The sequence below is a fragment of the Panthera uncia genome, assembly GCF_023721935.1.
Source record: "Panthera uncia isolate 11264 chromosome B3 unlocalized genomic scaffold, Puncia_PCG_1.0 HiC_scaffold_1, whole genome shotgun sequence".
Classification (NCBI taxonomy): domain Eukaryota; kingdom Metazoa; phylum Chordata; class Mammalia; order Carnivora; family Felidae; genus Panthera; species Panthera uncia.
Window position 1 is genome coordinate 94,443,004 of NW_026057582.1, and position 64,125 is coordinate 94,507,128.

General features: G+C 38.2%; 1 long non-coding RNA gene and 2 pseudogenes across 1 annotated transcript; 1 reads left to right on the top strand and 2 right to left on the bottom strand.

Annotated features, from left to right (window-relative positions):
* Positions 1–15,864: 15,864 nt before the first annotated feature.
* Positions 15,865–38,621, top strand: LOC125910011 (uncharacterized). The gene is made up of 3 exons (XR_007453823.1): positions 15,865–16,064; positions 27,685–27,802; positions 38,196–38,621. It is a non-coding gene; the product is annotated as an uncharacterized LOC125910011 (long non-coding RNA).
* Positions 38,622–43,990: 5,369 nt separating this feature from the next.
* On the bottom strand, positions 43,991–45,199 carry LOC125909024 (epithelial cell adhesion molecule-like; annotated as a pseudogene).
* A 3,369-nt stretch (positions 45,200–48,568) lies between these two features.
* Positions 48,569–48,634, bottom strand: LOC125910672 (uncharacterized; annotated as a pseudogene).
* Positions 48,635–64,125: the final 15,491 nt, after the last annotated feature.

Genomic DNA, 64,125 nt, shown 5'->3' on the forward strand with positions numbered 1-64,125 from the left:
GTTAACAAAGTCAATCTGTTCATTTATATAATTTCAACATTTTGTTGCCAAATAAGAGAGAAGATTTCAGACTGTTACTTACAAATAGTTTGTAGTCATTCAAAACACATGAAGTTTGTGAATATATTTACTCACTAGAAAAAACCATACTCAGTGAAATCATAATTTTCTCCTTTTAATATTTGTTAATTTTCATATTTAATATCAATTAATATTGATATAATATTAATTTTTAAAGTACTATTGACAGCTTGATATTCCACATAAGAATACTTATCAGATGAATGCACCAACAGACTAAAGGAACACTTTGTAGTGAATATGCAGAATTGTTAGTTTTCATTCTCATTGACACAGGATTTCAACAGTAGAGTTCTCTGTGCTTGTTTTCTGTAACCATGTAGAAATTAAATAAATCAGAGCTTCCCAGCTGTATGCCATGACACATACTAGGTTGTGAAAAGCTGATAGGGGGTAAGAGAAATTGAAACCCTCCACGCAGTATGTACAAAGATAATTGTTTTCTGTGTTCATGCTTTGGCATGAAAAAAGGTGAGAAACAGTGAATTAAGTAAAATTTGTCAAGAAGCATAAATGATTTAAAGCTATAGAAGGTCCAAACCATTACAGAGGTTGGAAAACCATACTCACAATTAAGAAATAAGCCTCCTGGTGATGCAGCCATGCTGAAGCCACTAACTATTGCACAAACTCACATGATAGCACCTGGGAACTCCCAAGTTGTTTCATTTTCAAGGGAAAATGTCTTTAAGTAATGTATTTTTAGATAAAAATAGCAAAGGGCTACCTCCTCCAACAATGTGAGCTTCCTGATCACCTCCCAAACTTATAGGGGCTCTTAAATCACCAGGGGGAAAACATCTGCAGAACTGTAAATTACAGCTCGCAAAGGATGGATATGTATTTTCATTGTTTGATCACTAGTCCCTTGCACACTCCCTGCCACATACAAAACACTCAGTAAATACTCCTTAAATGACTATATTTCACCTTGAATATGAGGCAGGATTTCAGTAGAAACTAGAAGAAACTTTATAAACGTGGAGTTCAACTCCTATTCTGCTGATGAGAAAGTAGAGGAAAGGTGATGTGACTTTCTCAGAACCAGTGAATCTTCTTATTTTGGTAGAACTTATCTTTAGGGGGAAATAATCACCCCGGTGTCCCTCTCTGTGTGCCACACAAATGGATGGAAATAATAGTTTCTGAGTATACACTCATCATTAGGCTTATTTAGCACACCACTATCTCCATTAATTGGGTTTAAAATAGATTATTGTGAAGAAAAGAGGCAAGAAAATATAATAGAGTCACATAACTCTTGGTCTTTTTCCCCCCTTAATAGCTAGCAAATATTCTTTGAGCCTCAGTTTTCCCATCTACAAAATGAAGAAAATAGTTACCTTGGAGAATTGATGTGAAGATAGGTGATTCTGTATAGAATAGGTGATTTCTGTACAGAAAACACCTTCATAATTCCTTGTTCATAACTGGCACTCAGTAAATCTTTATTAAATAAATGAATAAGGCTATGGATCACTATGATTTTACATAATGGGCAGAGAATGTGACTATTACTTTCTAGCAATAGCTTTCTTAGTGTGAGATTCCCTATGCTACTTTTGCAATACTGGAAATTACAGTTTCTTTTCTAAAACTGTGGTTATATACTAGAACATTTGGCCATGAAAAAGTACAATTGTTATTATTCTAAACTCTATGATTATCTTAAAATTAATGACTCCAGATTCAATAAATAAAAATATAGGATATCCAATTAAATTGGAAATTCAGATAAGCAACAAATTTATTTAATATAAGTGTGTCTGAGGCTATATTTTGGTCATGTTTACACCAAAAAAACCAACTTTAATTCCATAGGACATGCTTATAAAAATGGTTTGTTTATCTGAAATTCAAATTTAACTGGATGTGCCTGTAGGCATCCTAGGGCTCCTCGCAACTCTAGGCTACAGACACAAGGAAGCCTTGAAGATCACAGTCACTGCCTTCCTTCCTTCCACAGATGAGGATATGAAAGCCCAGGGAAGTTGCTTACTTAGCCCACTTCAAAGAGAGTGGCTGAGAACCAGACCACGTCTCCCACCAACCCATCCAGCATTCTCTCCCTGCACACCATGACAACAGAGACTTCCCTTCCGGAAAGTCTTAGTAATCTGCTAAGCAAAATGTTTTATTACTTTGATAGTTCTTTGAAAAATAAGCAAACAAACAAAAAATAAAAAGTCAAGCAAAACAACAACAATAAAACCTCTTGTGCATCCAAGCTCCAACATGGCCTCCACTGCCTTGGGCTAACACGCGCCTGTTTTTTTCTCCATGAATACAATTGCCTAGCAAGTGTAAGAAAAGAAGACACACCAATGCAGTCCCCATCCTTCTCACTGCCATCTTCTTCCCTGTAACAATTTGTTTTTATCTCTCTGACTTGTCTGAGGTTAGCAAAATAATGAGTATGATGCAAATGTGGTTTTGTGACTGCTGTCTACTGGGCACTGGAATTGTTTACTTGTCATAAATAGCTTCAGGGACACGCCCAGACACCGAGTCTCTGCCTCACCAGCCTCAGAGACAGACACAAACCTCAAACCCCTTGACTGAGGACAGCCAACCAAAGAATACAAATGGTAAAGTCCCCCATTACCATGCATGAATTCTGAATAAATCTGACCAAAGTAAATATATGTGAGGAAAATTAAAATAGTATAGCTGTTAACAATAGAAGCTTTAGTATAAAACAGACCTGGGTTTGAATCTCAGATCGGCCACTTATACCGTTGTATGACCTCTCAGAATCCCATCCCCAGAGTGAAGGGAAACCCCAACTACTTTGTTCAAAACTCAATATACGGGTGCTGAGGAACCCAAATAAATTATTTCATGATTCCTTCCTTCATCTTGAAACCAGTGGGAATTTTTTCTTCTAATTTTTGAGTTTAGGTTAAAGTGCTAGGAGTATTAAAATCCATCAAATTTAACACTTGAAATGGGTGCAGTTTATTGTATGTAAAATTTTGCCTTAATAAAGCTGAAAAAAAATAGAGATTGGAGATCTGAGTAAAGTAGATTGGCTTACATCACACAGCTAGCTAGTAAGGGACAACAGGCAGAGAGCAAAGCAGGGCTTTGTGAAGGAAGAAGAAGACTGGAGAGAAAATGTCTGGGTGTCAGGGTAGGCCACAGTGAGAGCTACTTTTGCCCCAAGGAATATGAAGCAAGCCGCCTCAGGAGTCTGTAGGAACCAAAGGGTTCCTGCACAGCTGGTCTCCACAGAAGCCTTGTCTGCCCAAACCTGTCTGTTTGCAGATGTTCCTGAAGTAAAAGGTCTTATTTTATCAACAGATTGTAATCAGATCACTCCTTAGAAAAGGTTAAAGAAAAATGTTTCTACTAAGGCCAAGACTGCTCGTGGCATATTTGAATAACACATAAAATTCTACTTGGTCCACCCAGTGGAGCTTGACTATTTCAGAATTAACCCCTAACCAACATCAAAACTAAAGTCCTCCATGAAAAATTTATACATTGAAAACCATAGAAACCTTATGAAAGAAATTGAAGAAGACACAAAAAAATGGAAAAAGATTCCATGCTCCTGGATAAGAACAAATATTGTTAAAATGTCAATACTACCCAAAGCAATCTACATATTCAATGTAATCCCTATCAAAATAACACGAGCATTCTTCACAGAGCTAGAACAAACAATCCTAAAATTTGTATGGAACCAGAAAAGACCCCGAATAGTCAAAGCAATCTTGAAAAAGAAAACCAAAGCAGGAGGCATCACAATCCCAGACTTCAAGCTATACTACAAAGCTGTAATCATCAAGACAGTATGGTACTGGCACAAAAACAGACACTCAGATCAATGGAACAGGATAGAGAACCCAGCAATGGACCCACAAACATATGGCCAACTAATCTTTGACAAAGCAGGAAAAAATACCCGATGGAATAAAGACAGTCTCTTCAGCAAGTGGTGCTGGGAAAACTGGACAGCGACATGCAGAAGAATGAACCTGGACCACTTTCTTACACCATACACAAAAATAAACTCAAAATGGATGAAGACCTCAATGTAAGACAGGAAGCCATCAAAATCCTTGAGGAGAAAGCAAGCAAAAACCTCTTTGATCTTGGCTGCAGCAACTTCTTACTCGACACGTCTCTGGAGGCAAGAGAAACAAAAGCAAAAATGAACTACTGGGTCCTCATCAAAATAAAAATCTTCTGTACAGAGAAGGAAACAATCAGCGAAACTAAAAGGCAACAGACAGAATGGGAGAAGATACATGCAAACGACATATGAGATAAAGGGTTAGTACCCAAAATCTATAAAGAACTTATCAAACTCAACACCCAAAAAACAAATATTCCAGTGAAAAAATGGGCAAAAGACATGAATAGACACTTCTCCAAAGAAGACATCCAGATGGCCAACTGACACATGAAAAAATGCTCAACATCCCTCATCATCAGGGAAATGCAAATCAAAAGCACCATGAGATACCACCTTACACCTGTCAGAATGGCTAACATTAACAACTCAGGCAACAACAGATGTTGGCGAGGATGCAGAGAAAGAGGCTCTCTTTTGCATTGTTGGTGGGAATGCAAGCTGGTGCAGCCACTCTGGAGAACAGTATGGATGTTCCTCAAAAAATAGAACTACCCTACGACCCAGCAATTGCACTACTAGGCATTTATCCATGGGATACAGGTGTGCTGTCTTGAAGGGACACATGCACCCCCATGTTTATAGCAGCACTATCAACAATAGCCAAAGTATGAAAAGAGCCCAAATGTCCATTGATGGATGAATGGATAAAGAAGATGTGGTATATATATACAATGGAGTATTACTCGGCAATCAAAAAGAATGAAATCTTGCCATTTGCAACTATGTGGATGGAACTGGAGGGTATTAGACTAAGTGAAATTAGTCAGAGAAAGACAAATATCATATGACTTCACTCATATGAGGAATTTAAGAGACAAAACAGATGAACATAAGGGAAGAGAAACAAAAATAATATAAAAACAAGGAGGGGGACAAAACATAAGAGACTCTTAAATATGGAGAACAGAAAGAGGGTTACTGGAAAGGTTCTGGGAGGGTGGATGGGCTAAATGGGTAAGGGGCATTAAGGAATCTGTTCCTGAAATCATTGTTGCACTATATGCTAACTAATTTGGATATAAATTAAAAAAAAGAAAGCTAAACTCCTCCAAAAATGTTATTATTGAGTGACTGCTACTTAGGAAACTCTAGAAAGTAATGTGTCTTAGGTGTGGAATGTCTTAGCAGGTAAAGTAAATGGTAAAATAACTCAGGGGTCAAGGAATGAATGAAACACACAATGCAGAGTAATCTCTGAATTCCACTCATGAGCTAGAATGTATATAAAACAAACCAGCCAAGGAATCACATACCTATCGCTATACAGATGAAATTTCCATCATAGCTTACAGCTCCCCCAGCCTTCTGTGTCAAAGATTTTCACAAAATAGTACTTCCAACTTCACCTCCTTGCTCAGTAAGCCGTAGTGCAACAAAGCTCACACGGCCAAATTAATGCAAAAGTGTTCCATTTACAGTTACTGTCAAAGACATGAGAGTTCGGCTGGTAAAAGAAATACGGGAAGGACAACTCATTTCTTTCTTGGTGGTTCCTTCACTTTTATTCATATTCAATCAGTAACAACTTCATGGAATTCCAATCCTCTTGTCTAAAACCTTAGTTTTAGGCTGTAAGATGTAGATTTTTCCCCCATTAGTTTATTCTATATTTAACTCTCTGAATATTTACAATCAAACTGTTGTTTTTAAACCTACAAGTATCTAACATGAACAAAATAATACCAGTTTATTAGACCACTCTTAAATAAATTCAACATATATTTATTGAGAACCACATATATTCAAAGTGATGGGCTGGGCTGCAGAGAACACAAAGAATAGGAAAACATAGTCCCTGATTTCAAAGTATTTACAACTGAGTCATTTTAGGATTAATTTTAACTAAGTATTCCTGCTATTAGAAGAGTGTGTGTGTGTGTGTGTGTGTGTGTGTGTGTGTGTGAATTCTGAAAACCTAATTCCAATCTTGAGGCTTTTTTTTGTTTGTTTGTTTGTTTTTGCTAAGTATAATCTATAAAACTGTTTGGCTAATATGTTTATTTAAATTAACTCAGTTCATTTTAGTATCAAATCAACTTATTTAAGAATAAATTAAGTGATTTAAGAGTCTCCTTTAAAGTTATTTTATCATTAATATCCATAAAACCAAGAAGTTTGATGAGCTGGTTAGATTTTTTTTTTCAAAATGCACATTAAAATAAATACTTGTCTATGACCATAAATGTTTGCTGTGTACCACCTAAAATCCCCGTGGGAAATATGACTCCTATCCATTACCATACTGAAGTCTTTTCTTCTACTCCTTGAAAACCTCACCCCAACTCAGGAAATTGTTTGCACCCCAATATTTTGGACTGATGATCTTTACTTCCAACTAACCAAGAAAATCAAGGCACTTAAACATGAGCTTCCTCTCATCACATCAACATTCTGCATCTTTTCCTTAGTTTTAGCCTAATTTTGTAAGATTCCCATACAAATCTCCTCTAATAACATTTTTATCCCTATCCCAAATTTCATTTAATGTCACCTCAGTTACTCCTTTTATTAACCCTATTTTTTGTATCCTCAAGTGGTTTCCTTTTTTCTTGGCCCCTTTGCTTTTACTTAATATTCATTTAATTAATAAATATTTATTGAGTATCTGCTATGTGTCAGAAACTGTGCAAGATTCTAAGGATACAGACAAGAAAAACAATGTCACATACCTCAAGATGCTCAGTGGTGTCTAAGGACACAGGCATGTCTGGGATCACCAAGAGTGTAATGAGTGCTATTTACGGTAAATGCAAGTGTGTTTGTGGGGGAAATACAAGTGGAGCTTGAACTCAAACATTGGAAGGATTTCCCCAAGGAGATAACACCTAAGCTCAAACCCTAAATCTTAGACACTTGATGGTTTTATGATCCAGGCAAGTATGTGGTAACTTCAAACTTTCTTCATCCATGAAATGGGAATAATGTCTACCTTACCAAGTTGTAATAAGACTAAGGAGACAGCATGTGCCCAGTATTGAGGTCCTGTAATTAACTTGGATTTGAATGCTAAATCTACTACTATATATCCTCAGGCAGATTAATTTACAATTTCATATTGGATTCCTCATCAGTAAAAGTAAATAAATAATAATATCAATCCAATAGAATTCATACAAGAGTTAAATGTGATAATCCATGGGAATCATCAGATAGATAGTAAGCATTCAATAAATGTTAGCTGCTATTATTAGAAGGCTTTTTTTTTCAATCTCAAAATCTGTGTATAAATCCTGCTAAATAAATAGTAGAATGATAAGTGGAATCCTTGTCATTTGTCATCCTTCATTCTGTTATTCATAATTTACAGTGGATTCCATCTAGTAGGTAAACCAAGCAGGAACAATGAAGGTAAAACTCCAAAGTGCCAAAATGTCAAAGTAGAACAAAATCTACCATCTTTCCATCCACTAAGGGTTGAATTGAGCCCACCCCAAAATTCACATATTGAAGTCCTAATTCAGTACCTCAGAATGTGACCTTGTTTGGAGACAGGGTCAGAATTAATTAAGTGAAGAGATGAGGTCATACTGGATTGGGGTGTGGCCCAAACCCAATGAGATCGGCATCCCTTGTAAAACAAGAAAATTTGGTGACAGATGCACACAGGGAGAGAGACGTGAAGATGATTTCAGAAATGGGGGTCATACTTCTACAAGGTAAGGAACAGCAAAGACTGCCAGCAAACCACCAGCAGCTAGTCTGAAACAGATTCTTCCTCACAGGCCTCAGAAGGAAAGAACCCTGACATCACCTTATTTCAGACACCTAGCCTCTCAAACCATGACATAATACATTTCTGTCACTTAAATCATGCAATTTGCCTTACTGTGTTATGACAGCCATAGCAACTAATATACCACCTGACTGATAGATTTTTTTTCTTTCTGTTTCTTTCTGTTTCTTTCTAGTCAGAATGTAGCCCTTAAAAACATATAACTATTCTTGAGATAATACTTAAATTTTAGTCTGAATCACATAATCAGTCATTTACCAAATTTTCTTTTCTACTTCTTTTGTATAAATCTCCTTTCCATCCATTTTATAGTTTCCCTAATATATTCATTTTATTCATTCCACAAGTATTTATTGAAAGCCCCAATAAATAAAAGAAAAGAAAAACAAAGATTCTTGACCTCTAAGAATTTACAACCTATGAGTCAAGTCATAAGCATGTAAATATCTGATACAAAGTCTGCCACGTCAAGTATTCCCTAGGTACAAGACCAAAGCATACCTCAATCCCATAGTGGTCAATGGCATAGGATTCTCTCTTAGAAAAGTTATGTGCTTTCCGTCGGGCCCATGCCTCCTTCCTTGGTGGTGATATTTACTTCACTTTCCCCAACTTCAGCACAAGCTGACATTGGAAGTCAGCTCACTGCCATCATGACAGTCCCTGCCTCCCAGAAAAACAGATGGAAGGCACTCCCACAGGCAGAAATACAGAGCTATGTAGACAAGTCCTGTTTGGAGAAGCCTCCTGAAATGCCCACGATTCTAGTGTTCTCCGATTTTGCCCACAAAACAGGAATTCCTCAGCCAGGGAACATTACAAACTCATCCTTTTGCACTCCAGGATCCCAGCAGAAGCTTGGCCAAAAGAGAACTATATCAAGAAGTATGTAATAAAAAGTAAATAATTTTATGAAAAGTAAAAAGATGATAGATAGATAGATAGATAGATAGATAGACAGATAAACAAAGGCTTATGAATGCAGAATTCCATGGTGGTTTGGAGAGAGTGGTTGAGGAGGGACATGACTTGAAGGTCATATGCAAAGGCACTTTAGCTTTACAAGAATATTGTTTTTCTTTGTTTTTTTTTTAAAGTTATTTCCTGGATTACCAGCCCATTCTACCATTAATTCAAGATACAGGAGGTGAGCCATTTGCAGCCATTCTTTTCACTATTGTAGATTTTTTGTCACATTCACCATTTATGTTAATAGGAAAAGGAGGCCTGGTGAATCTAAATCCCTAGGCTAGAATTACATCACTGGATCTGTCTGACTACAAGGCCCATCCCACTTCTCACAAGGCTTGAGAGTGAGCTTAACCACAAAGGCACCATTACCAACTGATGCTTTACAGTTTACGGCTTTGTGTACAAACCAGTCCTCCTATTTTTTTAAAAAACAAAACAAAAACAACTTAGGTTCAACCACAGGAGTGGTTCAGGGGCCAAATCTCTCTTCAATTTAAAGGTAAATATGTGAGTAGATTTTCTGTTCTTCATCTACAAAACTATTCATTACATGCGTGAGTACATGCACGGGCAAGTGTGTTTTCTAAGAATGAGGACTTAATACAAGAACAAACAAAAAATAAGCTCATCATAACACCAGTGTCATGGAAAAGGACTCTTTGTACAAAGTGAGATGTCCATACTGCCATGATTTCAATGCAGTGTATGTGACAAGAAGTAGCTGAGGGAGACAGGCAAGGGCTAGACCTTACCTCTGTGCAACTGTGGCACTTTCCAACATATCCTGGCCTCTGCTTACTCTCATCATCTCTGCTCTGCTGGCTTTTTACTGACGAAACAAGTCACTGTCCAGTAGCATCAAGAAATTCTGTCCCTAGGCCATAAATAAATGCCCAACTCCTATAGTTCATGGGTGTATGAGAGCCCAAGAGGCCTAGAATCGATCCAACCCATTTTAACTAGCAAGAAACTACCCAGTAATACCTTGTTTGTATTTCTTGGAGGAGGGACACCAGAAACACTTATTTCATTCTACACAATAATTCACCACAATCAGAGAGAGCACAGCAAGGGCAACACCATCTCCCAGCTGCTGATTACATCAAAGGCTTGCAGCACAAATTCAATTTTATGATGTTAATCTCGGCCTGCCACTCAGAAATTTTCTCTGAGGGATATGATTTTTCTCTGGATTTCATTTTAAGAATGATTTTTTTTTCGTCCACAATCAATAAAGATATGTTTTCATCAAAAGACTCTATCTTGGTAGAATTCAATTGGCTATTTCAATCCCTTTTGGTGACACAATATTAATTAAAATAGTTTATGTTGCACTTCAGCTGGAAAAAGAGGCAGTGAAAATAGAAGCTACTCAGAACACATGTTCTATACACATCAACACAGAGGGCAGAAAATAATTTTCTCTTTCTCCAGGCAGCAGACATTAGCTATTCAACAGAGTTGCTCTGACTTGGTTTATTTCTGTGATATCACTGCAAAAACAACAAACAAACAAGAAAATTGAAGCTCTTTCTGTTTGTATTTTTTTGTTCAAAAGAAATCAAAATACACATCAAAAAGTTGCTTCAAATACTCAGGTTTCATTACCTCAAGAAGTGGAGAAATAAGTGTCTTTGTGCCTATGTGGAATGACGGGCTTTTAAGAATCACAGTCACTGTTTCTCCTAATTAAAAATAAATACATAAATAAAAATATAAATACATAAATACAATACTATTAAAATTTACTTTTATTTTCAATTTCTAAATAATGATTACAATCGAATACATTATATTTCTCAAAAGCAAACACACAGAATTAGCATAGAGGTTTTCACATTTAAAAGAGAGGAGAGGGGTGCCTGGATAGCTCAGTCAGTTAAGCTTCCAACTCGGCTCAGGTCATGATCTCCTGGTTTGTGGGTTCGAGCCCCGTGTAGGGCTCTGTGCTGACAGTTCAGAGCCTGGAGCCTGCTTTGGATTCTGTGTTTCCCTCTTTCTCTGCTCCTCCCCCACTCGTGCTCTTTCTCTCAAAAAATAAATAAACATTAAAAAAATTAAAAAAAAAATGACAACCAAAAGGTAAGTTGACTTGGTTAAAAGTGGGGGGAGTGGACTAGAGTTTGGAATTGTTTACACACTTGAATAATAATGGCAAGGCCTAGACAAACTATACTGTTCTCCAAAGAGTGCATGTAAATGTGTACATGAATGTGGAAAAACACTGGTTAAAAAAAGAAAAATCATCCATCAATACCATCACTACCACAGGGCTTATTAAGATGCAGATTCCTGGGCCTCAGGCAGATATGATATATCTGAACCTCTAAGACATAGGGTCCAGAAATTTTAACTAGCTCTCCAAATGTTCTTATTACACTTGAGGCTAAAGAATTTGAATCAAATTCAGCACCCCTCATGCACAGCACAGCTAATGAAATAGTGAAATTAATTGATGAAATTAAATTAACATTCACTAAATGAATGACTAAAAACAACAATTCCCTCAAAAAGTTCTTATTCAGGGACTAGTCTACATGGCCTTGTGAGATTGCCAATCCCTGGCCTGATGTGAGCCTTCCATAGCAAACAGGGCTGGCCTGACCCCAAAAACTATTTTCGCTATAATGACTGAAACTGAAAGTAGTTAAATTCTTTTGTTGTCTATTACTGTCTAAATGGCTTGTGGAAAATTTTCCTGCTTTGTATGGCTTTGCAACAAAACAGTCTGATGTGTTCTTTTTGAAATCCTTGTGGGGAAAGGGTCTAAAGGGGGTTCACTCTAGATATTCAATTGTTCAGTAAATTTGCCCAATGTTTGCAAGTGGGATGACTCACGCATGATCAAATTTGATTCTGAGGTGAAGTCTACCAAATTTAAAAGGATTTTAATGTTAACAATACCAAGAAAAAGTCAAAAGGGGTTAAAATCCTATAACAAATTCCTCCCGAAATGTTCAGTTTGCATTTTGGTGCTCCAAAGTAAACAACCAATTTTCGATATTCCCTCCCCATATAAATTTTTGCTAAGACGCATTTCAATACCCCAGACTGAAACAGTAAGTCTCCAGGATGGACTAAAGTAGTCTGAGATCCTGTCCTGCAAATATAGGAATGCTAACCTTTGCCAGCATAGAACTCTCAGTGTGGGTGAAACTCCTTTTACAGGAGCTGACCCTAAAACTAGGCTAGAAACACAGCCTTAAGTGCGACGAAGGCAAGTCTGTAGAGGTTGGAGAATTAGGGTATTTATAAAGAAAGAACTCCAAGCAGGCTCCACGCTGTCAGCACAGAGCCCAGTACAGGGCTTGATCTCACAAACCAGGAGATCATGACCTGAGCAGACAGAGTCACCCAGGTACCCCAGTTTACTTTTTATAATATGCCTGAAAGTCATAAATCCCATCTACACTCAAGGCTAGATTAGTGTTGTATTTTCTGCACTCAAGAGAAGGAGATGATAGAACCATATCAATTGATTGTAAACTGCACATCAGACAGCCTCTTGTTTTATATGCAACTAAGTCTTCCAACAAAATTGTAAGGTAGACACCCTGCTAGAGAGACTCGAAGAGTAAATAAGTACCTGATAGTGTAAAATAATATATGATCCTCATTTTACGTTTGAGGAAACTAAAGCTCAGAGAGGCAAAATAATTTACCCATGTCCTATAGCCAGTAAAGGATGGGGCAACAAGGGAACAGTGTGCCATGATTTATGTCTGTCATGCTCTCTCACCCTGTCACACTTCCAAACAAATTTCTCCCTTGGCCCAGAAAGCTCTTTCTCAGCATTTCTACCTGGCAAACTCCTACAAAACTGGAATCTTCCAAATTGGAACTAAATTTTAACTCCTTTGAGTATCCTCTGGCTGATATTTAGCACTCCTCTTCCCCCAGCATTCCCTACGCTACATTTATCAGACCACTTACTACTCTGCTCTAATTATTGCTGTGTCTGTTTCCTAAAGTATATTATGAATGCTTGGAAGGCAGAAACCTGTCTCTTTCCCACACATTCTGCTGGCAGGGAATTTTACGTATACCAAGAAGTCCAAAACATGTTGAAGGAAAAGTCAAAGAATTAATGTACTAGTTATGAATGAATGTTATAAAGCTTCAAGAGTTGTCTCTCTTTTCTCCTCCCCCCCCACCCCGCTCCCAGACAAGTCAGTGTGTTAAGTGACCACCTTGAGTGTAACTCTGATGTCTGCACAAAGAGCAAAAAGCAGATGTACAAAAATGTCCTTGGCAATAGCTGTTCATTCTAATTTCTACTAAAGCAGCCTAAAATCACATCAGTTTTCTGGGCCCTCACAACTCACCACTGACTCAGAGGACACATAGTCAATTAACCATGAAGTTGACTGATTCAATTAATTACATTTCTCTCACCCCATACTTGCTTACTTGTTAAACACTCATGTATAGGATCTTAGGTTTTTCTAGGTTAAATTTCATCTTGTTAAAAGAAAAAGGGGAAATCAGTGCTGAAAAAAAAAGTTCCTATCATTTATTGACTTTTAAGTTTAGACACTTTGCTACTTATATGATATACATCATTTCATTTGATCTTCATAATGATCCCAGGCCTTATTATTATCTCTACTCTAAACACAAAGAAGATGAACCTTGAAGAACATACGTAGCTTGCTCAGGATCAGAGCTAGAAAATAGAAACAGTCCCCAAAACTCATGCCGTCAAACACCACACCACACTGTTTAAGTGGGGCTGGGGGGTGGGGTCCAGCATGCTAAGACTTTTCTTGGAAATGTAAGCAAATTCTAGAAGAGATAGTCCTCTAGAGCAGGAATATCTTGCTCTAGAAATGAGGATTTGCCTTTTATAGAAGAGTTTGGACATCTAAATGTCCTTTAAGACCAAAGACAATCTTATTTTGAAGATAAAAATGACACACATAAGTTAAAGGACTTGCTGACGACCCCAGAGTTAATTTGGCCCAGAGGGCTCTGGAGATGATCTGGTACTAGAAGTTACTGCACAAATTGTTTTAATCCTGATCCCCATCTCATCTCCTTGCCTCTAATTCAGTCTAGAGCAGGAATGAATCTAAAACTGTTAACAACTAGGAGAAAAAAAGTATGTATTAAGAACAGGGTTCCAGAGATGTCCTTTAAAATGTACTGACAGAGTTATTAAGAGATGCCACATATTGTGAGTAACATTATTAAATAATAGAACAAATAAGTGAATTATCAAGCCACAAAGATAGCTGAATCCAGCAATCTTGAAAACCTTCAAATATTTAGAATACCATTATTTTCAAGGTTCCATGAAGTTATTCCCGTTGGCATCTATAAACTGGAAACACAGATTTCTATTGATTTTTATTGATAAAATAATTATAATTTAAAAATATCTTTCCCAAAAAGAGGTAAAAATACTGGAACTCAACACAGAGTCTCAATTTTTGTGGTTTAATAAAATAATAATCCCTTCACTAGATCACTTCAGGGACAGTTTGCTTTTCTCCTCTAGCCCTTTGTATTCTTTTTTTTTTTTTTTTTAAATCCCTTTGTATTCTTTACAGAAAACACTATGGGTGTATTTTAATACTGAAGGAAATAGAGGGCAAAGGAACAAGAAGTCACAAGACCAAACTAACCACAAGTACTTGCATGACAAAGTTGGTTGCTTTCTTCACCCCTGGTCTTTAAGTGGTAAGAATTAAGGAGAGGAGGGGGTTAGTGCATTTTATGTTGGGGTGACAGAGTTAGGGGGCTTAGGGAGGCTGGGAAAGGGAGGTGGGGATGGGGAGGGAAAGAGGATGAAAGGAACAAAAGTTTCCAACCCTTTCCTCAGGTTAAAGTATTTCTAACTGGTGACCTAGCCTCCAATAGTTGACCTTGAACTCATTTAGAATAAAACCTCGAGAGGAAGGAAGAAAAAGTTCATGCTCCTATATAATAGTGTTCTATTTGTATTTAGTCAACTGTTTGGAAATGCACACAAAAATGCTGTAATGAATGAGGAGGGCGGAATGAGGAAGCACCCGTCCCCAAAGGGAATATTCCTACTACTTCAACTTTTCCAGATTTTTGTCAGTGCAGACATCTCCCCCACCCGCCGCTTCATTTTCCTGCCACATGTCCAACTTTGCAAGTGGCGAAGTCTTGGGTCTGCAGTCTTTATTACTGTCTCAGCCATCGGTGCACGGCAAGGAAGTTTTCGCCAGATGCCTGGAGCCCCCCAAGGGGTCACTCCGCGCGACTCTCATCCACCGGATCTTTTTCCCCCGCCTGGACACTTTTTTTTTTTTTTTTTTTTTAACTGATTCAATCGACTCCCATTCCTTAGAAGTCCGACTTCCCAGCCCCAAGAAACTCTCTCAGTAGTGAATGGTGGGTCCCTAAAGGTCTCTAGGAGCAGACGCCTCCCAGGACCACTTGTAGGAATACAGAGGCCCACACCAACCCAGCCCTTGCCCCTACCCTGGAGCGCGCACGCACGCGCACACACACACACACACACACACACGAAAGGACCAATTTGACAGATGAGTGGCTTCGGTCACTACTGATGCGACATCTGGACAAGAGTTTGAACAGAGAATTTTCCACGTGCAAGAACTTGGAGCAAAATAAGAGGTTCTAGCAAGTGCTAGGCGCGCTCACCTTTCTTCCCTGCCCCTCAATATCCAGACTCAGGCTGCGCGGTCAGTTAGGGCGGGAAGCCCAGGAGCAGCACAAGCCCAAGCCGTGGGCAGTCAGAGACCCACCGCCTGGGACCCAGGAGCCTGAGCCGAGCCCAGGGGACGCCCAACCTACCCGAGCCACAGGGCGGCGAAGCAGCAGGTGTCTGGACAGCCAGGCAGCCGAGCGGCTGGACAGCGGGGAGGCCCTGAGGACTGACCGGCCCCGCCCCGGCCCGGCCCCGCCCCGCCCCGGCCCCGGCCCCCTGCCCTGCTCCCGCCTCCGGCCCCCGGCTCCCGCCGGGCTCCGGCTCCCTCCGGCTGCAGCTGCCCGTCCGGCTCAGCGCACCCCGCCTGCGGTCCCGCCGGCCCTCCCCGTCGCGTTGGTGGCGGCGGCGACCGGAACAGGCCCGTCCGCAGCCTCCGAGGTTCCCTGCCCTACAGCGCTGGAGGGAGTTCAGATGAAGTGAGGAAAATCCAGGTGGGTCACGTGGTGTAGACCCCAGGCCCCAGCCCTGGCAGACCTTGGAAAAGGGGTGAAAGGAAGTCCGCTCAATACTGCATCCTCCCTGGGGCGCCTGGTGGGTCAGTGGGTTAAGTGTCTGACTTCGGCTCAGGTCATGGTCTCACCCTTAGTGAGTTTGAGCCCCGCGTGGGACTCTGCGCTGAAAGCTTGCTCAGAGCCCGGAGTCCGGAGCCTGGAGCCTGCTTGGGATTCTGTGTCTCCTTCTCTCTCTAACCCTCCCCTGCTCGCGCTCTGTCTCACTCTATCCCTCAAAAATAAATATATGTAATAAAAAAAAATTAAAATACTGCATCCTCCCTTCCAGGGAGAGTGAATCTAGGTTTAGAGAATGGGTGAGAAATTCAGTTTTTCATTGAAAACCAGCAGTCAAGACTGAAACCAGCATTCTAACCCGCTATGAGATAGTGGACCAAGTACCACAACTGACTGGATGTTTTAGAAAAATGGGAGGGACGTTTTGTTTTTCTGAGGTTTCTCAGCTATTTTACTTTACTTACAAAATCCAGTGGGCAACTTAGTCCTGGATTTTTTTTTTTTTTTAATATTTGTTTTTGATAGAGAAACAGAGACAGAGTGCGAGCGGGAGAGACAGAGAGGGAGACATAGAATCCCAAGGAGGCTCCAGGCTCAGAGCTGTCAGCAGAGCCCAGGGTGAGGCTGGAACCCACTAACTCCCACTAACCCCTAGATCATGACCTGAGCTCAAGATCTGAGCTCATGACCTGAGGGAAATTCTGAAGCTTTCCGACTGAGCCACCCAGGTGCCCTTGCTTAGTCCTGGATTCTAAGGCTCCTGGAAACTGGTGGGGAGAGATTTTAACCACACTCCCTTTTCAGGGATGGTCAGGTCTGTGTCAGATCACAACTTTTAGGTCTCCCCTCAGGGAAGACTTCACATATGCTGGACTTTACTGCATGAAGCCCCTCTAACTAGGACAGTCTTCCCACCTTCATCATCCTCTGTGCCTTGTTAGTTCCCAGTCTTAGTTCATCAGAATTGTCACTTCCCCCGCTTGCAAGTTAGCTGTTCTGCTGTTTGTTCCCAAGATACCTCACTTCCTGTGTCATAACACTGGTCACAACTTACTGCAATTAATTATTTGTTGCATTGGGCTCCCCTGCTTGACTGTAAAGGTGAGGACAGTAGATAGGGACAGTGGGTGGGGACAGTAAAAGTGGTATAGTACATACATAATTAGTAAAATAAGTCAGAAAGACAAATAGTGTATGATTTCACTTACATGTGAAATCTAAAAAACAAATGAACAAAACAAAACAGAAGCAGATTCACAGATATAGGAAACTGCTGGTTACCAGAGCAGGGAGGGATTGGGTGTTGGGTGAAATAGGTGAAGGAAATTAAGAGGTACAAACTTCCAGTTATAGATTAAGTGAGTCATGGGGATTTCATGTGCAGCATAGGGAATATAGTCAATAATATTGTAATAACTGTATGGTGCAGTTGGTGATTAGACTTGGGGGGATAATTTGCAATGTATAAAAATATTAGATCACTATGATATACACCTGAAACTAGTAAGATATTAGTATGGCAATTATACTCTAATTAATTTTTTTAATTTAAAAATTGCTTAAAATAAATAAATCAATATTATGGCATGATGATATGCATGTGGCAGTTGACTGGTAAGGCACCCCCAGCCCCCACTTTTTTTTTTTTGAATCCAAGAATACATTTTTATTTTTTTTATTTTGTTTTTGAAATTTATTGTCAAATTGGTTTCCATACAACACCCAGTGCTCATCCCAAAAGATGCCCTCTTCAATACCCATCACCTCCCCACCCCTCCCTCCCACCCCCCATCAACCCTCAGTTTGTTCTCAGTTTTTAAGAGTCTCTTATGCTTTGGCTCTCTTCCACTCTAACCTCTTTTTTTTTCCTTCCCCTCCCCCATGGGTTTCTGTTAAGTTTCTCAGGATCCATATAAGAGTGAAAACATATGCTATCTGTCTTTCTCTGTATCAGCCCCCACTTCTTTAATGAACTTTTCTCACCTATCCTTCCCTTCTAAGTCTGCAGAATTTTACTTCAGAGTTAATACCTCCATCCCTATCAACCATCCACAAGTCTTCATTTCATTTCTTGAACAGAGCCTTCTTCTTCAGTCTTCACACACGTGCAGGTGTGGTTCCTCTGATCAGCTGTGCCATAACTTGCTTGGTGGTCATAAAGGCCCTCAACCATGCTATGTCTCAGATCAGGACCTTTGATATTTTTAAGACCTATGAAAATGGGGAGGAGGGAAGGAAAAAAAATTAAGTTGAAGAAAGTTTTAATAATACTAATTTATTGGCTTTTATGCCAATACAGTCATTGGCAGTGTTGGACTTTCCAAAATCTGTAATACTAGAAAACAGTAAAAGTACTCTTCCCACTTCTTTGTTTTCCAGAAAATGGGAAATGGTTTACTGGAATGAATCTTCCTTCCCCAATGACTTTTAAGACTTGCCTTACTGATAAGACTTACCTTGTTTTTTTATTTTTTTAATTTTTTTTTTTCAACGTTTTTTATTTATTTTTGGGACAGAGAGAGACAGAGCATGAACGGGGGAGGGGCAGAGAGAGAGGGAGACACAGAATCGGAAACAGGCTCCAGGCTCCGAGCCATCAGCCCAGAGCCTGACGCGGGGCTCGAACTCACGGACCGCGAGATTGTGACCTGGCTGAAGTCGGACGCTTAACCGACTGCGCCACCCAGGCGCCCCAAGACTTACCTTGTTTATCTAAGACGAGGCTGGACACAGGTCCTCCAAATTCCCATTCTATGCATTGTAAGTGATTCCGTGAACTGTATGTGCTCACTAACCAATCTAGACAAACTACCTGCCACCTCAACGTGACCAAACTTTGGTTAGGCTTCTCTTTTTCTCCCAGGCCCTAAACTTTGACCTCCTCTCAGGCTGAACCGGCATAAACCCCTCCTTACCAGATGAAAAGATGCTGATTTCTGGATAAAACTTTCTCTTCTCCACTGTAAGATCATGCCACTCTGGCTAATCCCACTTCTCCACTTCCTGTTCTTTCCAGAATTGTTTGTCCCTCCCTAGAACCGAAAACACATTTTTCACCTCACTTTTGAAAGGTTTGCCAATCTAAGGATTAAAGCTTTCTCCCTATTGCATTTGTCCCTTATAAAGTCATTTTGGATGAAATCTCTCCTTACCTTAGTTTATTGTTTTTATTTGACCTTGTAAAATATAATTTTTAATAGTCTTCATGGAGAAAGGGGTCCTAAAAGTAAAAGTACCCTTCCTCAGGTTTCTGTCTATAAAATGAAGAAGTAAAACTAATGAATTCAGAAGCCGAATTTCCAAAGAAAGTCAGACCTTCTAGACTCTGCAGGAAGAGCAAGCTGGCAGCTGAAGAAAGCCAAACCAAGGGCTTGAGGTGTTTCTTTTGGCTAGCCTGTATTGCTGCTGTTTTGTTTGTGTGTTTGTTTTTAATTGAATTTGAATGTCACAGTTCTTACCACTCCATATAGTCTTCACCATCTTATTACCTGTTTGACCACCAAAAACATTTACAACTTGTGTCACTAGAATTTTTTTGTGCTCTCAGCAAAGCGCCTTAAATCACAAAATTCCCTTTCCTTCCACCGCATCAATAAGGATACCCAGGCACTGATGTCTATTAATATTTATACTGTAGGATTCAGGTGTTTGAACAAAAGGACAAATATTTCATTTACAGTTGAAATGTGTTTCTTTGGTGATAAGATGCCATCCAGCGCAATGCTCTCTCCTTTTTAAGTACTGAAAGATTTTTACTAGATAAAATAAATAGCCCTGGAGGGTGTGTGGTAATTTAACTTCAAATCAGAATACATTCTCTGACATACTATAATATAAATATGAATAGAAAGAATGTAGGAGGGAAATGGTTTGGCCAGTTCTGTGAAATACCTTGTGGTGGTTTTAATGCATGTCCAAAACTTCTATGATTCTCCCCCCCCCCCCCCCCCCGCCCCCCTTTGGTAGATCCTAATTACCCTCCCCTGGAGTCTGGGCTGTATTTAGTGAGGCTTGTAACAGTAGAATGTGGTAGGAATGATGGAGAGTAAATATCAAATGTACATCATAAAATGACATAATTTTCCCCTTATTCTCACTGTCCCTTGGATCACTTTCTCAGCTAACATATTGTTAGGATATTCAAGCAACTCTATGGAAAGGTCCACGTGATTAGGAGCTGAGGTCTTCTGCCAATAGCCCTTGAAGAGATGAAGCCACCTCATTTGAGGATGACATTTTAGAGATGGATCCTCCAGTCCCAGCTGACATCTTAACTGCACCCTCGTGAGATACCCTGCAGCAGACCCATACAGTTGAGCCACTCTTGAATCCTTACTCACAGGTCCTCAGGCACAATAAATGCTTATTGTTCTTAAGCCACCAAGTTTTGTGATGATTTGTTACATAGCACCTGTCAAAATACATCCTGATGGAGGGAGGTGGCAACACCACAGCCACATCTGGTTTCCAGAGGCAGCAGTGCCTTGTTTCCAGCAGCAGCATCCAGTGGCCGGAAGCAGAGGGACCAAGGTCTGTGCCAGGTGCTGGTGGCAGTGGTGCCTCCATAGTAAAGTGCTGTGGTCTGATTTTGGATTTTGTCATGACTCCATAATATCTAAACTTAGTTTTCCATTTTCTGAGACAGATCTAGTATCCTTTTACAAAATCCTTTTCTGCTTAGATTACCAGTTAATTGCTTCCTCTTGCACACAAACTAAAAACCCTGACTGATGCAGGCAGATACTACCTCTCTTTTATAGATGAGGACATTGAGGACCAAAGTTGCTAAATGATATGTCATTAGATACAAGTAGCAAGTGATAGAATTGAAATAAATTGACTAGTACAGATTAAGTGAAGCAAACAAACATTTAAATTTAACATTTAAAAGATAAAGGGCTTAGGGGCCTCTGGGTGGCTCAGTCAATTAAGTGTCTGACTCTTGATTTTGGCTCAGGTCATGGTCTCATAGTTGGTTCAGTTCATGAGACTGAGCCTCAAATCAGGCTCTGTGCTGACAGCGCAGAGCCTGCTTGGGATTCCCTGTGTCCCTATCTCTCTGTTCCTCCCCCACTTGCTCTCTTTCTCTCTCTCTCAAAATAAATAAATAAATTTTAAAAAAAAGATAAGGGGCTCTATATACTAAAAAAAAAAAAAAAAAAAAAAAAAAAGGAGAAAGAAAAATATTTTTCAGCTGTTTCTCCCAGCGCTGTTGGATGCGGTGACAATGGTAGAGTCCCCTGAACGCAGTTCTCAGTAGCAGAACCTGGAGGCATGTGTTCCCAGAGGAGGAACAACACCTGCTTCTTCCAGTGCAAACCTGCCCACCTTCAATAGTTCAAGGACTAATTGTTTAATGAGTTTATCTATGTACAGTAGGTTAGGTAAACTAGATTACGTTTATATGAAATTCTGCCCAGGTAGTGAATCAAAATCCTGGCAGAGCAGCGTGCCACTATTGATCTCATAGACGCCACAGCATGTCCCCCCATGTTGGTTTTAGAGGGAGAACATGAGCTTTAGCAGGGCTTCTCTGCACATGCATGGTACGGGAAATCTTCTATAACTTCTGTACTGCTTTTCAGGTTGTCCTTTAAAGAGTTTTTGATTAGACAGTTTTTTTTTTTTCCTTGATAAGCTCTTCCCTCTGGATACACAGGCCTTGTCAAGGTCCAGGCCAGAAACCTGGGTCTCTCAGCCGTGTGCTGAGGGTGGCAGATCCCTCTGTCCCCAGTGTCCATAGGCACTAGACTTTGTCATTTTGGTGCTGCAGATTGATTGATCTAGTGGCTACATTTGCTAATTAACGTGAGTCTTTTTCCTTATTTAAAAGGAGTCCCTCTTGCTGAAAGTAGATGATTACTATCACTGTAGTGTTCTGAAAGTATTAAGTTTGTGTTGAAACCCATTGCCTTTTCATACAAATGACATTTGTTCTTTCTGTGAAAAAGCGTTACCCTGGAGTGTGTTTGTACAACCGACCCTTATGGTGGTGAGGCGTTGTTTTTGTTTTTGTTTTTGTTTTTGTTTTTACCATATCATTATTTTTAATGTCCAGAATTTATAATACAAGGGCCAGAGATTTCTCCCCAATTCAAGTTTATAAATTTTTGAGTGGCTTGTGAGGCCAGTAGGGATACTTCTTTTTGTCTAATTTGGTTTCTGGGAAGACTTCATTCAGGTCCTCAATGCTCATCTGATCAAATGGAATTATGTTCTTCACCTTCTCCAGCTCTTTTTCATATTCTGCAATCCTGGCCTTTGAGAGAGACAAAAACTCAGCACAACTTTTCACATCTTCTTTTTCTTCAGCATCCACCTGGACAGTATATTTATCCTATGGCACAGGAACCTTCAGGACATTAAACTTCTTCTCAAAGTCCTGTACCAAGCCAGCCTTTGTCACATTGAGCTTGTAGTCAATTACCCAGGTATATAGCAGGTGGATTCTCAGGGAGAGTAGCCAACCTGGAGGTGAGGGTCTTATTCCAGGATTTCAGGGAGTTAGCAATGGCCTTCTGGCCTTTCTTTTTAAACCAGCTTTTCATGCTTGCTCTCTGCCCTGATCCAACATTATAGCAATGAACCCTAACTGCTACAAAATGGACCATGTTCTTCCAAACTTCATTGATATTGTACAGACACTTCTTCCTGCAAATGCTTTTTTCTGTGCCATCTGTGCCTCCCACACATTTCAATCAATTTGCCTCTTCTTACTTTGAAATCCAGTTTTAGTGATGATTCCTCTTTGTGTCCTTATCTGAGCCCTCAGGAAGAGGTAATTATTTTCATCCACTCCTAATGCTCTCCCAGGGTTCTGTTTCTATCCATGGTAAAATGCTTATTAAGCTTGTTTACCTTTCTGAACAATCCTACCCAAGGATTGACTCCAGACTTTGCCTAACTAATGGTGAGTACTGAAAAATGAGGGGCTTGGGACAAAATCTACTTAGTGAACAAGATCCCAGTGCTTCAATGCCATCAGCTGTATGAATAATGACAGCTAAGTATATAACCTCATGCAGGACACTAGAAACATTTATCAAAATAAAATTGAATGTCCAAAATCTATAAAAAACTTATCAAACTCAACACCCAAAAACCAAATATTCCAGTGAAGAAATGGGCAAAAGACATGAATAGACACTTCTCCAAAGAAGACATCCACATGGCCAACCAACACATGAAAAAATGCTCAATGTCGCTCATCATCATGGAAATAAAAATCAAAACCACAGTGAGATACCACCTCACACCTGTGAGAATGGCTAACATTAACAATTCAGGCAACAACAGATGTTGGTGAAGATGCAGAGAAAGAGGATCTTTTGTGCACTGCTGGTGGGAATGCAAGCTGGTACAGCCACTCTGGAAAACAGTATGGAGGTTCCTCAAAAAATTACAATAGACCTACTCTATGACCCAGCAATTACACTACTAGGCATTTATCCAAGGGATACAGGTATGCTGTTTCAAAGGGACATATGCACCCCAATGTTTATAGCAGCACTATCAACAATAGCCAAAGTATGGAAAGAGCCCAGATGTCCATTGATGGATGAATGGATAAAGAAGATGTGGTACATATATACAATGGAGTATTACTTGGCAATCAAAAAGAATGAAATCTTGCCATTTGCAATGTGGATGGAACTAGAGGATATTATGCTAAGTGAAATTAGTCAGAGAAAGACAAATGTCATATGACTTCACTCATATGAGGACTTTAAGACACAGAACAGATGAACATAAGGGAAGGGAAGCAAAAATAAAATAAAAACAAGGAGGAGGGATAAAACATAAGAGACTCTTAAATATGGAGAACAAACAGAGGGTTACTAGAGGGGTTTTGGAGGGGGGATGGGCTAAATGGGTAAGGGGCATTAGGGAATCTGTTCCTGAAATCATTGTTTCACTATATGCTAACTAATTTGGATGTAAATTAAAAAAATAAAATTTAAATAAAATAAAATTGAGTGATTCTAAAAAAGACCTCAAGAAAATGACATTTGCAAGTTTCTCAAGTAAATCGGTGAGTACTCATCTGACTGTGAATGCCACTACTGACAAATCCAACCCTTACACAAAGATTGTCCACTTAGATTTTAGTATCTTTCATTTTTTAATGAAAAATAAAGGATTACCAGAGTTTTGTAGAAAACCTCCAACATGAAAGAGATTAAAACATACCGATTAGAAAAGGGAAAAGGAAGAAGTAGAGACAATTCAGGGAACAGAATAAAATATCAATTCTCAGAGATAGGAAGAACTTAATCCATTAAGGAAGACTAAGAGTCTATATTTAAAAAAAGAAACAGAGAATGAAAACGTTCTTTTAAATTAAAACTGTACTAAAAGTATGCATATTAATTCCAGTATAGTTAGCATATAATGTTATATTAGTTTCAGGTGTGCAATATAGTGATTCAGCAGTCCTATACAGTACTCACTACTCATCTCCTTAAGTGTATTCTTAATCCTCATCACCTATTTTACCCATCTCTCCATTCACCTCCCCTCTGGCTACCATCAGTTTGCTGTCTATAGTTAAGAGTCTGTTTCATGGTTTATCTCTTTTGTTTGTTTGTTTTGTTTTGTAAATTCCACCTATGAGTGAAATCATATGCTTGTTTGTCTTTCTGACTGGCTTGTTTCACTCATGTTTTGCAAATTTCATTATTTTTTTAAGATTTTATTTTATTTTTTAATGTTTATTTAGTTTGGAGAGAGAGAGCAAGGGAGCTGGGGAGGGGCAGAGAGAGAGACTCCCAAGCAGGCTCCATGCTGTCAGTGCAGAGTTCGATGTAGGGCTTAAACAGACAAACTGTGAGATCATGACCTGAGCCGAAATCAAGAATCAGACGCTCAACTGACTGAGCCATCCAGGTGCCCCAGATTTTATGTCTAAGTAATGCTATCTATATCTATGTCTATGTCTATATCTATATCTATATCTATATCTATATCTATATATCTAAACATCTATATTCAGTCATCTATCAATGGGCAGAGACTGTTTCTACAATTTGGCTATGATAAATAATGCTACAATACACATATGGGTGGATATATCTTTTTGAATTAGTGTTTTTGTCATCTTTGGGTAAATACGCAGTAGTGGAATTACTAGATCATAGAGTAGTTCTATTTTTATTTTTTTCAGTTACCTCCATACTGTTTTGTACAATGGCTATACCATTTTGCATTTACTAACAGTGCACAAGGGTTCTTTTTTCTCCACATCCTTTCCAACACTTTTTGGAACACAAGAGTGTTCTTAATTTAGCCATTTTAACAAGTGTGATGTTATGTCTCATTGTGGTTTTGGTTTGCATTTCCCTGATGATGAGTGATGTTGAGCATCTTTTCATGTGTCTGTTGGCCATCTGATTGTCTTTGGAGAAATGTCTGTTCATGTCTTCTGCCCATTTTTAATTGGATTATTATTATTATTTTGGTGTTGAGTTGTGTAAGTTTTTTATATATCTTGGATACTAACCCTTTATTGGATATGTCATTTGAAAATATCTTCTCCCATTCCATTCTCCTCTCCCTCTAGTGTTTAGGTATATGGTGTCATACTTTATTTACATCCTTTTATTTTGTGAATCCCTAGACTTATTTTTACATATACACTTAATTTTATTGTGTTTGTGCTTCCAACTTTTCTTATTCCTACTTACCATCTCTCCTTTCTACTCAGAGTCCCTTTTAATATTTCTCATAGGGCTGGTCTAGTGGTAATGAAATCCTTTAACTTTTGTTTGTCTGGGAAACTCTTTGTCCTTCTATGTGAATGATAGCCTTGTTAGATAGAGTATTCTTATTCTTGATTGCAGGTGTTTTGTGTATGTGTGTGTATGAGTGTGTGTGTGTGTGTGTGTGTGTGTGCGCGCGCGCGTGCGTGTGTGTGTGTGTGTGTGTGTGTGTTTTCTTTCTTTTTTTCCTAGTGCTTTGAATATGTCAAGCCATTCTTTTCTGGCCTGCAAAGTTTCCAGTGAAAAATCAGCTGATGACCTTATGGGGTTTCCCTTGTATGTAACTGTTTTCTCTTGCTGCTTTTAAAATTCTCTTTATCACTACTTTTTGCCATTTTAATTACTTTGTGACTTGGTGTGAACCTCCTTGGGTTGATTTTGTTGGAGGCTGTCTGTGCCTCCTGGATCTGGATTTCTGTTTCTCTCCCCAGATTCAGGAAGTTTGCAGCTATTATTTCTTCAAATAAATTTTCTTACCCCTTTTCTGTGTCTTCTCCTGGAAACCCTATAATGCAAGTGTTATTGTGCTTGATGTTGGCATTGAGTTCCCTCAGTCTAATTTCATTTTTATTTTATTTGTTTCTCTCTCCTGTTCAGTTTGATGGTTTTCATTACTTTGTCCTCAAGGTCTTGTATCTGTTCTTCTGCTTCTTTAGTCTACTATTTATTCCATCTATTGTATCTTTAATTTGAGTTATTTACATATGATTGGCTATTTTTTGTTTTGTATCACTTTTTGAAGGTCTCACTGAAGTCTTCCACTCTTCTCCAGTCCAGTGAGTCTCTTTATAACCATTACTTTAAATTATATATCAGGCATATTACACTTCTCCATTTCATTTAGCTCTCTTGTTGTGATTTTCTCCTGTTCTTTGATTTGAGACATATTCCTGTTTCCTTATTTTATCTAACCCTCTGTGCCTGTTTCTATGTGTTAGGAAAGTCAGATACATCTCCTCCTCTTGCAAGTAGTGGCATTATGAAGAAGAGGTCCTGTATTACTCTGCAGTCTTCTGTTCAACAGACCCTGGTTCTTCAGGGGTGTCCTCTATTTGTGATGTCTGCACTCTGATGTTTTGGCTGACCTGCTTTTGCCTTCAATCCAGTCATCTGCAATAACTTTCTCTGTGTATTGTGGGCAGGGTTTGGTCCCTGTGTTGTTAGTTGGCCAGTTTGGAGCCACTTTGGGCTTGAGTTGAGTCAGACCAGGTGTTTACCAGAGATCCAATAATACTGGACTACAGAACACTTTCCCTGTGTTATGCTGTGAGAAGCTTTCATTGGTGGGCAGGGCCTACAGTCAGACCAGACCAGATGTCTTCCCCCAGACCACTTCTGGGGCCACTGTTGGACTGGTGTGTGTGTGGTTATCCTCCCCTCACCCCAGAGCAGAAGTGTCTTCAGAGTGGTGCTGGCCCTTTTGGAGATACTTGCGCTCTGCCAGGCTTGTGACACCAATTTGGATAGGCTTTGGCCAAGGATGTATTAGAGCAGGCAGGTCCACTGGAGAGTATAGAGGTGGAGCATGTGTGCTAATAAGGTTTATGCATGTCTGTTGTGGGAGGAGATCGGAGCTTCTTTAGAAAACTCTTGCTACAAGAATTTAGGGGGTGAGTCCCCAGTAGAATGCAGAGACCAGTTGTGGGATACCTGCAAGGTCCACGATGGTCTGCTGTGGGAGGGGTCTTACAGTCCCCCTGAGTGAGGTTTCCCATGTTGGAGTGGATGGGATGCACTGTTAACAAATTAGGTGGATAGTATTGGTATTGCGCTTGTTCCTGCAGGTGTCCCTGTGTCTAGGCTGAGGCAAATGGAACTGGGGGAGGCAAATGGAACTGGCCAGCTCCTTTGTTCCTGGAGAAGAATCCTAAAGAGGCATGCCCCTCCAACATGTACTCTGAGGTTAGTAAATAAATCTTCTTCCCGTACACCCCTGGCATTTGTCAGATGGCTGATACTATGCTGTATCTTGGTGGGGCTGTTTATTGTGCTGTCTCTTTAAGGGCAGTAACTCAGATTCCTATTGATCTCCAACCTCTAGATAGCCAAGCTAACTGATATTTAAAGTTCCAGTTGTTAAGCCTTGCTGATTGTCAGAACTCACAAAATTAGGCCGTATGGTTTCAAAGCCAAATGTTATGAAGATTTGTCTCCCCTGTGCAGGTTCTCTGTGCCTGGTGTGCTTGGTGTGAGTGTCTCTCTCCCCTCTCTGTGCCTGCAATGACCCTACATCCTGTGGACAGTCACATAGCTCCTTTTAGCTCCTGAATGTGTATCTCTGCCCTTCCTACTTTCTTTGATGTGGCCTCTTCTCTACATTTTGTTGTGGAGAATCTATTCTATTCTGCCAGTCTTCAGCTTGTTTTCTGACTTATTTACACTGATGTGGGTGTTGTTTAGTTGTATCTATGGGACAAGATGAGCTTAGGATCTTCCTACTCTGCCATCTTCCCCAGAAGTCCTAAAATGTATATGTTTTAATGGAAAGGTTGAAAAATAAAGCTAAGTCAATTTTTCTGAAAGTAAATGACAAAGATAAAGAGATTAACAATGGGAAAGAAAAGAAAACTAGAAGTTAATCTAGGAGTTCCAACACACTACTAGTCATTATGAAAAGAACAGTGGAAAGTTAGAGTGGAAATGACAGATCAAAGAAATAACAGAAGGAAATCTAACAGAAATAAAGGACATATCTCTTGAAGGGGGGGAAAAGATAGGGAGGGAGGCAAACCATAAGAGACTCTTAAAAACTGAAAATAAACTGAGGGTTGATGGGGGGTGGGAGGGAGGGGAAAGTGGGTGATGGGCATTGAGGAGGGCACCTGTTGGGATCAGCACTGGGTGTTGTATGGAAACCAATTTGACAATAAATTTCATATTAAAAAAAAAAAAGGACATACGTCTTATATCAAAAAGTCTACTGGCTGTGCGGGAAAGTAAAAATAAAATCCTGTATGCAAAGCTTTATTGCAGCTTTATTCATAAAAGAAAATAACTCAAATATCCTTCAACTAGTGAATATACAAACTCTGATATAGCCATATATACATCTAGGGAAACACTCAATATTATAAACATTATCCCAATCTACAGTATTGATGTAATCCCAATCAAATTTGCATAAGTATTTCCATGTATATTGGTAAACTGATTCTAAAAATTATGTAAAAAGACAAAGGAACTAGGGTTCAGCAACTGTGAAAAAGAACAAATTTGGAGGATGCAGACTCTCTGGTTTCAAAACTTATTATCAAACTACAGTAACATACTATACTATAATGGTAGTGGTGAAAAGAAAGACAGAGATATCAGTGAAATGAAGTAGAGGGTAGTGAAACAGACCTGTACATACACAGTCAATTGATTTGTTTTTAAAGGTACAAAGACAATTAAATGGAGAGATTAGACAAAAGATAATTAAATGGCTGACCTTCTTTTGCCTTCAGTCCAGTCATATCTTTCTCTATGTATTGTGGGCAGGGTTTGGTCCCTGTGTTGTTAGTTGGCCAGTTTGGAGCCACTTTGGGCTTGAGTTGAGTCAGACCAGGTATTTACCAGAGATCCAATAGTAATGGACTACTTTTCATTAAATGGTCTTGGAACTATTGTCATCCATATGTTAAATGAATAAATGAATGAATGAGTGAATGAATAGGTGAGTTAACTTCAACCCATACTTTGTACTTTAAAGTTTCTAGATATGACACAAAAGCATGATCCAGAAAAGAAAAAAAAAGATAGAAAAGTTGAATATCATCAAAATTAAGCACTTAATGGTTGGGAAAAAAATCGTGTGAAAAAAGAAAATTGAACAGATAGCCAATTGTGTGTGGGGAGTGTGTATGTGTGGGGTGTATATGTGTGCATGCTTTTCTGAACTGAAATGAAGTTGAAGATCCTTGGGTGACTTTTAAAGAAGTTACAAGCCTGTGAAACTAGAAGCTTAAAAAAATGATGGCAGATTTTTGATTATAGTAGTGCCATTGCACAACCTTTAATATAATATTTTAGATGAAAAGGTATTATTTAGACAGGTTATTTTTCTAACACTTGATTTCAAGGTCAAATATATTTTTTTCTTCCTGTTTTAGAAGTGCCTACAGTGTAAGAAAAATGAGAAAAGACAAGTAAATATATTTTTATGATAGAATTCTTGAGCTTAAAAATGGTAGATATTGAAGCAATTTGAAGTTCTTACTACAGCAGTGACCAAACCTAGTTATTTTCTAAGTTCTAAATGCTTCATGCAAAAGCAAAATAATTACCTGAGACAGTGTTATAGAATGAATGACCCAGATACAGTTTGGATTTTGCTGTCTCCTTGTGTATTCTGCTCATCTGTCTATATAAATGATTGTAACATTGTGTACTTAATCATCAGCAAATGGAAGTTTCCAGAAGAAAAACTGTCCCATAGATTTTAGCACACTCTGACATGAAAGGAAGGTTAAGTCTCAGAACTTAATTATATTAACATCCCAGGAAGGGTCAAGGAACAGAGTAATCTATAGTTAGTATCCTAGTACTATATATGTTATTTTGAGACCATCAATTCATAAACTGAACTCCAGTTTATAACAGCAACAATACCTTATGTTTGGATAGTGTTTCTTCAACAAACTCCATACATATATATTTTTTTAATGTACCATTTTGTTATGCAATAGTTTTATTTTTTCTTCATTTTTAATTATTTTATGTGAGTTGGCACACAATGTTACATTAGTTTCAAGTGTATGACGTAGTGATTTCACAACTCTGTATGTTATGCTCATCACAAATGTAGCTACCGTCTGTCACCATACAACACTATTACAGTGTCACTGACTATATTCCCCATGCTGTGCCTTTTATTTCCATGACTTTTTCATTCCGTACCTGGAAGTCTGTATCTCCCAGTCTCCTTCACCCATTTTGCCCATCACCCTACCCTTCCTTCTGGCAACCATCAGGACTGATTCTGCTTTTTGTTTGTTTATTCATTTGTTTTGCTTTTTATTTTTTTAATGTAATTTATTGTCAAATTGGCTAACATACAGTGCTTACAGTGTGCTCTTGGTTTTGGGGGTAGATTCCTGTGGTTCATCGCTTGTATACAACACCCAGTGCTCATCCCAACAAGTGCCTTCCTCAATACCATTTTGCTTTTTAGATTCCACATATGAATGAAATCATATGGTATTTGTCTGTCTCAGTATGATTTATATCTCTTAGCATAATACCCGTAGGTCCATCCATTTTGTCACAAATGATAAGATCTCATTCTTTTCTAACACCATATCCAAAAATAAACTCAAAACAGATTAAAGATCTAAATGTGAGACCTGAAACCATAAAAATCTTGAGGAGAACACGGGCAGTAATTTCTTTGACATTGACTGTAGCAACATTTTCCTAGATATTCATAAGGTAAGGAAAACAAAAGCATAAACTATTGGGACTACATCAGAATAAAAAGCTTTTACGCAATGAAGGAAACCATCAACAAAACAGAAGGCAACCTACTGAACAGAAGATATTTGTAAATGATACACCACATGTGTATTTTAACTGATACGATGTAAGGTGATGTACAAATACCAGAGAAAGGATATGACTTTGAAATCATTTGCTTTTGACTTTGCATCGCATTTGGCAATTCTGCATAATGTCATTTTGAAGTGAATCCTAGCTTTCATCCTAAGCAGTTGTTTCCTTTGAATTGTCTTTCATGTTTTGATCCCTTTATTTGAATCCAGTTCAATCTATGGATAATATATACTTCCCTCAGTTCTCAACCTTCCATCCTCAGAAATTATCCAGATCACTTTCCATTTTCCCCACTCTCATCTGTTGATTAATTTCACTCTCTCTGGTCCGTCAGTCTTCTCTACTCCCACCTCATGATGATGCCCTGTTTTGTTCTAGGTTTCTCTTCCACTCTACTATTTACCTCTTTTTCCCCATTCTTCTCCCTTTAATGGCACATGTCAAAATTGTGATTACACATCCATTGCTTATTTACTTATTTTTCCCCATTGGGTTATTGTAAGATGCATGATGGTAGTGACTCAATCAGATTCTTTCACTACTATACCCAGAGTGCTTAGGACATAGTAGATGCTTAATAAAATTTGTTGAATAATAAAATAAATAACTAAACTTATCTTACCAGTTAACCATGTATAAAAATTATTAAAGTTAGTTCCTAATTCAAATCTTAAAAATATATTCTAAATGAATTAAAAATTTAGAAGTTAATAGAATGAAACTGCAAAATTTTCTGAGTAAATATTAAAAAAATTTCTTAATGTTTATTTTTGAGAGAGAGAGAGAGAGACAGAACATGAGTGGGGGGAGGGCCAGAGAGAAAGGGAGACACAGAATCCAAAGCAGGCTCCAGGCTCTGAGCTCTCAGCACAGAGCCTGACATGAGGCTCGAACCTACGGACCACAAGATTATGACCTGACCCAAAGTCAGATGCCCAACTGACTAAGCTGCTCAGGTGCCCCTCTGAGTAAGTATTTTAAAACTTTGGTGTGGCATTTCTTTGTCATATTTCTTCCTCCTCCACGTCTTCTACTTTTTCATCTCTTCCTCCTGTCTATACTTGTCTTTTTTTCTGTTCTGTTTTTGTAATAGAAACATGCAAATCATACACATTTATTGCCTTTAAAAAATACAAAAATACTATCAAGAAAATGAAAGGTCATTTGCATTCCATCCACCCATTTACCCCATACAAACCCTGTTTTTCATTTGAGAAAAGCAGTCTGTGTATGGGCCAGAAGCTGAAATCATCTACAAAAATACTGATAAGTTTTACTGTGTATAATTTAAAATAAACTATGCATCAGACCCATTGTAAGCAAATTTAAAAGGCAAGTGACAAACTTAGAAAAATACTTTCAAGTCATGTTAAAACCATTATGATCTGTGGTGGACTAAATATGGCAGCATATTCTTTGTCATCCCTCCATTGAGAGATAGTTTATTTCTCACCATCTTGAATATGGCTCAACTCTGTGATTTCTTAATAAAAGATAGCAGAAGTTTCGCTCTGCCATTTGGACCTAAGCCTATGAAGGTCTGACAGCTTCCACTTGTGTACTTTGGGGAGTACTGAGCTTCTATGGAAAAAGTGTAATTACTATGCCAGAGAGATGCATGAAGAGACCACCTGGAGAAACCATGTGGAAAGGAGAGGCTCTGAGATCTGATGCTACAATGAGAAGAAGAGAGGGCCAATTCCAGACTCTAACTAAATGACTCCAACTTGGGACAACATCTGATGGCATCCTCATGAGGTATCCAAAGCAAAGCAGTAGAATTATCCTGCTGAACCCAGTCAACCTCAAAGTCACGGCCATAAAAAAATGATTGACATTTAAGGCAGTAATCAACAACTGAAATGGAATTAGTAGCCATCTTAGTCTACTTGGGCTCCTATAAAAAATACCATAGACTGGGTGGCTTATAAACAATATTTATTTCTCACAGTTCTGGAGGCTGAGAGATCCAAGATCATGGTGCTAGCATATTTTGATGCCAGATGAGGGTGCACTTCCTGATTCATAAACTGTGCCTTCTAGCTGTAACCTCACATGGTGGAAAGTGTTAGCAAAGTGTGGGGTCTCTTTTATGAGGACAAATTCCATTCATGAATTGCACCCTTATGACCTAATCAACCTCCTGAAGACCACTGATTTGGGCATTAAGCTTCAGTGTATGAATTTTAGAAGGACACGAACATTCAGTCCATAGCAGTAGCTAAAAATACTATTGAATGAAAAATGTGAAATATGTGGCTTTCGCCTTGGGACTGGATTGGGGCCAAAGCTTTATTGACCTCAAGGATATTGTAAAAGTTAGTCTGATCATAAACTGAATTGTATCCTCACACACAGCACAGTGTTAAGAAAATGGTATAGTTGCTGAATAAATATCAGATGAGTAAACAAATGAGGTCTTATAAACAAGTAAAACAAATGGGCAAAATGAATAAATAGGCATTTTATCCAGAGCATAAATATCCAGTACATATATAAAAACTTTCTCAGTGTCATGAATATTTAAAGAAATGAGAATTGGAATAGTATCCTGGCTGGGTGTTTGTTTTGCCTATTAAATTGATCAAAATAAAATATAATGGTTCTAGGAAGGCACATGCTGTTATATTTGCCAGTGTGAGTGAACGCTGATTAGATGTTTTTGGGGGGCAGTTAGCAATATGCATTAAATGCCTCAAAAATTCATATGCTCTTGGGGCACCTGGGTGGGTCATTTGGTTAAGTAAGCATCCGACTTCAGTTCAGATCATGATCTCGTGGTTTGTGGATTCAAGCCTGGCATCTGGCTCTGTGCTGATAGCTTGGAGCCTGGAGCCTGCTTTGGATTCTCTGTCTCCCTCTGGTTCTCTGCTCCTCCCCGACTCACGCTGTGTCTCTCTCTTTCTCACTCTCAAAAATAAAAATAAACATTAAAAAAGTAAATTAAATTAAAATAAGAAATTAAAAAAAAATTCATATAAGGACACCTGGGTGGCTCAGTTGATTCAGCTTCTGACTTTGGCTTATGTCACGATCTCATGGTTCATGGTTTGAGCCCCGTGTTGGCTTCTGTGCTCTGTGCAGAGCCTGGAGCCTGCTTTGGATTCTGTGTCTTCCTCTCTTTCTGCTCCTACCCCACTTGCACTCTGTCTCTCTCTCTCTCTCTCTCAAAAAATAAATGAACATCAAAAAAGAAATTAAAAATGCTTATGCTCTTTGACTCAATAATTTATTTTTTTAAAAAATTTCCTGAGAGAAAAATTAAGGATTACACAAATTTTTAGCCATAAAGATTATCTCAGTGAAGGATTTTTTATCATAATTAAAACTTTATGATTATCTAACTTGAGGTGAATTAAGTTGTGGTATAGCAAAAATGGTGTTGTAAAATTATATTTATTGGCTTGAAAAGATGATCCTGGTACATTTCTGAGTAAAAAAAGCAGGCCACATAATGACGTGTTTGGCATGATCCCATTATTATTGAAATAATTATACAATATATAATATAAAGTAAATTATACTATTATATATAATTTTAAACTTTTTCATGTATATGAAGTAGATCATATCATATGCCACATATATGACATATGTATATGATACATGTCATGATATGCAATATATTTCATATATATATATGAAAACAGTCTGAGAAAGCATCCAAGGGAGTGTTAGCAGGTAAACTGAGCAGTGTAAGTGAGACTAGAGAAGCATGCAGGTGTCATTCAGGGCCTTTAGTTCCTAATAAATATTTGGTTGTTTTCCCAACAGCAGGATGAACCATGTAAAATTTTCAAGCATATTTACAGTAAGATCTGGTTGTAAAGATTGCAATGAGGAATATTTTGAAGGTGAGCAAAAGAAACAGCTGAAACATAGTGACTAAGAATTTGGACCCCAGAGCAAGACAGTCTGCAGTTGAACCTAAACTACCCAATTTAACAGCCATGTAACCTTGGGCAACATATGTAATCTCTCTGGGCCCCAAGTCTCCTCATCTATAAAATGATGATGATAATAGTGCTTACCTCCCAGGAAGGTTATGAGGATTAAGTAATGCAGTATAAAATGTTCAGAATAGGACGTCACACCTACTAAGCTCTATATGTTGTTGTAATCCTGCTTTTAAAATGAGGCTTGCGGAGATTAAGTAACTTGCTGAAGGCCATTCAACTGTAATTTTGAAGTAGTCATGTAGCTTCAGTTGAAGATAAGGTGGAATGATAGCATGTTCCCTGGGTTATAGTATGGCATACTACATCACCAGTTAGTATCCCAAAGGAAGAACAACTCTAGCTGTCAAAAATGTGATAATAAATAAATCATGATGGTACTTGCATATGCATAAGGTAAGTAAAATGTGAGTGGAGTTATATTTTTTTTATTTGAGATGACTGTAAGTATTATATATTTTTCATCAAGGTAAAAACTAAGTATAAAGACAAACTAAGTGTATCCTCGAGTGTTTTACCTAATCCATCTGACTAACTCCTTCCAATGCAATGCCTCTCCTCCTTAAGTAGGGGGGAGGATGGACGGATTTAAAATGGGGAAAGAAACAGAGTGATGTATACTACTCCCGGTGGATTTAACCCCTCATCTGCCTAACTTTAAAGTTTATGCTTAGTCTATTGATTTACAGGCTTTCACTTCTGTTAAAATGCATCGCTGTTGTCAATTTGCAACTCTGGAGATAACATTGATGAGCAGCCCAAATCTCCTTGGTTACCACAAAGTGACACTGCCAGGAATGGTTTATTAACATGTCTGGCTGCTGACAAACTTGTCATGTGGGAAAAGTTAGGGGAGACCTACCCTTTGGGAGCTTTCAACCAGTTTATTTGTTCTAGCTCCCACTTCAACTTGTTATCTCCCTGAGAGCATACTTATTCCTAACTTTCCCCCTCCTAAATCCCATTTCATCGAAAAGGGCATTGGACCCATTGTATCTCATTAACCTGTGCTGATGAGTCAGTAATGCTGATTGGTTATCCCATGTTGTTGTGCATTCAAATACAACAATCAAGAAATGTTTAGGCTCTCATTATTCACTCAACAAACATATGTAGTGAACATTTATAATATAATATATATTATATTTAGTGAACATCTTGAGGAAAAAAAAGCAGTAAACAATCTATAAGACCTTAGTTCTATGTTGTAGACTTTGATACATTTTGTTTCAAACTGATAGTGTGAACACCTAGGAAGAATTCCTCCCCAGTCAACTTCTTGTTCTAGAGCTTCTTTTTTCTTTCTCCCTTAGTACTTGTTCTCTCTCTTTATTTCCATGTTTGTTATTAATTTTCCATTACGTGTCATAGGAAAGGCCAGAGGTATTGAAGTTTTCTGTATCTGTTAGCAGTGGATTCAGTGGATTAAGGTATTTTTATCTGGTACACTAATTGATCACTGTGCTTACTGCCATTATCTCTCCTCCTTAGAGGGTAATATTTTAATTCCCAAAACTTTATCAAGATCTTCCCAATTTAGACTATATTTCATTATTGATTAGTCCTTTCTTCTCTACTCATTTCCATATAACAGCTAAGCCTCACATTAATTTGGGTCTTTTATGGATCTAATGTATGTGCAAGAGTGCTATACTGTCATTTTTTTAAAACCCAGATTAAGAATGTATTGATGAAATTTCAGATATCCTAAGCCGGCCAAATAATGAGAAAGGTTCACATTCAAGAAAAGGAGTTCTGGGATGCCTGGGTGGTTGACTTAAGCATCCAAGTCTTGATTTCAGCTCAGGTCATGATCTCACGGTTCATGGGTTCGAGCCCCACGTCAGGCTCTGTACTGGCAGTGTAGAGCCTGCTTGGGATTCTAGCTCTGCCTCTTTCTGCTGCTACCCCATTTGCACGCTTATGTGCACACATGCTCTCTTTCTCAAAATAAATGAACTTAAAAAATTTTTTTTTAAATGATAAAAAAAATAAAATGAATCCAAATGGTTGAGCCTCCTATGACGTCTCTTGGAAACAAAAGTAATGGTTGTAAAAGACTAGTGAAGTTAAGAAGCCCCTGCTTCTTTTGTAGGATGATAGCACAGCAAAGGACCTGGAAAGATCGTAAGACAAAAGTAGCTCTCTGCTGAGGGCAGTACAGCCCCTCGGGGGCATTTTGGTTGTGACCCCTAATGCCTAGGGTTGCTCCTGGCATTTAGTGCCAGGGGCCCAGTATACCCACAGCACACTGCCTACCACTGCTTAGTATAAGCAACATAGTTGGTTGATTCATTTTCCAAGGGTAATGCAATGCATGGTGGAATAGTTTCCCCAAGGTCGTATGCCCAGTTGGTGCCAGAACTGGAGACAGAGCTTGGAACTCCGTTCCAGGATTTTTCTCACCAGACTGACTTTTGCACATAAATGCTCTTTATACAGCCAAAGGAAAATTGTCCAATTCAAAAGATTCTTTAAGGTGTAATATTCTCATTCTCTTCAGATTATTCTCACACCCTGATTCTCAGTGACATTTCAAAAACTGCATAAGAAAATCACTCTCATTTTACAGTTGTAACTTGTAAATTTTATTTTTGGAAAAAATTTTTATTTTTTTCCCTTCAAAAATGCTTTTATTAAACTTGATCTTTTGCTTTATTTCCCTACTCAATCCAAATAACTTTTGACCACTTTAGGAAATCAAGCTTACTTTCAAATGCATATAATGTGCTGTTTTTAAGCATCGAAAGGAATGAACATGCAATTCTCATTCAGCATATTGAACTAACTCCAAGTGTATCATTTCCCAGGTGTTGTGTTGGGTTCATGGATGCAGAAGATATACTACCAAAAGAAAAGAAAAGCATGATCCCTCCTTCAGACATGTGAAAAAGTAAGTACGATATACTGGTTATGGTGATATTATGGGATGCTATATGAATGTTGAGAAAGGCCACTTAAATCCCAATGTTGGCAGTCAGATAGGCCTTCTGGAAGGTTGATGTCCCAGTTGAGAATTGAGGGGTAGCAGGTGATAATCATACACGTGGTAGTAAGACAGAGGTTGGGGTAAGCAGAATAGGAGATAGAAATCTAGACAAAGAACAGGTTGGGTTATACAGGGAAATGTGTCGCAACTGTAGAAGAGCAAATAGCTTACTTTGGCAGAAACATAGATAAGCTTGTCTGTCAGTTGAGAAATGGAATGGAAGGGATAAAGAGGCAAAGACGAGACCTGATGAGACAGATAAGCCAGGCCAGAGAGTTTGGGTTCTATCTTGAGGGAAGTAAGGAACCATTGAATGGTTTTAAGAACAGAATTGGTAATTACAGAAATGGAATTTTGAATAAACAGTTAGCTTCTAAAAATCAGAGCTTCATAGGATACAGCCATTGGATGCAGTATATTCTTTTGACATTCTTGTTGAAATTCATCCTCACCACTCCCATCGATGTTGTATATGTGTTTCTGGTCCTAGAGTGAGTTTGGCTCAGATCCTATCCTTCTACTGTCAGTGACAAGCCCCTGTTTCCAACCGATACTTTTAATTAGTGCTCATCATTGCTGGGGACAGATGTTGTCATAGTAAAGAATGAGGAGATGTTAGTTCAGAGTGCACAAGGACAGTGTCAAAGAGGGAGGACTTAAGGCATTATTATACATACAACACAATTAAATATTAATGAAAAATGGTACTTTTCCTGTCATTACCAGGCTTTTGTTTTGCAAAGACAAACTACTAGATGAAATAGTGGAAGATATATAGCATTATTTCTGTCTGAATGAATGTTGGAGATGTAGGTAACAGTATTTTTTAAAAAATGTGCTTCCACAAATTGCCGAAGGGTAGGTAGGTAAAAAGTGTCCACTGGATATACGTGCAATAATTAAAGAGATGTTTTGAGTGCTGACGAAGGAATGTTGTTTTGGTTTTTTTTAAATGTGTAACAATAATAGCACTTTATTGACTTCTTTTCACATTAGATTAAAGCACCATCCTTACTCATGTGTTTACTTTGTAGGAGTTGTTGAATTTTGCATGCTGATATACAAGCGAAAACTCAGTTTGAGCCTCAATAAAGTAGAAGTAAAACATTCTTCAGAAGATTGACTATGAAAAAAGTAATAAACATGGTAGGAGTGAAAGAGTAAAGGTTTTCTCAAGATAGAAGAGCTTTGTACTCATTTAAAATCAGATGGCAAGAAGACAGGTGGCAAGAGATTAAAGATATTGGAGAAGGGAAAAGAAATAGGACATTTGTTTTTTTCTGAGACAACATGAAGGAATGAAAGAAAATAAATTGAGACACGAGAACATAGAGGCAAATGGGTGAGAAACAGAAAATCATTATTTATACCTCCTCTGTTTTCTAAAAGAATTTGATTTTGAGGCAGCTTATAAAAAATGACACAGGAATAATGAAGTTAATAAACAGAAGGGAAAAAAAAACCCTGAGGACTTAGGAGGAGGAAGCAAATATGATATCATGACGTCTAACATAGTTTGAAGGACAGAGGGTCAAATTTGTCTCTGAAGCTGTTGACAGTCAAGGAAAAGGGCAAAGGTGATATGTGTCCAGTTATCTCTTGCTGCATTACAAGCCACCTCACACCAGTGACTTATAACATTACCAATCATTTATGATTGTCTCTCATGGCTCTGTGAGGTGCTTGTAGTTCAGCAGGGATTTTCTGGCTCTTAGTCTCTCATGCATTTGTAGTCAGTGGCTGAGGTTTGAATCATCTAAAGACTTGCTCATTCACACATCTGGTGCCTGGGATAGGAAGACTCAACAACTGGGCTGGAATAGCTAAAGCTCCCCAGGTGTCTCCATCTCTGTGTGATCTTTCTAGCATGGCAGCTTCAGGGTACTTGGCACATGGCACATGGTCCAAAATGAAGCCAGCAGAATCACTCTTCCCTTTATGACCTGGCCTTGGAAGTCACTCGGCATCACTTCCTCTGAAGTTCTTTAGAAGCAAGTATCTAAGCTGATCTATGTTCAAGTAGAGGGGAATTATACTTACCTTTTTAAAGAGAGGAAATGCCAAATAATTTGCAGCACGTTTTAAAATGACCACATGATGCAATAGATTCTCATTGTCAAAAAGGCAGCAGTGTGTCAGTTGTCCACGTTCACACCTGATGTTGTCCGTCTTTTGTTTTAAACATAGTAAGGGGGAAGATCACCAATTGTAAGAGTAGAGATGAACAGAGCGTGACATTAAGGAGGAAGGTGTGTGTTTGGAATTTATCCATATAGGAGCATGTGACCCCAACACAGTAGAGCTTTGCTTCTCAAAGCATGGTCTAGGACCAGTGGCATCTGCACACTTAGAGCTTGTTAGAAATGCAGAATCTTGGCCCCTGCCTCAGACCTACTGAATCAGAATTGCATCTTAGCAAGACCACAGGGGATTCCTATGCAGAATAAATTTTGAAAAGCACTGCTCAAGAGGTTAAATAGAGTTGTTGGGTCATGGGGGGAGGGACAGAATATTCCTGTGTATGCACTTAGAGTGTGCCATGCATCTTCCTTCATGGGACAGTAACAGAATATGAGTGGGATAAAAAATTACTAAATAGAAGTCATCTGAGTTTGAAAATTCCATGCATTCATTGACCTTTATAAATGGCATGGATGTGGGCGCCTGGGTGGCTCAGTTGGTTAAGCGGCTGACTTCAGCTCAGGTCATGATCTCACGGTTCGTGAGTTTGAGCCCCACATCGGGCTCTGTGCTGACTGCTTAGAGCCTGCAGCCTGCTTTGGATTCTGTGTCTCCCTCTCTCTCTGCCCCTCCCCTACTCATGCTCTGTCTCTCTTTCTGAAAATTGAATAAACATTAAAAAAATTAAAAAAAATATATAAATGGTATGGATGTGGGTATTTAGGTGGAATTGAAATGGAAATAAGATCTAAATAGATTGGGGGAGGAAGGGTGCAGTTATGGGGGATGAAGGCTGAAATAAGGCTTGGGAGCTGATATTACAGAAATACAAACAATGGTATCCAAATAAATGGCAGGCAGAAAGGGAAAATACCAAGTTAGTTTTCAGAGATAGATAAATATTATTTTGGTGCACTGGAATTGTGTTAGATGGAATATTACTTAAAGCAAGTAAATTATTGACTGAGCCATTAACTTTGTTTTATAGAAATATCTGCAGTAATGATATTTATTATCCTGATAAATATCCTGTGTATAGTTAAGGGCAGACAACCAGCAGAACAATATCAAATATTAGCAAATTTCAGTGCATCATCACTGATATTTCCAACTGTGGTTTGTATTAAGAGTTTAGAGCTTGGAGAGTGAGGAGATCTTTGGAGAAATGGCTGATACCAATTCTAGGCCAGGAAATGCACTAAATGTGTCTAGAATATCTTGGCATATTGAAGGATAGGGGAGTTATTAGAGACAACTGGGTTCATGTCTAATGGACACCAGAGGCAATTTGCAGGGGTTTGCACTTGCCAAAAATGGGATAATATTGGCAACAAAAAGAATAATAATGATAATGGATTGAGACACATAAAATATATTAAAATCCATTCGTTATTAATGATACTTGCACACAAAAATTCTCATTAGTCACCTTTGAATATGCTATGGAACCAACACTTTATTCTGAAAACTGGTAAATGAAGTGAAACAATCAAGCATTTATATCACATTTCTTATATCAATAGTATTTAAGGGTGCCAAATAGTTAATTAGGGTAGACCTTCTAAAAGAATTCTAGTGAATAAATAGGGAAGCAATGGTAGAATTAGAATATCACCATCGAACTCCTAATGAAATAATGGATTTAGGCCATGATCATCAGTGGCTATTAAAACTATTAGGTGAATTTCTTATAGGCAGCTTTGTAATGGTAGAGCAGGCTGGTAACTGCAAACCCACTGCCCGTTCTTGATGTAACAAAAAGAGAAACAACTAGATATTGTGTGCTTCCTAATGGAACTACACAACACTCCTGTAGAATAGTCATGCCATAAATCTGGGCTGAGTCTGATCAAGCCTTTAGCTTTCCAGAAAATATAAGAGCCAGGAGAATGTATGAAAAGTCCGCAGAGGGAAACAATCAGCAAAGTTTAAAAGGTGGAAATCTACAACAAATCTTCCACAAATAAAATTATGAGGGAAGAAAAACTGTGAGAGAAAATTTAAAGATTAAAAGATATGTAACAGACTTTGGGTTTCAGTTCTGACAAGGAAAGATCTAGGAAATCATCACTCTCATTCTTAAAATAAGAAAATAATGTTGAAAAAAAGACCCATTAGAGAACTGAGGTTATGGGGCAACTGCCACCCCCAAATCTGGAGAGACAGGTGAATACAGAGAAACTTAGCCAAGATCAGCTGACATGGAGCAGAAAGCACTAAAGCCATAAAAAGTTAAAAGCATTTAAATGATAAGTTTGATGAATTCCCGAAGGCTCCTGTGGACAAGGTCAAGAGTGAGAAAGTGCCATAGTCCCAGGCTTAGAGGATCCCCATACTTTTAGAAGTTTTACTTCCAGAATTCTACCACAGTTTCTAGGTATAGGTCTGGGGGGGGGGGAAACACAACCTTTTGGGTAGGATAAGGAAAAATTAATAATTTTGAATTATGCTCCTGGGAAAAGCAACCATTTGAAATACTCCCAGAGTAGACTTCATGACAAAGGGCTGTCCTCCTTAATTGAAACAAAATAAAATACTCGACCCACGGGCAAGGAAATAATAAGCCAACTTTAGCCCCTCTGGCTTTTCTGCCTCACCTAAAAGGAGAAAAAAAAGAAGCTAAGGAACATTTATGAAGGTCACAGCCCAGGGACATATACTGTTAAAAGACCCTTAAAGGAGTAAAAGCCTGACATATAAGATTATCGAACACTCCCCCTTCCCATACCTTATCATCACATCAACAGGATGTCAGTATAATAACAGTGGATTACAACTGAGAAAGCTGCAAGACACAGACTCGATTTAAGAAATTGTGCTTAAAGAACCACCTCTCCCCCAAAAAAGAAGGGAACTTAGAAGACACGAGAAAAAATCAAAGCTTTGTCAGCTACAACTACAGCAAACCTTCAGCACAGTCCAACTTGCTAGATCAACGTAAAACCTCACACAACAGCCCTGTTTATTTCAATTCCCATTACTCAGTGTATCATGTCCTGCTTTCAACAAGAAATTGCAAGGCATTCTTTTTTTTTCAGCTTTAAAATGTTTTAATTTCACAATTAAAAAAAAGTTTATAAGACTCAAAGTAAATAGAAAGGCAGCTTTCAATCACAAACGGATGAGAGGAGTCATTCAAACTGTATTGTGGAAGCATATTTAAGGCAATTTAAGCAATTTAAGGCAACACACCTCAATGTTAGACATAAATAATTTCAACTATGCTGTCCATTCTGGGTTTTCTATCAGATCTGCATATATATGACACTTGTGGTCAACTTTTAAGATTGGTAACGTCGATTTGAAACTCCTTGTATTTTGGGTACAGGTTTTACTGTTATAAATACCGTTACAAATAGAAGATGTCACCTAACAAAACAGTAGTCCTCAAAGATCTCTTTGTCCTGTGCTCATACACGTGTAATCTGCTTGCTAATTTACCTTCTCGTAGTTACTCTTCAAATTGTAGTCATTATGAATTGAGTTCCCTGTGCATCTCACCCGTCTCCTTTATCTCAGCCTTCTCATACTTTGCCATTCTGTTCTTTCTGAAAATAACCAGCACGAGTCCAGCAATAACTGCTAATATCACAATCACAGTGACAGCAATAATACCAGCTTGTAGTCCTTGCATTGAAAATTCAGGTGGTTTTTCATCCATATAGTAAATTTCAGTTTGACCAGGATCCAGATCCAATTGTTGCCCATTTACCCTCAGGCCCATTCTATTGGAATGGAACAAAGATTAATTTGTAACATTTTTTTGTTTTGTTTTGTTTTTTTTTTTTTTTTTTTTTGGACAGAGAGAGACAGAGCATGAACGGGGGAGGGGCAGAGAGAGAGGGAGACACAGAATCGGAAACAGGCTCCAGGCTCCGAGCCATCAGCCCAGAGCCTGACGCGGGGCTCGAACTCACGGACCGCGAGATCGTGACCTGGCTGAAGTCGGACGCTTAACCGACTGCGCCACCCAGGCGCCCCAACATTTTTTTTTTCAAAATAATAAGCCATGTCAGCTATGAGATGAGAATGAGAAAACTCATTCTGAGTTTTCTGGCATGAATTTTGCATCAGATCAATAGTGATAAGATCATTCTCACACAGAATATTTTTGATGTATTTTGGATCCAGTAGATAGTGAGTTGGGATTGCTTCCTTAAGCATACATAGTCTTCAAACTTTGAACATCTTGAGGTGTTTCTCTTGTTTGTGTTTTAGTTCAGTGATGATCCAGTAGGTCCTCACTCGTTCGGAGTAGAACTTCTCAGTTCTTCTGACCTCAACAGTGTTCACATTCCAGCACATGGTGGTGCCATTGTACTGCTTAGCTTTAAAGAGCTCCTTCTCATCACTGTCAGGATCATAGAGCCCATTGTTATTCTGGAAAGCCCTTCAGGCCTTGCTCTTCTCCCAGACTTTGAGCCAGTCATTTCTGCCTTCATCACCAAACATTTCGTTGCCAGTTTTGAGCGAATAATGGAATTTTGTGTATCAGTTGAAGCACACTCACACTGACCATGTGTGTTCAAAGACCAGTCTGGGCAGTTTGTAGTTTTCACAGACACATTCTTTCTGAGCTGTGGCCGCTGTCATGGTGGCCACTGTGAGTAGGATTCCGAATGCGAGGACCTAGGGATGTGCCATACTGTGCGTGTGTGCAAGGCATTCTAAAAGGCAAGAAAAAGAACAGTCTAAAGAAACAAAGCAAGCATCAGAGCCAGGCTCCAATGTAGCACAAATTTTAGAAATATCAGATAAGGAATTTAAAACAACTATGATTCAGTGATTAATATGTGAAGTGGTCCAGTGGGAGAAGGACAGCATGAAAAAAAAAAAGATGAGTAATGTAAGTAAAGAGAAACTAAGTAAAAATCAAAAAGGAATATTAAAAACCAAAAACACTGTGACAGAAATGAAGAATACCCTTTATGGCTTCACCTGACTGGACATAGCCAAGGAAAGAATCAGTGAGCTTGAAGATAAATCAGTAAAATTTGAAGTAAAAATTGAAGATAAATCAGTAACATATACATAATTGGAATACTAAAAGGAGAGGAGACAAAAGAGCAGAACAAATACTTGAAGGAATGGTTGAGGTTTTTGAAATTAATAACAAAAAACAACTACAGATCCAGGAAACTTAGAAAACACTAAGCAAGACACGCACACGCGCACACACACACACACACACACACACACACACACGACAGATCATATTCACAAGGCCTAAAATCAAAGATGAGAAAATTTTGAAAGAAGTCAGAAGAAAGCAAATACCATTAAATAAACAGTAATAAAAATCACAGTGGCATGAGCCAGAATCCATACACGCAGAAAGAGATTAGAATAAAATATTTACCATGTTGAATGAATAAAAAACACCAACTTGAAATGCTGTGTTCAATAAATTTACCTTCAAAAGCGAAAGAGAAACAAGAACTTTCTCAGAAAACTAAAAGCTAAGGGAATTTGTCAATAGTATACCTGCCCTGTAAGAACTGTTAAAGAAGTCCTTCAGAGGAAAAGAAAATGATACAGGTCAGAAACTCAGATCTACATGAAGAAACAGTGCATTGGAAATGAAAAAACAGTAATTGAAAAAAATGTCTTATTCTTAATTGTGTTAACAATTGTTCAAAATAATAATTGTAGCAACGTTAGATGATCATGGCATATGGGTTCATAAAATGAATGACAGCAATGTTACAAGGGATGGAAGGGAGGACTTGGGAATACTTTTATATGGTACCTTCACAACCTGTGAAGTGGCATATTATTTGAAAAGTAAACTCAGATGAGCTGTAAGTATATGTATATTATACACTGTAGGGTAACCACTAAAAGCGAAAAAAGAAGTGTAATTTATTTGCTAACAGAGGAGAGAAAATGGAATCATGTGAAATATTCAATTAAAAATAGAGAAATGAGAAAAAGAGATTTTAAAAAAGGAGCAAAGCACAATTGGGATGTATAGAAAACAGTTAAAAATATGGCATATATATTTTTTAGTTTTTTGCATGTCTTTATTTTTGAGAGAAAGAGACAGAGTACTAGCAAGGGAGGGGCAGAGAGAGAGGGGGACACAGACTCTGAAGCGGACTCCAGGCTCTGAGCTGTCAGCACAGAGCCTGACGTGGGGCTTGAACTTATGAACTGTGAGATCATGACCTGAGCCGAAGTCAGAGGTTTAACCGACTGAGCCACCCAGGTGCCCCAAAACATGACATATATTAATTCAATTGTATCAATAGTCATTTTAAATGTGAATGTTCTAAATACATCAATTAAATGACAGAGACTTTTGTGGTAGATAAAAGCACAAGGCCCAACTATATGTTGTCTATAAGAAACTCACTTCAATGAAAGAGGTACAGATAGGTTAAAAATAAAGAATGTGAAAGGACCTATAATGACAACACTAATCAAAAGAAAGATGGAATAGTTAGGTTAATTTCAGACAATCCAGACTTAAGAACAAAGAAAATTACCAGGAATAAGAGGGCATTACATAATGGTAAATCATTCAATTTTTCTAAGATGGCATAATAATACTTAAAATGTTTGCTTCTTACAAAAGAGCATCAAAATATATAAGGCAAAAGTGTTACGATTGCAAGCAAATATAGACATTAAAAATTCTATGAACAACTTCAACATCCTTTTTTCAGTAATTGATACATCCAACAGGCAGAAAATCAATAAGGGTAGGATTGAACTATACAATACCAACAATCAACTGCATCCAAATGATATTTATAGAGTATTTACTCTAATATCAGCATATACATATTCTCAAGCTCATGGAACATTCACCAAAATGGGTTATGTTCTAGACCATAATATACACTTTAAAATTTTAAATAATGGAAATTATCCAAAATGTGTTCTCAGACCAAATGGAATCAAACTGGAAATCAATTAAAAAAAATACAAATATAGGTTACACAATATATAAATAAATAACATATCAAAGAAATGTCTTAGAGATAGTAAAATATTTTGGACTAAATGAAAATAAAAATACAACTTATAAAAATTTGTGGGTTACAGGAAGAGCAATACTTAGAGGGAAATTATAGCACCAAATGCACATATATTAGAAAATAAGATATATCTAAAATCAATTTAAACTTCCACATTAAGAAAGTATAGAAAGAAGAATAATATAAGCCTAATCCAAGTAGAAGGCAAGAAATAATAAAAATTAAAGCAGATATCAAATTGAAATTGAAAATGTTAATTTAATAAAAATTTTTAAATAAACTAAAAGCTGATTCTTTGGAAAACTTTCTTTGGAAAATTTATAAACCTCTAGCCATCCAGAGTAAACAAGAAAAAAAATGATACAAATTACTAATATCAGAATGAAAGAGGTGGTATCACTACTGATATCATGGACATTAAATGGATAATAAATATTATGAACAACTCTATGCCTACAATTTTGAATACTTAGATGAAATGGATCGATTACTTGAAAAATACTACAGGAGAGGGAAAAACTACTTCTTCTACTCATTTGAGGTCTCAACTGGAGCTCTGTAACAAAACACAAGAGAAAAGCAGTACGTTTTTGAACCTCTATACCTCATATTTACAAGGAAGAAACTCAGAGATGAGTAATTTAAAGAAGTGGTTTAGAACTCCAACTTATATAGCATCTTATCCAAAAAACAATACAGGTTTTAGAAGAGTGACAAGACAAAGAAAAATAGTCTTATGCTTCCAGGGTGGCAAACCATAGGAAGGCAAATATATGAGGGGAAACTAATAGAGTAAGGTTTTTCTTCTGACTCCTTTGCTGCCATTCTGAGCTGATCAGAGTCTCTGTTCATCTTCAAAAAAAGAAAATATATATCCTACATTTAGGGAGAAAAAGAGAGCTTTTCCTGTTTACTGCTTAATTGCCTTTAGCTCAAAATAATTCTTATGTCAAAGAGATATGTTTTAGGGTGACATATTCTGATTTTCTTCAACACAAACTACCAATATGCACACACCACAGAATAGATAATCTATTAGCAATAATCGCGCCTCGGATAAACCTCATTGGCTACGATACTGCCACTGCGCAAAGCTCAGAATAGATCATCTAAATAGGCCTATGTTGAAGTAATTGTATCGAGAATTTATAACCTTCAAAAAGGAAGGCACCAGGCCCAGTTGGTTTCACTGATGAATCATCCTACCAACTATTTAAGGAAGAAATGATACCAAGTCTCTACATTCTCTTTCAGAAATAAGCAGCAGAAGGAATAATTCTTAGTTCATTCTATAAGGCCAGCATTATCCTAATATCAAAACCACATAATGATATTACAAAAAGAAAATTGCAGACAAATATTTCTCATAATCGTAGATGTAAAAATCCTCAACAAAATATTAGCAAATTCAGGGCACCTGGGTGGCTCAGTCAGTTAAGCAGCTGAGGTCATGATCTCACGGTTCACCAAGTTTGAGCCCCGCGATAGCTCTGTGCTGACAGCTCAGAGCCTGGGGCCTGCTTCGGAGTCTGTCTCCCTGTCTGTTCCCCTCCCCTGTTCTCTCTCTCTCTCCCTTTCTCTCTCTCTCTCTCTCTCTCTCTCTCTCTCTCTTTCTTTCTCTCTCTCTCTCTCTCTTCCTTTCTCTCTCTCTCTCTCTCTCTCTCTCTCTCAAAAATAAATAAATATTGAAAAAAATTTAATTAGCAAATTGGATCTAAAAATGTATAAGGATAATTGTACATCATAACTAAGCAGGATGTATTCCAATTATTCAAGGCTAGTTCAACGTTCAAATATCAATTAATGCAATCCATCCTATCAGCAGGCAAAAGAAGAAAAATGTTATTATCATATCGATGATCCAGAAGAAACATTTGACAAAATCTTATACCCATTCATGGTAAAACTTCTAAAACTAGCCTTGAGGGAGTTTTCTCAACTTGATAAAGAATATCTAAAAACCCTGCATTTAACATCACACTTATTGGTGATAATCTGAATGCTTTCCCCTAAAATTAGTAATAAGGCAAGCATGTCTCTTCTCACCACTCCTGTTCAACATTGTGCTGGAAGTCATAGCTAGTACAATAAGAAAAGGAAATAAGCACTATATAGAGTAGAAGGAATAAAACAGTTTTGGTTTGCAGATGATATACTTTCTGCTTAAAAAGTCACAATGCATCAATGAAAAGATTAAAAAAATCCTAGAACTAAGTGATTACAGCAAGGTCATAGGACTCAAGACTAATAGATAAAAGTCAATTGTTTTCCCATATATGAGCAACAAATAGGTAGGATTTGAAATAAAAAATACAATGCTGTTTCCATTAGCACCAAAATAAATGAATAAAATTAAGTAATTGGCATACAAATAGCAAAATATGTATAAGATCTAAATTAAAAAAATCTACAGAACTTTTATGAAAGACATCAAAGATCTAAATAAATGGAGAGATGTTTCATGTTTATTAATAGGAAAACAATATTGTTAAGATGTCAGTTCTTCTCAACTTGATCTATAGATTCAATTTAATCCCAACTAAAATTTTAGCCAGTTATTTTTGTGGACATTGGCAAACTGATTCTAAAGTTTATATTGAGAGGGAAGACCCAGAATAGCCAGTGCAATACTAAAGAAGAACAAAATTGGAGAACTGACACTATCCAACTTCAAGACTTATTATAAGCCTAGTAGTGTTAGTGAAAGTATAAATAAATAGATCAGTCGATGAGTATAGAGAGCCAAGAAATAGACCCACAAAATACTGTCAACTGATCTTTTACAAAGAGGCAAAGACAACTCAAGGGGTAAAGGATAATCTTTTCAACAAATGGTACTGGGGCAAGTCGACACTCACATGCAAAATAAGCTAGACACAGACATTGCATGTTTCACAAAAAATTAACTCAAAATGGATCATAGACCTAAATGTAAAACATAAAGCTAGAAAATTTCTGGAAAACCTTTTTTTCCTCAAAACGTATAACCCTTGCCTAATCATGATCAAAACTTACATAATTTCTGATAGAGGAGCATCCCGCAATGTACCTGACCAGTACTCCTCAAAACTGGCAAGTTTGTAAAAACAAGGAAAGTCTGAGAAACCGTTACAGCCAAGAGAGGCAATTTTTATTCAGAGTTTCCTTTTATTTATGAGTTCTTCAAGAAAAATAAAAACACTTCTCTGCTGATGGTACCATTTGTGTCATCTCAAAGTGGACTTGACTTTTGTTCTTGAGTATAGGTCACATGTTTCTGGGTTTTTTTTTTGCATGCCTACTGAGCTTTGACTGGATACTTTCTATAGTAGACATGTGGAAGAGTGACTTTTATTTTGGGCAGCACTTAACTTAGCTTCATACTCAGACTCATACTCATACTCTGTCCCCTCTGCAGTCAGTAACTGACATTTCCCTCAGATCTGTGATTTTCAGACTCTGGGATTTTGTTTTGTCTGGGGAGAGTTGTTTGTTTTTTTTTGTTTTGTTTTTACTAGTTCCTTCATGGTCTCCCCTGTGAATATTAGTTTAGTGGTCAGCCAACACTTCAGGTCAATATTGGTTGCTTATTTTGGGACTCATTCTCTATGTGATTCTTCCCTTCCAAGCTCTCTTCTGTAGCTTTCTGTTTGCCCTCCAAACCCTGAACTCTGGCCTCCTCTCCTTCAGATCAGTAAGGCTTTGGCATTTTGATGCCCCGAGCTGCTGTGCAGATTGGGAATTGTCCCCAGGCAAGAAGCTACAAATTCCCCAGTGTCACTAGGTAAAATTCCTGTTTTGTCAGAGTAGATTTTCTTCCAGTTTCTACTTGCTTTTGATTGCTCTCCAGTGTCTCCAAATGGGCTTTCTACTTAAATAGTTTAGTTAAAATTTTAAACTTTAATCTGCGGACCTTTAATCTTTGGTCTATCCAAGCTACTCTACCATTATCAGATAAAAGAATCAGTCAATGAAGTCTTTTGGAAGTTCAGCAAAGTTTAGCCTACTTAAAAAAAAAATTTTTTTGCTTATTTATTTATTTTGAGACAGAAAGAGACAGCAAACAGAGGAAGAGCAGAGAGAGGGGGAGAAAGAGAATTCCCAAGTAGGCTCTGCACTGTCAGCACAGAACCTGATGGGGGCTCAAACCGGCTAACCATGAGATCATGACCTGAGCCAAAACCAACAGTCGGTCACTTAACCGACTGAGCCACCCAGGTGCCCCAAGTTTAGCCTACTTTAAAATGAGAACTCTGCCCTGTTTCTTACTCATTTTTTTATTCCATAAGCACTTATTTACTGTTTACTAAGTACCAGGAACTTTTCTAAGTTCTTTGCAAATACTAACTCATTTATTTCTTACAAACAGCCCCTATGGAAACTGCTATTATCGTTTCCATTTGTCAACAGAAAAACTGACGTAAAGAGAGGTTGTTACTTGCCCATGTTTGCACAGCCAACAGATGGGCTAATTTCTAGACACAGCACACTGTTTAGCCAGAGCTCATTTTTCTTCTCTATTAAAAAACCAGAGGTTGATGCAGGGCTTCTGAATGCCCCTCAAATCATGCCATCATGTTGCCCTTTATAATTTATGGGAGTAAATAAAATAGAAGTCTCTATCAAGATATCCTGATTGTAGGGCTGAGTCTCCCATTAATTTTACACATGACTTTGATATATCATGTCTCTTATCTCTCACCTCCAGTTTCCTTATCTATAAAGGGGAGTGGTAGTAAATTTAACTCTAGAACTCTGTTCTCCAAAAGATCAGAAGAAGTGTCATCCACCTGTGTATATTCTCTTTGTCTTCACTAGAGGGGGAAGTGATACCAGACAGTTGTGGTTAAAAGAATTGAAAACAACTCCAGTGAAAAAAGTTTACTTTTCATTTTTTTTTTCCTGACTGTGTAACACTATTCATTTGAAAAAATGTAGGACAGGGGCACCTGGCTGGCTCAGTTGGTTAAACATCGACTCTTCCTTTCAGCTCAGGTCATGATCTCAAGGTTCGTGAGATGTAGACCCGTGTGGGGCTCTGTGCTGACATTGCAGAGCCTGCTTGGGATTCTTTCTCTCCCTCTCTCTTCTCCTTCCCTACTATCTCTCTCTTTCTCTGTCTCTGTCAACATAAAAATAAAAGTAAACATTAAAAAAAAAGTAGGACATATGGAAAAACATAAAGAAGAAAAAATCATATAAAGTACCCCTGTTCTGACCATTTTTTTATTCCTGTTGGCCAACTTCTGGACCTCCTTCACTGTAGAGGTAGAAATGCTGGTTTCCCAATCTCCCCTTTCAGCTGGGGTGTGGACACAAGACTGAGGCTGTGCCCTAGATGGAGATCTGAAGACACAAAAAAAAAAAGCAGAGATGGGAAAGAATCCACACTGGTAGGAGGTCCAGCCTCAGAGTTTCAGCTCCTTTTACTTCTGAGGCAAAAATGTCAGTGGTACAGGGACACTGGTAAAGACAGCCCTCTGTCCACCATGAAGTTTAATGGGGTACTGGGGTTTACTGAGTGTCTCAGGTCTATACATTGATATCTTTCATTACGTTGAGGGACTTTTCAGACAATGCCTGTGGTGTGGGGACTTCACCGAACTGGTTTCTGGGTGATTTTTAACACTGCTCCTGGCATCTTCAGTTCACCTCTCGGGCCCTATATACTCCCCACCCTTAAGATTCTGTGAACTAAGATCTTTTAAAATCAGTGTCTTTTTTGTTTAAAACAACCAGAATTTTTTTTCTAGTGCTTGAAACTACAAATCTTACCTGAAGCACCCTCTCCCAGAGACAACCCCTGTTGCTATTTTGGTGAATGTTATGAGGGCTTTTTAAAGATTAAAAACCATTAATTAATTAATTAATTAATAACAATATATTGAAATTCAATTAATAAGGCGATAGATATTTGCAAGTAAAGACCTCTCCTGTAAACCCCAAGTTACATTACCAAGTCAGCCAGCAGCTTTGCCAAAACAGAGTCAGCCTTCTAAGATATGCACTAAATGATTTTTCACTAAGGGCTCAGGACCTAGCCAATGTTTCCCTAGAGCTTTTCCAGACTTCTGAATCATCTGAGGGAATCTATTAAAAAAAGAACTATCTGGCCCCCAGTACATGTTCCCCTGATGTAGTTTTAAATGTTTCCCAATACATACAATGTGGTTGGAGGACTTTTTACCCTTTAGATGCCTCTGCTTAAATGTTCTGCTCCGTAAAACATGTCCCAAACTGAGTCTGTCCTTTTTACATAAGTATCTTCTCCTGGATCCCCTATTTTTGTGTGTGAATGAGAGCTTTTAGATCTCTAAGTCAGATACCTCATAGTCATCCTTGCCTATTGTCTTTCCCTCCCATTCTACATTTGCTTGGTTACTGTATTATCTGGAATACAACTGGAATTTCAGCTGGATTGGAACTGGATTCTAATGTGGCTGGTGCATAGAGCTACTTCTTCCCTTGTCTCCTCAACCTCTAATTGTTCTGATTGCCAGATTTCCATGAGTGCTGAGAACTCTCCCCACGTTAGGAGTTTATACAGTGTTACCAGATGGACAGAGTGCAGGTAGAGAGTACCTACAGAAAGAATTTATTCTAAGCAGAGAAGGTATCTAGCATGAGCCTTTTGACTTAGCAACAGGGACTGAAGGTTGGAGTTGTGCAAGGCAGTGACTGCTTTGTGGAGTCATGCCAATCCAGCTATCTCAGTAGCAAGTACTTCCTGGGGAAAAATGGATGGCATGTGTCCTGGGGACCTCTCTCACTACACCTATAGCACATCTTTGTTCAAAATACCCTGTTTTGGACACTCTGCAATTAAATACAAGAGTTGGAGGGATGTTTGTTGGACACCCCTTCTCATTTTGTAAGATATTGTGGGGCTTCTGCTGCACTTTAAGACTGAGAGCACTGGTGGTCAGGGAAAATGAGCAAATTTCTGGATTTCAGAGCAGAGGATGCTGGTGGCACATGGCACCCTGAAATGTTTGTTGTTCTCAAACTTTCAGAAATATTTTGGGAATATGTACAAGAAAAAATGGAAGTCTTTGAGCAGGTGAGGCTTGGAGCAAGATTAGAATATGAGTTGGTGTGGCTCAATCTTTCCTCACAGGCTGGTGAGGTTTGGAGATATGCACCTTTTATAGAGGTCTCTCAGATTTGTCTCCTTCTCTCTCCCCCTCGTGCCACTGCCTACTTCTTTTCTCACCTGGACTACCTTGCCAACTTCTTAACCTGGATCCTGTGTTCTGTGCTGTCTTCTCCAAGTTCCAATCCACACGTGTGCCAGATTGATTTTCTGTGGCAAAAATTTGATTATGTCCCTCTTCTGCTAAAAAAGCTTGTGGCTCCCCCCCCCTTTTTTTTTGAAAAGTATTCAATCTCCTGTAGTGATTAGGAAGATTTTTTTTCTGAATTGACATCAATCATCTTGCATAGACCTTTCATTCTGCCTTCCCATCTTGCACCTTGTGCTCTGGTCACATTTAACTGCTGGCAGTTTTATGAACTGGCCATGCATTTTATTTTTGTGCATTTCAATATCTTCCTTATTTTTAGATCTGCAGTGCTTAATGCAATGTCTGTGCATATGATAGTTGCTCAATTCACTGAAAAAATGAATGAATCAAACCTGTTCACATGAGATTGAATCAAGAGTGAAAAATTGCAAGACTCAATAATTTCCAAAAGGTGATGAAATTCGAAGTTGTAATAATACTAGTAACAATAGAAATATTATTACTAGGGGCACCTGGGTGGCTTAGTCGGTTAAGCAGCCGACTTCGCTCATGTCATGATCTCACAGCTCGTGAGTTCGAGCCCAGCATCGGGCTCTGTGCTAACAGCTCAGAGCCTGGAGCCTGCTTCAGAATCTGTGTTTCCCTCTCTCTCTGCCCCTAACCCACTCACATTCTGTCTCTGTCTCTCTCAAAAATAAATAAACATTTAAAAAAATTTTTTAAAAAGAAATATTATTACTAAACACTATTGGTAACAATAGTATTGAGCACCGACTATGTATCAGTCACTCTTGACATAAGATATATTGTAATAACTCTTTAATTCTCATCACAATCCTGTGAAGTAAATACTACTATATCCATTTAACAGAAAGGAAAGCTGAGGCACAGTGTATTTCAGTAATTTGCTTAGATTAACCTGGCCAGCAAAAGATTGAGCCAAAATTTGAGCACAATCAAAATGACAGCAGAACCTGCATTATATTGCTCTGGAATACACCATAGGGGGAGAACTCCCATGGCATGAAGGTGAAGGTCTTTGGTTTTGAAAAGTTTCAAGAATTGTAATATCAAGGTGTTACAAGAAATATTGACGTGAATTTTTTGTTGCCTGTTAATTGTCTACCTTCCCTCACTAGAACGAAAACACCATTGGATAAAAGAACCTGTCTCTCTTTCACATTTCATACCTAGTGCCTAGAAAGTGCGTAGAAAGCATATATCAACAGTAGGTGCGGGGCGCCTGGGTGGCGCAGTCGGTTAAGCGTCCGACTTCAGCCAGGTCACGATCTCGCGGTCCGTGAGTTCGAGCCCCGCGTCAGGCTCTGGGCTGATGGCTCAGAGCCTGGAGCCTGTTTCCGATTCTGTGTCTCCCTCTCTCTCTGCCCCTCCCCCGTTCATGCTCTGTCTCTCTCTGTCCCAAAAATAAATAAAAAAACGTTGAAAAAAAATTAAAAAAAAAACAGTAGGTGCTCCATAAATATTTGTGGAAAGAGGTGAGGAAGAAAGGAATCTACAGTCTATCTATCTGATAGATACAAAGGATCTATCAGAATTACAAAAGGTCTGCTTTAGGCATTACCCTGATTTTATCAAATGTATTTTATATTGCTTAAGTGCATATGACTTTCCTTTCTCCTCAGTTTTCTGGTGTTGTGCATAATTGGTGTTTAATAAGTAATTATTGATTGTTTGAAGAATGTCAGAAAAATTAATGAAAGAGTTCAAAATGGATACTCATTCCAGTTGTCTCTGCCTTTCAATATATTTGACTGTTTTACAGCTCAATGGAGTTATATAAAATTAATAATAATACCGATGATATTGTCCACAGGAATGAAACTTAGTTGTATCTGGTGGAATGTAATTGTCGATCCATTTTATTTTGGCATTCCTTTTCTGACTATACACATGGATCCTTTGAATTCTTCTTTGAACAGTTTACAAGAATTTACTGGTTTTCTCATTAGTGAATGAGTTAGGTAAAATCTTTGACCCAGGAATATTCTGTATCTGCATGAGTCCCAATTATACCCTCTTTTAACAACTATCCTTTAACAGGACAAAACACATACAAAAGCAATTTTTTTTCATTCACAGCCATATTTCTTCATAGAAATGAGCATTGATAGTATTTGTGAAATCTCTAGATCCAGCCATTCAATTATGAGGACCCATCTTGAATGGTTTGTATTGGAGGTTAAACCTTGTATTTCTGCCCAGGTAAGGCACAACTTCCTTTTAAAATATCAACTCTTGGTTGATGGGGGGTGGGAGGGAGGGGAGGGTGGGTGATGGGTATTGAGGAAGGCACATTTTGGGATGAGCACTGGGTGTTTTATGGAACCAATTTGACAATAAATTTCATATATTGAAAAAAAATTTAAAAAAATAAAATAAAATATCAACTCTTACACAACTTTGAGAAGCGGGGAGCCAGGTAGAAATTTACACTGCCTTCATAAACGTGTTAGGACTCTGTCCACCAGATGTCACCCTGACATCTTAGGATCCATAGAAAACAAAATTAGCTTTCCTTTTATAAGTAGGTTATTTTGGGGGGCACCTGGGTGGCCGAGTCGGTTAAGCCTCTGACTTGGGCTCATGTCATGATCTCACGGTTCATGACCTCAAGCCCTGCATCAGGCTGTGTGCTGACAGCTCAGAGCATGGATCCCGCTTTGGATTCTGTCTCCCTTTCTCTCTGTTCCTCCCCCACTTGCACTCTGTCTCAGTGTCTCTCTCTCAAAAATAAATAAAGAATAAAAAAAATTATAAGTAGGTTAATTTTCAATAGTGCAATATAAACTGGTGGTATCTAATTTCTTAAAATAGGGGCTGAGGCAGGCAAGATTGGAGACAAAACTCAGGTCTTCATGTTTCTCCACATTCCTGCTTACCTGAGATGCTTTTCCATTTAACATTGCAAATTTTTCTCTGACTATTTAGTTATGATGCACCTTTTCCTAAAAGTACTCTCTTAATTAAAATATGGTCATTCACAAATAAGTGTAAAATGCATGGTCATTTTCTGTATCACATAAGAGGCCTTAAATCTAGAGCAGTATCCATTCAGACATCACCCATAGTGACAGTCTTTGAGGATTATGACAAAGACTGTCTTCTGGATCAAACTTCAGTCAGGCTCCTCTGAGCTATCTTTTCAAGTAGGCTTTATCCTTAGGTCTTGTCTTTGTCCTGTCTACTCCAGTTGTAGTAAGAATCCTGCAAACTTAGTTTAGCAAGAATCCCCCACCCTTGATACCTTGGCTTGCCTTCAACAAGAATCTTGTTAGTTGGTTTAGCAAAAATCTCCCTACCCTTGATGTCTCCTCTTTGTACTTTTATCCACTGACACCTCACTCTGTTCCTTTGCTACAAATATCCAGTTTTCTTTGCTATATTTGTAGTTGAGCCCAATCTCTCTGCTGTTTTGTTCTAGTCTTGGCACCTATTACAATAGTGCTGAACAAAGTCTTGTTAAATTATATATTTTAACAAGTGTGTGTGCTCTATAATGAGAAACTAAGATTGACCTTCCTCACCAAAAGTTTTCCATCATTTTCCAAAATTTGTACTTTGATATTTTAATTTTTTACATTAATTTTCTGGCTTTTCAAGGTACATGATACCAAAGATCAAGTAATCCATTTATTTATTACCATTCGTTTTTATGGACCTGTACATATAGACAGAGAACCAAAGTTTCGGTAGCATATATTATATATCAGGTTCTTTATATGTATAATTTATATGTTAGTTAAATTCTCTTGAGTTTTTTCAGGTTTGCTTAAGATTATTAGAAAACTCCATGCCAGGCATAGTAAAGAATGCCATCTGTCTGAGTCTTGATGGGGGAGAATCCTGGGTGTTTCACATTTCTTTTCATCACCTGTGGCTCTACTCTTCTGAATTTTTTTCTTAAGTTTTTATTTCACTCAAAGTTAGTTAACATACAGTATAATATTAGTTTCATCTGTACAATTTAATGATTCAACACTTACATACAGCATCCAGTGCTCCCGAATTCTTGATCTCACTTGTATTTTTCTTTCTATGATTTTTTTTCTCTATACTCTCTAAAAACCCAGTATGTGATTCAAAACATTTTATTTCCTTCCAAATGCTGATCATACAGAGATTCAGGAAGTTTAATAATTTGTTTAAAACACAGTGATGGAGCAAAGACATAACTTTAAGTTTGCCTTCAAAACCAGAAATATTTCTAGTCACTTTTCTCCCTGACATATTTGCTAACTACATATGGTGGGCAGGGAACTAATAATATAAAATGGATTTGGCGTATGAAATAGGAAACCATATGAAATAGTGAAAATTTGTAAATTTTTATTTCAAAGGGAAACTTCTATTGTTTAAAGCAGTGATTCTCATATATCCATTAATTTATGTGGTTATTCTTACCATAGGTTTTGTAATAGTTAATTATATATGAAGTAATCTAAAATTCAAATGTGCAAAGTAACGTAGTTCTAATTCTGTTAACAAGTGATTACCTCTACCAACGCCTATACCAGAATGGGCCACTAGGTGTCATTCTGGCACAGAAATTATCAAAAAAGGCCCTCAGGAAACCAGTGAGCTCACTTTCAAGGTAGAAAGATACTGTTTTGCCCTTTCAAGTACAGTACATGAATTTTGTGTCCACTCAGCCCTCAATATCCATCTGCCCTAGGGAAAGATTAAAATTTTTTCATTGAGGTGAAAGTATTCTACTGCCAAGAGAAATGTAATAGATGGCTTTTGATATTCAAAGTAGGGTGACTCCTAACAGATTTAATAATAAAGATAAATCTCTTTTAGAATAGTAACAAAAAAGACAATATACTAGGGAATAAACCTAACAAGAATATGCAAAACCCGTATGAGGAAAACTTCATAGCAGTCTTGGAAGGCACAACAGACTTGAGCAAATTAAAAGGCATCCCTTCTTTATGGATAGAATGTGTCAATGACATGTAGATGTCAGTTCTCCTTAAGTTAGCACTTTCATTTAGTGCTATCTCAATTGCAATACCACAAGTATTTCTGGAGCAAGAGAAATTGATTCTAAGGTTCATATAAGAAAATAAGCTTGGGGCACCTGGGTGGCTCAGTAGGTTGAACGTCCGACTTCGGCTCAGATCAGGATCTCACAGTTTGTGAGTTTGAGCCCCGTTGTAGGGCTCTGTGCTGACAGCTCAGAGCCTGGAGCCAGTTTCAGATTCTGTGTCTACCTCTCTCTGCCCCTTCCCTGCTCATGCTCTGTCTCTCTCTGTCTCTCAAAAATGAATAAACGTTAAAAAAAATTAAAAAAAAAAAAGAAAAGAAGCTTGTAAGAATAGCTGTGAAAGTCCTGTTTAAAGAAGAAAAATGAGGGGCCCTAGCCCTACCAGATATTAAAAGATACTATACTGCCTCTGTGATTAAAACACCATGGTATTGCTGGATAATAGATTATTGAAGAGATTCATATCCAGAAATATACCGAAGTATATATAGAAACGTATTATATTTTACATGTGGCTACTCAAATCCCTGGGGGGAAAGGTGGGCTTTTAAATAAATGATAGGGTGGCAACTTGATGGTCATTGAATCACCCTATATCATACAAAGAATGAACTCCAAATAGATCAAAAATGTCAATGTAAAAATATCACATAACTTAAAAGAAAAGGATAAGTTCAAATAAATATAAGAAGAAAAGTACCCTGACAATTTTACACTGAAGCGCTCATCTATTAATATGAAACAAAACATAGACATGGTTATTCGTTCCAGCATTACTTCTAAGCACGAAAGATTAGAAATAACCTTAATGCCCATCCATAGGAGGATGACTAAATAAACTGTGGCACATCCATACAATGGAGTTATTTGTGGCCAAAAATAGAACACGGTATTTAGAAATTGAACATCTCTGATATGGAGTGTTTCCAGACATATTGTTAAGTTGGAAAAAGAAGTATAAAAGAATATAGCATACTAACTTTTGCATAAGAAAGAAGGGAGATAAATGCACCTATTTTTGTAAATGAATAAGAAGGAGAAGAAGAAGAAAAAGAAGACAACAAAATAGAGTAGTTATAAACTAGAAATTATTTTTTTAATTAAAAAAATTTTTTTCTTAATGTTTTATTTATTTTTGAGACAGAGAGAGACAGAGCATGAGCAGGGGAGGAACAGAAAGAGAGGGAGACACAGAATCTGAATCAGGCTCCAGGCTCTGAGCTGTCAGCCCGGAGCCCGACGCAGGGCTCGAACTCAGGAACCGCGAGGTCATGACCTGAGCCGAAGTCGGACGCTCAACCGACTGAGCCACCCAGGCGCCCCTGTTCTCAGTTTTTAAGAGTCTCTTATGCTTTGGCTCTTTTCCACTCTAACCTCTTTTTTTTTTTTCTTCCCCTCCCCCATGGGTTTCTGTTAAGTTTCTCAGGATCCACATAAGAGTGAAAACATATGGTATCTGTCTTTCTCTGTATGGCTTCCTTTTAATTTTTTTTAATGTTTATTTATTTTTGAGAGAGAGAGACAGGCAGAGCATGAGAGAGGAAGAATAGAACTTGAAGCAGGCTCCAGGCTCCGAGCTGCTAGCACAGAGCCCGAGGCGGGGCTCGAACTCACCAACCATGAGATCATGACCTGAGCCGAAGTCAGATGCTTAACCAACTGAGCCACCCAGGTGCCCCATATAAACTAGAAATTCTTAAAAAATGGTCACCTAAATGGGAAGAGTGGTAACAGGATAAAGATGAAACTTCTGTTTATATGATTTAAAAAAAAAAAGTTTTGGCCTTTTTACCACATTTTGGCAAAACAATTGATCTGGACTCTAAAAATATTAATGTCATAAAAGACAAAACAGAGAAATATCCTAGCTTAAAGGAAACTAAAGAACTTTTTTTTAAGTGCACAAGTTACAAAGACACTTTCCTTGTGAAACTTCAATGAGATTTTAAAAGTTATAAAAAACATATAAGTCTTTTATGATGCCCTCAGAGAGCACTGTTAAAGAGCACCAGTAACCTTTCTCTGTCCCACCTCATTTTGCTCATACTTTTGAGTAGTTAAAGTTCTGTATTAACATTAGGAGACATGGAGAATAATCATCCAATATGAAAAGTAAGGGGAGAAAAGCCTACTATTTAGGCTATGAGATGAGGGGTGTCCTCTTTTCAAATTTGTTCTTTTTTTTTTTTTTTTTAATTTACATCCAAGTTAGTTAGCATATAGTGCAACAATGATTTCAGGGGTAGATTCCTTAATGTCCCTTACCCATTTAGCTCATTCCCCCCCACACACACCCCTCCAGAAACCCTATGTTCTCTGTATTTAAGAGTCTCTCATGTTTTGTCCCCCTCCCTGTTCTTATATTATTTTTACTTCCCTTCCCTTGTGTTCATCTGTTCTGTGTCTTAAAGCCCTCATATAAGTGAAGTCACATGATATTTGTCTTTCTCTGACTGACTAATTTTGCTTAGCATAATACCCTCTAGTTCTATTCACATATTTGCAAATGGCAAGATTTCATTCTTTTTGATTGCCAAGTAATACTCCATTGTATATATATACCACATTTTCTTTATTCATTCGTCTATCAATGGACATTTGGGGTCTTTCCATACTTTGGCTATTGTTGATATTGCTGCTATAAACATGGGGGTGCATGTGTCCCTTCAAAACAGCACACCTGTATCCCTTGGATAAATACCTAGTAGTGCAATTGCTGGATCATAGGGTAGTTCCATTTTTAATTTTTTGAGGAACCTCCATACTGTTTTCCAGAGTGGCTGCACCAGTTTGCATTCCCACCAACAGTGCAAAAGAGATCCTCTTTCTCCACATCCTCGCCAACATCTGCTCTTGCCTGAGTTGTTAATGTTAGCCATTCTGACCGGTGTGAGGTGGTACCTCATTGTGGTTTTGATTTGTATTTCCCTGATGATGAGTGATGTGGAGCATTTTTCACGTGGCAGATGGCCATCTGAATGTCCAACTTCTTCGGAGAAGTGTCTGTTCATGTCTTTTGCCCATTTCTTCACTGGATTATTTGTTTTTTTGGGTGTTGAGTTTGATAAGTTCTTTATAGATTTTGGATACTAACCCTTTATTTGATATGTGGTTTGCAAATATCTTCTCCCATTTCATCGGTTGTCTTTTAGTTTTGCTGATTATTTCCTTTGCTGTGCAGAAGCTTTTTATTTTGATGAGGTCCCAATACTTCATTTTTGCTTTTGTTTCCCTTGCCTCCAGAGATGTGTTGAGTAAGAAGTTGCTGCAGCCAAGATCAAAGAGGTTTTGCCTGCTTTCTCCTCAAGGATTTTGATGGCTTCCTGTCTTACTTTGAGGTCTTTCATCCATTTTGAGTTTATTTTTGTGTATGGTGTAAGAAAGTGGTCCAGGTTCATTTTTCTGCATGTTGCTGTCCAGTTTTCCCAGCACCACTTGCTGAAGAGACTGTCTTTATTCCATTGGGTATTTTTTCCTGCTTTGTCAAAGATTAGTTGGGCATATGTTTTTGGGTCCGCTTCTGGGTTCTCTATTCTGTTCCACTGAGCTGAGTGTCTGTTCTTGTGCCAGTACCATACTGTCTTGATGATTACAGCTTTGTAGTATAGCTTGAAGTCTGGGATTGTGATGCCTCCTACTTTGGTTTTCTTTTTCAAGATTGCTTTTACTATTTGGGGTCTTTTCTGGTTCCATACAAATTTTAGGATTGTTTGTTCTAGCTCTGTGAAGAATGCTGGTGTTATTTTGATAGGGATTGCATTGACTATGTAGATTGCTTTGCGTAGTATTGACATTTTTAACAATATTTGTTCTTATTCAGGAGCATGGAATCTTTTTCCATTTTTTTGTCTCTTCTTCAATTTCCTTCATAAGCTTTCTATAGTTTTCAGTGTATAGATTCTTTACCTCTTTGGTTATATTTGTTCCTAGGTATTTTATGGTTTTTGGTGCAATTGTAAATGATATAGTTTCCTTGATTTCCCTTTCTGTTGCTTCATTTTTGGTGTTTAGGAATGCAACCAATTTCTGTGCATTGATTTTATATCCTGCCACCTTTCTGAATTCATGGATCAGTTCTAGCAGTCTTTTGGTGGAATCTTTTGGGTTTTCCATATGAAGTATCATGTCATCTGCGAAGAATGAAAGTTTGACCTCCCCTTGGCTGCTTTGGATGCCTTTTATTTCTTTGTGTTGTCTGATTGCTCAGGCTAAGACTTCCAGTACTATGGTGAATAACAGTGGTGACTGTGGACATCCCTGTCTTGTTCCTGACCTTAGGAGGAAAACTTTCAGTTTTTCCCCATTGAGGGTGATATTAACGTTGGGTCTTTCATAACGTTGGGCTTTTATGATCTC